Source organism: Xyrauchen texanus, chromosome 9, assembly GCF_025860055.1.
Source record: "Xyrauchen texanus isolate HMW12.3.18 chromosome 9, RBS_HiC_50CHRs, whole genome shotgun sequence".
Taxonomy (NCBI): domain Eukaryota; kingdom Metazoa; phylum Chordata; class Actinopteri; order Cypriniformes; family Catostomidae; genus Xyrauchen; species Xyrauchen texanus.
Genome location: NC_068284.1, coordinates 1,129,830 through 1,201,918, shown reverse-complemented (window position 1 = coordinate 1,201,918; position 72,089 = coordinate 1,129,830). Strand labels below are relative to the sequence as shown.

Sequence of the window (72,089 nt, the reverse complement as noted above, 5' to 3'; positions counted from 1 at the left end):
TCCGACATTACTTCAGTATTGTTAAATTGTTGTTGTTCGAAGCCAACTGTAACCAGATTACTGTTGGGTTCATATGCAACGATTTGACTAACAACTGCCTTTTTTATTATTTTGATTCTCGATCAGAATACTCAATCTGCATGGTAGAAGTTTATGAGACTTGATCAGTCACTTACTATCATTTTTCTCTTATCAAAGAGTGGTGCCCCGAGGATAGAATTTGACTAACTAAATTCTATTATTTAATTTAATTAATAATTAATAAACATTAATTATTAATTTATATTTGATAGTAAAACTGATCTAACCAACCTTTGAGCCTACATAAATTGGTGCCCGTGTAACATTGATTCTAATCAATGCTCTTTTATTGTAATGATTGATGGTTGTCTGTGATAAGTGTTAATTATTGCTAATGAACACACCCGCTCCAAAAATTGTGAGCCCTACAGCTTGAAACAGCAGACTATCGGATAATAGCCAAACCGATAGTCTGCTGTTTCTTAATTGCACCAAAGAGACAGGTGAATAGTCACCTTCTGGGTTATGTTGCAATCAACAGCATGTTGTGCCTCATATGTGAAAAGGGTTTAAAAGGAGACTTGAAGAGACATATTGGTTAATGGGGATTGTTAAACACAGCAGCAGCACTGTGCTTGATTTTTGTGATATTGCTTTGGAAGCAGATAGATTGTTATTTATTCACCTTTCTCTCTAGTCAGAGAGTGTTTTAATGACTGGGAGAATACATCTTGCACATACCTGTGACAAAAGCTAATAGTGACACCCAACGTGGGGCTCAAACCCACAACCTTGAGATTAAGAGTCTCATGCTCTACCAACTGAGCTAACCAGGCCTACGTTTTTTTAAATGAAACATCACATTTTACAATGGAACTTCCAAAGAAATGTTGGGTTTAAGACTAGGAGAAGGGAAAAAGAAGAGGAAGGAGGGGGGAGAAGAGAAAAGAAAGAAAAAACGAGAGAAAGAAAGAGAAGAAAAGATCAAAAGCCCCCCCTGCAACTTTTATTCATTTTCTTATATATCAGTCATATATCACTGAAAAAAACGGCTTTGTATTGAAATGACAGACAAGAAGGACATTTGTTTGAGTTTAACCTCCGACATAATGAAACTTTGAAATTACAACTGATATTCTACATAGATATTGGTGATAAGTTGAATGTTTGACATCTGTTTAGTTTGATAATGATTCTGCTAAATTAAATGCAAGCTAAAACTACTGTTAAAAATGCTGGTAGTGAAATAAGTAAATCACTCATCACCCAGGTTCATTTATGGGTGGTTTGATGATGATATTTAACTGGAAATTATATTATATTATCTAAATAGTGCGGCTAATAATATTGCAATTGGCTCAGCAGTCCTCACAAAGATGAAACCGGAGATCGCCATTGGCTCAGAAGTCCCCACAAAGATGAAGCCGGAGATCGCTATTGGCTCAGCAGTCCCCACAAAGATGAAGCCGGAGATCGCTATTGGCTCAGCAGTCCCCACAAAGATGAAGCTCAATTTAAATAACGTGCCCTGATTGGATGCGGTTGCACAGACGATCCTGTTGCGGGTAGTGTTGTAGGCTTTTGCCAATTTTGTGAAAGATCACTCAACATCTTTGTTATTTTGATTTCAGAAGAATAGACTTTATTATCATACCATAAAGCCGAGTTACCTGCAGTAAAACCACAACAACATCTGAAGCATCCCTGGGTTTGGTTTCACTTAAATACATCTCCTCAAACAAGGTGGGGCTTACACTTCTTTAAAACATGCATTATTTATCATCCTCTTCATTGACTCTGGTCTTACCATATTAAGAGGTAACAGAACCACCCTTGGAAGAGATCAATTCTCCCAGCAGTCATGAGAGCCCCCCAAGTTATGCTATTTCTGTTTTTGCACATACCTTCAAATGTCACACATATATGGAGCACACATTCTTTTACGACCACAGGCCTTCATGCACACACAGCAAACTGCATGTTTGCCCGTCAGACATAACTGTGGTACAAATCAACAATGCTTTCATTGATTACTCCTGATTAACTTGATAAAAATATACTACATATCCCTCCTCTGTGACTTTATAGTCACAAATTAACATATTTAAGCATGTGCATGCTCCTGGTTTGGTCTTGTTTTTGGTTGTCACAGTTATGTAGAGTGTATCAAACAAAATATTCATCCTAATTTTAAGAGTTCTTGCTTGTAGTGTAGATGTCTTCAACCCAGATACTTTGCGCATTGTAGAGGGTCACCCTTTGGGGAGAGGTTAGCCAGCACTTACACCCAGGGCGTGGTTCTTCATATCTTCTTATATATTCATTGAAGGAATCAATTTCCTCCCAAGTTGGTCTTTCTGTTCATTCAGGGTAGTTGCCATTGCCTTGGGCCATTCACATCGATCAAAGTCATCTGCTTTACTGTTGCTCGAATCCAAAATTATTTTACCAATGATCACACACAACAGAATCTTATTCCTTCCACAACGTTATTATCCAGATATTATATTAATTTTAGTTAATTGTGCACCCCATTTCTTTTGGCAATCAGGCCATGTTAATTTTTAGTCACCACCATGTTTTATTTTTCCCTTCTTCATTATTATTAAAATGTACATGAGTTCAATAAAAGCATAAACAAAAATAATTTTTCAATCGTAATTCTTCATTATGCAAACAGTCCCAGGTTTAGTAATTTAGGCACTTCTTTGTATGCAACGGTTCTCAAAGCTTTACCTCCAAAATCAATCTATAATTGGTCTTCTACTCAGGATGTGATCCCCTGATAACACAGTGATAGAATGCTTGTTATTCATCGCTGTGATAAAATATTTTAATAAAGTGGTTATTAAGACACAGTCGGGTTGAGTGGAACTCACAACTTCTGGCAGGTTTCTTCTAGACCTCCCTTTTGATGCTTCTTTCCTAAAAGCATCCATCCACTTCCTTAAACCCAGTTCACCATTCTTGGGCATGTTTTCAGAGCGGTGGAACCCTGTCTTAGGCAGCTCATTTTGCAATTGGAGAGTCTTTACCTGTCATTGGGTCTTCACCTCTTGCCACTGGAGAATTTTACCCATCATTGGGTCATCATCTTTTGTCTCTGGTCTCGGTACCGCTCAGTCCTATTATCTAATCTTTAATAATCTGGTATCAGCAAACAGATATTTTCCCTTGCTTCAGGGAGCATCACCTGAGAACCGTCGCAGCCAATGGAACCATCTACAACTGCTCAAACATTGAGACAGTCCATAATATGGTTAAATTCACAAAGCATTATTCAAAGTTCAACAATCTATTGAAATTCTCCAAATTAAAAGTAAAATGTTACAATTGAACTCATCTACAGTTCACTAATTTCCATTTAAGTTGTTATGTTTTTTCATTTAGCAAAGGTCACAAAATACCTTGTCTCTTGGTGAAGACTAACCATCAGAACAAATCAAAATACAGGGTCGCCTCTGTCAAGCTTCTAAGATGCTTAATTTAAATCATCACTTTAATTTAATAATTTATAGGTAGTTTTAGAACCTACATTTATTCTTCCAGATGTACATTCAACCAAATCTCTTATGTTTAGTATGAACACTTCACTTCAAATTGCCCTCTGAATATAACAAATCTTTAATCATGATGAGGAAAGCTGTTTGAACCTTTCCTTCATATTACCGTATCTAACATTATTGTCAAATCACATCATTTTCCATATAAAAGAAAATAAAATCAAAAGAAAATAAAACAATTTAGAGATATGGTTTTAGCCCACATAAAAAATTAAACTGAGAGTGAGAGGGAAAGAATTTTGAGGGAGAGATTGCACTCCTTCACACTGTTGTTACAGTTATTCCTTTTTTTTTTCTTAGAAAATCACAATAACACATTTATGTAATTCTACAACAGTGAGAATAGTGATAAATGTAATTTAATGAAATAATATAATCAAATATATTTCATTATATTATCTGCTTTCAACCTTTGCCATTTTAAACCATCTTCAAGAAAACTTCTAGAATTTCTACTTCTCTTATCCCTTCCCTCCTCACGCAATGAAAATAATGCGCATTTGTATTCAGACCATTGCTGAAATGTATGTTTTTGTTTTAAATCAATAAACTATCTTATGATTACTTTCTCCCTTTTCTTACTCTTTCTCAGGAGAAGGAACTTTCATAATGTCAAATAAACCAACATAAATCACCTTTTTAAATTAACAGAAAATAAATTAAAGATTTTAAACAAAATAAAATAGTAAAGTGGCACAATGGAAGTTCAGACAAATGTCTTGTGTTTTGCAATAATTGATCAGTAAAATACTATTTTATATATATATATATATATATATATATATATATATATATATATATATATATATATATATATATAATTTTTATATCCTAATGTTAGCATCATTTAATAATATGATTTTTCAGTTATTATCCTCTTATACTTATCAGCATTTCATGATCAATTATTCAGTTAAATAGCAGAGACAGATGTCACTGTGCATAAACTGTATACCTCTAAAATTTTTATTTTCATGGATTTAACTCAAAATAGAAATAGCTTATTAGAAATAGACACTTAATTAACTCCTTGTAGTACTCATTAATCTTTTTCTTTAAAGTGAGGGTAGTCTTTGGAAAATTTGGGGGAGTAAACAATCCAATATGTAACTCTTACTTTGCCAACAAATTAGCAATTAGATGCTGGATTTAAATTTAGACCCTCAGAATAATTTAGACATGGATATTGCCCCCATGGATGGCAGTTGGAGAATCAAACATCCAATTAGTCATATATGACTGAAATCATCGTATCAACAGAAATATAAATCCACAATTGAAATGTCAATTCAGTAATGATTACCAGCATTCATGATATTAGGAGGGCCAATCATATAACAGCCCACATACTGTATTTCTCAGTCTTTTTCCTTCTTCCGGACTTTCTCCTGCAATATAAGCTTCTTCAATAAATCATCTGGCTCAGCAATCTGCAATAGTGAGAGTCTGGTTCCAGAATGAGTTATTGAAATGACTTACACAATGCTGACAACAGAAAGGGTAAAACATAGTTAGCATCAATTTCACACAGAATAGACACATGAACATCAAGTTATTTATGATAATCAATTTCATTTTAATGTTTCTCCATGGGTTTTCACCTAGTACCAATTACCAGTTTTTCCATAGCATTATCAATATTTTTTCAATTAAATACACCACATATTGGGACTTATTTCAATTTTATCTGGCATGACTGGTCACAGAACAAACAAACCCAAGAAAAAACTTCTCTAAGCAAATTTGAAAAGTAGAGAACATGAAATGATCTAAATTATTCTTAAATGTATTTTCTTTAATTCTAGTCTCAGTGACAGCTCTCAGTGTACCCATGATCAACCAATGCCTACACTGTATATATAAAACAAGAAATAAAAGAAAAAATATCTCATCTTAAAAGAATCTTCTTTCTATCTTTTCTAAATTCGGGGCGCCCCTCTGTTTGAGTGGAGACATCAAGACATCAACCTCTCTGTTTCTGGATCTGTTTCTATTAAGAGCACTATCAGGTCTCACTCAATCTCTCCAGTCAGACATTCCCTATCAAAAATAATAAACACTATCTGTCTTATTTTTGTTGGTTGATCAAGTTTACACCAATAAAGTTGCACACACATGTACATTGTTCTCCAGACATATTTAAACACATCAAAAATAAAACATATAATCATGGGTTTTTAAATGTATATATCAGGACATTATAGTTTAATTTATTATTGTTAAAAATGTTATTCTCTCATATTGGACTAGACAGAACATTAAACAGACACATGAATGTGAAATTTTCACATTTAAGATTTACTTATCATATTCCAATTTCAAAATCCTTCTTTTTAATTTCCCTTTCCCATTTTCTGTGGCTTTGATAACTACTGGCCTTACTAAGAGAAATACCATCCACATTCTATCTAAAGTATTTGGAGCTGACCTTTGGGAGCTGACCTTTGGGGTCACATAGGGAGGTATTTTTAAAAAGGACCCTGTAATTTTACCCTCCTCTGCATCCCTCAGTTTTTCTGGCCTGCCTCATATTTCTCAGTGAATTTTAAACTTCCTGGACATAGGTCTTACTTTATTCTTTTTACTTTTCCTGTTTTTAGTTTTTACTCTTATATTTTTATTTATTTATTTATTAACCTTTTAATCTAAATGTCTTTCTAAATCAATTTCTTTATCTTCTTCTAATATATGAATTCTTATACCCCATACATGAATACATTTCCTGTATGTTTGTCAATTTACTTTTTAGGATCAGTCCTCATCTAGATCTTAGCTTTTATTTCTTCACTGGTTCTTTCTTCATTTTTACTTGGCATATAAAAATGAAAAATTATTTTAGCACCATTAATTTAGATAAATCAATACATTTAGAGACTAAATTAATCTCTTATTTTTTAATGTATTTCCTTCTACACTAATCTTTAACGGCAATATTTTGAAACAATTTTCCAATTTCTTTCACCTTTACTTTTTAATACACAAAGTTCATTCACGTCACTTTATTATTTATTTATTTATTTTGCTTTCTCATTTCTTTGAGATTTTACACAGTGGACTTCTAGATTTTAGTATTTCCACTGGAGTTTTACCTTATGTAATATAACAACACTTATCTTAAATACAACCTTTGTTTAAATTCCAATTACTTAGTTGACTTCAGTTTAATGCAATACACTGGACTCAAAGCTTTATTATTTGTCCAGATAATGTGATTTCCCAAATGGAATTAAGTCACTTTACAGTTCTTTATAATTTAAATATTCTTACTCGTCACTTTAATATAAACTTTTTCTCTAAGCACAGTTATACCTCTTGAATGTATAGATTCTCTGTTTGAAGTCCATTAATTTTATGTTACAGACTAGTTCAGAGGTCTGGCATATTTTTACAGACAGCTGCCAGTCTAAAAAAAAATCACAAGCTAAGAGTTAACTTTCTGTTTACGCAGCCAGAGTCTTTCTACCTTGGTCACACACCCTACAATATCTCTTGAATGTATAGATTCTCTGCATGAAGTCAAATACATTTCTATGCTACAGTCTAGTTTAGGAGTTATGTTCTAGCCCATTCCAATCAACAGCTGCTAGACTAAGAACAGCCAAGACTAAATGTTTTCCAGCCAGTTGTGAGTTAACTTTTTGATTTTTTTTTTCTAATTTCGTTTTACATCTATATTATCTAACTGTTTTTATTCTTTTTCTTATTGTTTGTTTATACTCTATTAAATGTATCTTTCTATCTATATATCTTTATCATTGGTTTTATCTCCACTTTACAACCAGAATATTTATTAGGTGCCTTCTCTTCCTGTAATTATCAGCTCTCTTCTGCCTCCATATATTGATGGACAGTTGAAAATAGCCCAAATATATTTTCTCTGCTGTAAATTGCATATATACACCTCACCAGTTATGCAGCACAGGCTGATATTTTGGAACATTTTTAGTTTTCTATATTTTATCAAAGTTAATTATTCCAAAGTTTCTCAAGACAGGCTTTCATTCCAATTCTTGTAATGGGCACTTCCATACGCACTCACTCTTCACACACTTTCAAACACAGATACAGATACTCTCACAACCACAGAAATGACCACACTTTTTACAAACACAAGGCCTTTATAAACACAGAGCTCTCAAAAGATACACAAAAATTCTAAAACACAACTATTTTACCATCACTGATACACTTCCTCAACACAGTGAAAGACAACTTTTCACCCCTCTTAGGTGACCTGCAAGTTTTATTTTTAGTTCCTTAACCTATGAGGAATATTTTTAAGTTCTCAACCAATGAGTAATATTTTTCTCAACCAATGAGCGGAATCTTTCCTCAGCCAATGAGGAATATATATTAGTTCCTTAACTTATGAGGAATATATTTAAGTTCTCAACCAATGAGTAATATTTTTCTCAACCAATGAGCGGAATCTTTCCTCAGCCAATGAGGAATATATATTAGTTCCTTAACTTATGAGGAATATATTTAAGTTCTCAACCAATGAGTAATATTTTTCTCAACCAATGAGCGGAATCTTTCCTCAGCCAATGAGGAATATATATTAGTTCCTTAACTTATGAGGAATATATTTAATTACAATTTTTTATTTTTATTTTTTGTTTTTTTTGTTTTACTGTTATCCATCAAGGCCCACTTAACAGTAGAAAACAGATCATTGCATGCAATTATTTCTTCTGGAATCAAAACCCTCTATTTATTTATTTTATTTTTCTTATTGGTTTAGAAGAGCTTTTTGAGTGTTCTTACCACCACAGGCAAACTGGCAAGCAACACAAACCTTTATCTAAGGAAAAGTTGCTTACCTTTTAATGGTGGCCACCTGTTTGTGTTGCCTTCCCAGCCAGCCCACGATGCAATAACTCTGCTCTCTTCTGTCCCTGTTCGGGCGCAATTTGTTGTAGGTCTTTGCCAATTTTGTGAAAGATCACTCAACATCTTTGGGATTTTGATTTCAAAAGAATAGACTTTATTATCATACCATAAAGCCGAGTTGCCTGCAGTAAAACCACAACAACAACTGAAGCATCCCTGGGTTTGTTTTCACTTAAATACATCTCCTCAAACAAGGTGGGGCTTACACTTTTTTAAACATGCATTATTTATCATCCTCTTCATTGACTCTGGTCTGACCATATTAAGAGGTAACAGAACCACATTTGGAAGAGATCAATTCTCCCAGCGGTCATGAAAGCCCCCCAAGTAATACTATTCCTGTTTATGCACATACCTTCAAATGTCACACATATATGGAGCACACATTCTTTTACGACCACAGGCCTTCATGCACACACATCAAACTGCATGTTTGCCCTTCAGACATAACTGTGGTACAAATGAACAATGTTTTCATTGATTACTCCTGATTAACTTGATAAAAATATACTACAGTAGCGCCACAGAGACACATGAGGTACCACCTTCAGGATTACGATGTGGAAGTCCATTGACTGCATGTGTGTCATACTTGATGGGTTTGAAAGGAGGCAGATTGGTTAGTGGGGATTGTTAAACACATTAACAGCAGCACTGCGCTTATTTTTAGAGATAGTACTTTGGAAGCAGATAGCTGGAGACCTGTTACCTGTTCTGAATTTCTGGACAAGTTCCCAGAAATGTTGCCGTTCTCTCTAGTCAGTGAGCGTTTGCATGGCAGGGAGGATACATTTGCACTAGTACCACATACCTGTGGCGATAGCTAAACGTTAAACCCAACGTGGAGCTCAAGCCCCATGACACTGTGATTAAAAGTCTCATGCTCTACCACCTTTTCTCTCTCGGCATATATGCCATTTTTTGGTATATCTTCAAAGTACATGCCTGAAATGAATCCTCCCAATTCACAGGTGTCTGACAATAGGATCTTCCAAAGAAAGGTTCGGTTTAAGAAGAGGGCTGTGCAGAGTGTTTCTTTTATTTGTTTTTCAGTCATTTGTCTTTGCACACTTCTGTACACTGTGTGATGAAACATTTGAGGATTTGACAAGTCAGTCCTGTAATTAGTCAACCAAAATGTCAGAACATTGGTATGTGTAAAGAAAAGAAAATGCTTTGGACTGAGATTTTATTCCACTTTGCTTGTTTCACTACTCCACCTGCAATAAGGGGTTGTCCCAATGCTCAGTCTACGCCTTTTGTGGCATTTAAAATCTATCTTCATCCTGGGTAGGCTTGAAACAGCAGACTATCGGTTAATAGCCAAATGCACTACTTAATTGCACCAAAGAGACAGGTGAATAGTCACCTTCTGGGTTATGATGCGGCAATCAACAGCATGTTGTGCCTCATATGTGAAAAGGGGTTGAAAGGAGACTTGAAGAGACCTATTGGTTAATGGGGATTGTTAAACACATTAACAGCAGCACTGTGATTGATTTTTGTGATATTGCTTTGGAAGCAGATAGATTGTTATTTATTCACCATTCTTTTTAGTCAGAGAGTGTTTTAATGGCTGGGAGAATACATCTTGCACATACCTGTGACAATAGCTAATAGTGACGCCCAACATGGGGCTCGAACCCACAACCCTGAGATTAAGAGTCTCATGCTCTACCGACTGATACTCAAAGTACATGAGTATCAGAGTACATGCTTGAAATGAAACATCCCATTTTACAATGGAACTTCCAAAGAAATGTTGGGTTTAAGACTAGGACCAGGCTAAGATTTACTTTTATTTGTTTCTCTGGCATTTGTCTTTCCACACTTCTGTACACTGTGTAATGAAACATTTGAGGATTTGACAAGTCAGTCCTGTAATTGGTCAACCAAAATGTCAGAACATTGGTATAAAAAATGCAAAAGCATTAACATGAGATTTTCTTCCACTTTGTTGCTTTCGCTGCTCCACCTGCTATAACGTGAGGTCCATGTGCTCAGGCTATGCCTTTCATGGCAATTAGAATCACTCTTCTTCCCTGGGTGGGCTTGAACCACCAACCTTTCAGTTAACAGCCGAACGCGCTAACCGATTGCGCCAAAGCTGGGGAACAATAGTCTGTTTGGGTGGGGGGAGGGAAAAAGAAGAGGAAGGAGGGGGGAGAAGAGAAAAGGAAGAAAAAATGAGAGAAAGAAAGAGAAGAAAAGATCAAAAGCCCCCTGCAACTTTTATTCATTTTTCATATATCACTTATTAATTTTCATATATATATCAGTCATATATCACTGAAAAATCAGCTTTGTATTGAAATTACATGTTACAACAGAGACAAGAAGGACATTGGTTCGAGTCCCACCTCTGACATAAATTCAACTTTGATATTACAACTTATATTCTACATAGAAAATGGGGATAAGTTCATTGTTTGACTTCTGTTTAGTTTGATAATGATTCTGTTTAATGAAAGGCAAGCTAAAGCATTTCTTCATATATGATTACAGTTAAAAATGCTGGTAGTGAAATAAGTAAATCACTCATCACCCAGGTTCATTTATGGGTGGTTTGATCATTATATTTAACTGGAAATTGCATAAAATGTATGCATACTTTTGTTAATGTATGAATACTTTTTAATTTGTGTATATTTTTATACCTTGTTTTTGTATTTGTCTTATTACAAAGTCCACTTTTCATAGTGTGAGATGCATGTTTTATATTTATTGATTACCCATATTAATATTAATTTGCTTGAAATGTGCAATGTGTTTATTTATATATATATATATATATATATATATATATATATATATATATATATATATATATATGTTTTATAAACAAATAACCCATGCTAAGTATATATACACATTTTATTAAAATAATTTTACCCAGGCTCACAGAATGATTACTGAAGCAAAAGGACAGTGTCAAAGATGAATCAAAGACGAGTAACTGTTCTATGAACCATACATGTTTTATTCTTTGCTTATGGACACAGGCAGGCGGGAGAGGCTCAGCAGCAACACTAAGAGTGTCAGGCAGATCAATCCCCTGCAGCAGAAGAGTCTGGTCTTGCTTCTTAATCGTATAATTGTGCCACTGGACCAGAGTGGTTTGATTGACCTCCACCAGCTGCAGAGTGGTGCTCTGCATGATAGCACCGTTAGCCAGGATAAGCTGTCGGATCCTGCGGTAATCCCGCAATATAAGAGATCACCTCGTCAGCAAGTTCTTTCCCTTCTTTCAAAGACACTTGTGGATGCAACAGAGCCTGATGAAAATGGCCTCAACAAGACGACAGCAGTCTGGCCATTGGGCAGGTGAAGCTGTGGACCCCAACACACATCGCTTCAGGCTGTCCACTCCAGGGGTGAAAACAGCCTTCTTTTTTGGAGACCTGAACCTCCCAGTGGTCAGCCTGTCCTGGTGTCTAGCAGCAAACACCACCCGCTGCTTGTCATAATGAAGCAGGTTCTGCCACAGGCGCACAATGTCTTCAACCTCAAGAAGAATAAAGGATGGAAGCATAGATGAGTTAAAAGGAAACTGATCAAATTTAACAAGCATACTCCACTGTTTTGAATAACTGATTTCTTTTCCATGTTAGGGCATTTAAAGTTTTGGCTGACCTGCTGTCTGCTAAGTGTTAGCCCTGTCTTTGTCCTCAGCTCCACCAAATACTCAGCCAGGCTGTCCACCCGGTCCATCCCAGGAATATTTTGCTCATCCACAGCATGAAACAGTATCATTTCAAATTGTAAAGAAAAACAGATCAATAAAATGACATCTTAATGATAGCATTAACAATCATTTCATCGCATTCAAAATTAATTTCTACTTAATAAATATGGCATGTTCCTACTGTTATATTTACATACCAAAATCTCCTGCTCCTGAGTGGGGGAACCTGGTTCATACTGGACTGTGGATGCAGCCGGCTGGGAGGAGTGTGCAGCTGGCTGGGAGAAGTGTGCAGCTGGCTGGGTGGAGTGTGCAGCTGGCTGGGTGGAGTGTGCAGCTGGCTGGGAGGAGTGTGCAGCTGGCTGGGAGAAGTGTGCAACTGGCTGGGAGAAGTGTGCAGCTGGCTGAGAGGAGGCAGCAGCTGGCTGGGAGAAGTGTGCAGCTGGCTGGGAGAAGTGTGCAGCTGACTGAACTGTGGGCGGGGTCCAGTCAGCTTCAACTTCATGGAGGAAACTCAGTGTAGGGTCCTCATTCAATTCTTCCTCAAATCCCTCATCCTGCTCTTCTACATTTACTTCCTCCAGCAGCTGGTCTGTGTTCTCAGAGTCAGCATCCATTGCCTGAAGTGGTTGCCCTGTCTGACTAAGTAGATAGTCCACTCCAATTAGCTCTCCTAAAATAAAAACAGAATGCAGATTAGTAAACAAATAGCCCTTTCATTATCAGGAAACCCATTTCTGTACAAAACCTTGTGCTGTATAATGTACTAATATTGTCACAATACCAAAATTTGAGTAGTCGGTACCAATACCAGTAAAATTTCACGATTCTCGAAACCAATTTCAGTACTACAGAAAAACAAAATTAAATTGCTAATGAACACAATCATTTGAACTATTTAAAAAGTTCAATATTAATGCAAATAAATAAATGAAAACAAGGTCACTGAGCCTTTGCAAATATTGCTTTAAAAAAACAAGTAAACAGCAGTCAGTAATACAATGAACAAAGAAACACATTATAAGACATAGAACAAAGTTCTAAGAGTTTCACAATATATAACTGTTGATGTTTATTAAAGCTACTAAAATTACCAAGCCATGAGCAGTAAACAATTTCGTCTTTACCTTGTCAATATTGCTGTATGTTTGATTATTATGAATGACACAATAAAGAGTGTCTGCTTTATTAGCTGCATGCACACTGCAAGACCTAATGCACACAGGTTAGAATTTTTGTCCCATATATACTTTTGACATCACTACAATGGACTGTGAGAGTCTTACCAGTGTACTGTGCAGGAGGTTGGAAGGTGGGCACAAGCTTCTCACCAAAAACCTTCAGGCTGTTAGTATTGATGGACTGCACTACCTTGCCTGCATAGGTAAGAAGAGAGGAGGGTTTGGTGGCAAGGGATGCTGCTGCCCTGTCCTGGTTCCACCTGTTCAGGCCTTCCAGGAGATACAACTGAAAATTCAGTGTGTTAGCACTGGTTCCTTTAAAGAAGTGAAAAATGGAAAACATGAAATTGGGATAAGAATATTTCATGAAGTGATATTATATTCTATTGCATACTATACTGCAATAAGAATAAGCCACAAACCTGGAATGAACCTGTTCAGATGGTAGTGGAAAGACTCAAGGGAGGTTGAGCCTCTAGCACACCTGTACTTGGTGAGAACTATCCCTCCCTTGGTGGTGGTGGTCCCTGTCTCAGTGTAGAGAGACACACCTGGCACATCCTGGATACATTTCACATGCTTCACCTGCACACGCCAGATGTGCTCTATCCTCTCTGTGTCCAGCAGAGGAACACCCATCAGATCTCTCCCCTTCTCCCCCTTCAGCTCCTGCAGAAGCTTGTCAATGTGGCGGGTCGTGGACTCTACTCCACGGGTCCGCTGACGACAATAGAGAGCCAGCTCCTTTTTGGTAATGCGCCGGTTCACCAGGTCATCGGTGATGACAGGCACCCCTTCCTCCTGCAGGTGCTCTCTCTTTGCTTGGCGCAACAACGCAACATCATGTGGGTCCCACTCAAATATGCATGCAGAGAGCCTTGCCATGAAAGCTGGGTAGAGAGGATGGGCATCGGTGGTGCACCCCACTGCCAGCCGACGCATGAAGTGCCAGATGTCCAGTCTGATAACGAGGTCAGGCCAGTCTCCAAACCTGGCCTGTAGCTTGCTCTGCCCCTTCTCTACGCAGCAGCCAGAATCCACATACAGCAGCACTGATGGAGCCACACCCGCCTGGCTGTACCTGTTGGTCAGGCCGGAGACCATGGTGTCTAGACCAGGTCCTTCCTGAGCAGTCAGGACACTGATAAGTATTTGCCCCATCTCTTTTCCAAGAGACGTCAGCCACTGTGCTGTCCCCCTGGCTGTGCCCGCCAGCTTTCTTGTGATCTGAAATCAAAAGCAATATACATGAAAAATATGAATAATGCATAGCACAAATGATTCAAAAACATTTTAGAACAAAAAAAACTTTTTTTACAAAAGTTTAAAGGCCAGTAATAATGTCAACGAACTACCTGCTTTGTTGAGTCCATTTTTAAAATGGTTCCAAATGTGGAGGTAATGCTGGCCTTGATGTGGTCTATACGGCTGATAATGTCCCTCCCGTAAACCGACAGGAGCCACTTGCTGGTCGGGACGTCGATGGGCTCTGGAGGCTTCTGGCACACAACAGGTAAGAGGCCAGGGTGGTTGATAAAAGCCGCACATTCCTCCATATAGTGTGCCAAGCGATCAAGCCACTCCTCCCCATGGTTCTCCCTCAGCTGCTTTACTAGCCTGGTGGGGCTGTTGCCCAGCGTCCTCTCCCTCAGCATGCGAATGTCACATGCATACCTTTGAGTACAATAGGAGATTTGCTTCAATTATTATTCCATGCTAAATAAAAACACTTTCATTATATTATGAATTTACTTTATATTACACATTTCTGCATATACACTTGTGAAATGAGATGATTAACCATGCCACATTAATGACAGGTGTTATAACTATCATGATTATAAACTGATTTCAAAATTCTGTATGGTGTGTGTAGATTGATAACTCACTTCTGGGTCAAGATCAGATGGAACAGTCTCCTATGGGGCAAGTCGATCTGGTCCAGGACAGTCTGGCTGGTAGACAGGTAATTCAGGCGACAAACAGTACACCTGAGAGTCTCTGTTACCATAAGGTAGTATCTGTCGATGTCCAGGACCTTCCGTGCCCTCTTGTGGATGCCGTAGCCAGTGAGCTGCTTCCCACATGCAGGACAGAACACTCTAAACTTCCACAAGTGGTAGGGCATCCATACCAAAAGCCTGTGGTTAAAAAAGCGGTCTGGTGATGGAGCCTGGTGGTAGATGAGGGAAGGGACTGGTGGCTCATACCAAAGCTTCAAGTCTGGCTGAGGTCTGGCCTCATGAAAGAGCACAGACGAAATCCACCTCTGATCCTGTGAGGGGATTGTCTTCCTCATTTCAGTGGGCAGCCAAAATTGATCTGGCTCAGGTGCAGGAACAGGGCTGGGTGCATGAGCAGGGCTGGGTGCATGTGTAAGAGTAGGGCCAGGCACAGAAGAGGCAACATGCTCCTGATTCTAATGCAATGAAAGATTAGAGATGTAATAAACCATTGCATTTTTATTTCTCAAGTTTGCATTTATACTACACACACAGGTACTTACAGATAGTCGGGCATTCACAGAGGCCGTAAGAGCGGGACTGGCTTCAGGAGAAGGATTGTGACTACCAGGCTGTAAGGACACATATTGTACAATATTAACATAAACATAATGATGATGATGATAAAACATGTTAAGGTCTTTTTAAATTACCTGAACCCACCTTGGTACATTTAGGTTGGGTTTGGCAGCAGTACTAAGTGACCCTCCAAACCGTGGCTTTGTAAACTAATAGTGAGGGATAACAGAACAGATTGGCATTCATGTAAAATCATACATATGTTGGAAAGTTGAAGATATAAATATTCATGAACCTATTGAAGATAGAAATCCCCAAACTGTGATGAATTACACATCTCTGCTGATGCCAAAGGGACCAATACACAAATAATCACCCTGCCAACCACTAAAGGACTGCAAGGGTAGGTAACCTACTCAAATTAAAATAATGTTACCATTGATACATTAATTGCAGGCCGTCTTATGATCGGGGTAGAGGTAGAGGCCTAGACAGAGGCCTGGACGGAGGTAGAGACCGGTACAGGGGCAGGACTGGAGGCAGTTGAAGCACTCGTGGGCTGGTAAATGAATCAACAAGAATGAGAAAAACATGCTTTGTTTATATCGGTTTCAGTCACGTGACTTTTTCTGTGCATCTGCCATCTTTATGACCATCAGCAGAGAAAGTGATAGTAGTGAATACAAAAATATCCAAAAAGTGATACGAATTAAAAATGTCTATCATTGGATTTGATCCATACCAAGTCCATGAAAATATCTAAAGTAAGAAAAGACATTGCAAAATGTAACATTCATGGCCATTTATATATATTTCAATAAATATAATATCAGTAATAACTTGGCCAGTTATTACTGATATTATAAAAAAATATATATGTCCATTTCAATCATTTTTGTTCCTTGCTGTATTTATATGTATTATGAGGTCATAAATAAAATCTATGCTTCATAATCTGAGTATGCGTCTAGTTTGAAGCTTTATAAATAGAAATAAAAATGTTAACCACTATTGCAGCATCCCACAGCAAATTTACATCATGTTGTATTACAAATTTATAAAATGTTAAACACAATCATATATATAAACTGGGAAAGTAGAGTAGACTGCATTTAGCATTTAAGGTATAAATGATAAATATATCAGCTGTTAGAAAGAGTATTCCAGCAAGAGATTTCCTTCCAGTTCTGTTCTCTCTATTGTAAATTAAATTAGTCAGACTACTGACAATCTCATCCTCTGTCTTTTAATGGCTATTGGAGCCCCAGCCCCAGTTGTCTAAATAGTTAGGCTGATTGGATTAGTATCTCTGTATCTGAATAGTTATGCTGATTGGATTAGGACTGGTAACACTCTAGAGTCTAGGGTGGGTTTCCTATGCCTGTATACATCATTTGCATGCTTTAAAGTTATCACCTGGGTGCTTTGTGTCTATCTCTAAGCACTGCCCTCTAAATGCATGTATAAATTACAATTTAAAGTTCCCTTAGTTAGATGTTGGTCCCTGCAGCTGCTGACAGCACAAATTTCTCAATAAAGAATCCTGCTTGAAGATACAACCGAGTCTCCTGGTCTTACCTTCTGAGTTTCCCACTCTCTAGAAGGATAAAAAGTTTACAACAGTTTTGGTGCCGTGATAGAGCTCCTCACCTGAATCCAGATTGAAACTTCAAGCTCAACAAAGATCTGACTGCATTCCAGCCTGAATCTTTCTTACAACCAAAGTTTGGTGAGTGCTACTCTATCCAAAAGAACCTTTAAGACCAGTACAAATCACCTGCGCCGTCAGAGAAGGGTTAACAGACAGCTGTAGGTTTGGTTAACTAAGTTATCCTCTAAAATTGTCTTTTTAGAGAAGATTAGCATTACGTGTTAATAATGGTTACCCTCTGTTGTTTTCAGGCAAGGAAGATTAGCATAAAAGGCTAATATTTTGTTTATCCTCTGTATCTGCAGAGAAGAATATTTGTTACCCTCTGTTTTTAGACAGAGAAGATTAGCATAAAGTGCTAGTAATTTGTGTTATCCTTTGCTTGGGTCAAAGAAGGTTAACAATAGTTGAACTGTGTTAACAAGTGTACCCTCTGTTGATCAGAGACGTTTTAGTGTTTGTTTGTGTGATAACAGAACAAAGAAAATCCACAAAATGTTTACTGAAAAGTGCTAGACTAATCCCCACAACTGAAAAAGGTGGTCTTGCGACTCCTTTGTGGTCAGATAGTGAATTCAAAACACTGTTAGGAGAACAACTGAACCTAATTGTCACTGAGAATGTTAGACAAGAACTAACTAAGAAATATGAGATTCATCCAGACAAGACTTGGTCAGTAGATGAGTGTAAAAAGGTACTAGGAGCAAGTATTCGCAAGAACAATGTGAAAGGCATTATCTGCTGCCACAGAGAATTTTGTTTAGCACTTGCTACACAACAGTCTAAGCATAACTCAGAGCTAGAGAAAGAGAACAAAGAGCTCCGTGCTAGAGTATCCTCTTTAACCAAGAAATTGAACCACAACAAAGCTGCAGAAAAAACTGTTGTAGAAGAGGTTAATCAGCCGGATAACATTTTCCCTGACTTACAAAATTTCTTTGAAACAGATGTAGCTCTCCAATCCGTAACTGCTGTGCCTGTAAATTCAGTCAATGTGTGTGGTGCTAGGAGACGATCTCAGGGAATTGAGGGAACTGAAAGTGTTTCTACCAACTCTTCTGTTGTCCAAATACAAACAGTCACAAAAGCGCTTGGACCTAAAGATATAGAGAGACTATCCCAGAGCTTACCCTCAGCACGCACACAGTTTTCTGAATTTAGAAGAGCATTGATCAACAAAATGCGTCTATATGACATGTCGTTAACAGAAGTCACACAGTTAATGTCACAAATTTTGACTGAATCTGAATTCAACAGTTTTGAATCTGCAGTGGCTTCTGAACTACAGCATGCCAGTAGAAGCGATATAAGAGAAGGTGTTTTGAAAATTCTAAAGAATATCATGGGACCCAAAATAGACTGGTCAAGAATCACTAGCTGTGTACAAATGAAAGAAGAAACTGTGAGTGAATACACTGAAAGGTTTTGTCAGTCAGCTGTAACTTACAGTGGAATTGTTGATAATTCTGAAAGTGTGTTAGATGACAAGGGACCCCTAGTCCGCATCTGGTCAGATGGCCTTTTAGCTGAGTACAGAAGAGCCTTGCCATTCCTAGATCTCACTTGGTCTAACAGAACTCTTAGAAGTAACCTAGACAGGTTGGCTACATGGGAAAGAGATGCTGATGTTAAAGCCAAAGTGAGAGTAGCAGCAGCAGCTACATTTAGCACAGAAAAAACAGGTGGTCTAAAAAAGAAGGCAAATGCCACTACTGTGGAAAATTAGGACATTGGGAGAAAGAGTGTAGGAAGAAGTTACAAGATGCAAATAGAAATGCTATGCATAATTCTGCTCCTCCCCCCGCCTGCTTACAACCCTGAAGCAGTTCAGCAAGTGTCCACTGAAACTTTAGGACAGCTCGTTCAGGCTCTTCTAAGAGCACAACAAGACCAGGAAAAAAACTAATTGTTGGGGCTGTGAGTAGCTACCTTTCCCCTGTAATCCATCATAATGACAAAAGAATTTTTGTGAAAGGTAGCATACGAGAGAAAGAGATTGATTTTTTGCTTGATACAGGTGCAGAAATTACAGTAATTCCTACAAAATTGGCTAAAAGTTTAGACATCCCGTACAAGAAAACCAAACTTTCTTTAACTGCCGTAATAGGTGAAGATTCTGTTTTGTATGAAACCCCGCCCATAGAGGTACAATTTGGCCCAAAAACTCTGACTACAAAACTGCTATGTGCTCCATTAAATACAGGTGCAATTTTAGGCATGGATCTCCTGAGACAAGTACATCTAACTTTAGACATGTCCTCAGAATCTGCTAGCATTAAAATTTGCTCAGCACAAGTTTCTACCAATAATGCAATCCCTCCAGAGTATGCTTTCTTACAGAATCATCCAATTTGGGCTAAAGACAAGGATGATTGTGGTTTGTTGACAGGTGTAGAACCAGTCAAATTGACAGGAACTCCACCTCCGGTCACCAAACAATATCCAATCAATAAGGAAGCTATACAGGGATCAAACCTATTGTAGAAAAGTTGCTGACGCAAGGAGTGCTAGTTAAAACCAACAGTCCATGTAATTCACCCATATGGCCTATCAAGAAGTCCAATGCAACATGGAGACTTACAATAGACTACAGAGTAGCCAATAAACATATTGATAAAATCACCCCTCTAGTGGCAGATCCTTCTACAATTTGTAATGGCTTGCCATTGGAGTGTAAGATTTTTTCAGTAATTGATATGTCTAATGGATTCTTTTCTGTACCGTTGCACTCTGACAGCCAGCCATGGTTAGCGTTTACAGTTGACTATGAACAATACCAGTGGACACGTTTGCCACAGGGATTTCAAAACTCCCCAACTATATACCATCAGGCTGTCAGACGTGATTTGTGTGACCCAGAATGTCCGGTAAAACAGTCCACTATGATCCAATATGTCGATGATATTTTGATTGCCTCAACAGATCACGAGGTACATCAAACTGAATTGGCAGCATTGTTGGACTATTTGCATAAAAAGGACACAAATGCAGTTTTCACAAAGCTCAAATTGCTAAAAAGCAAGTCATATTTCTGGGTCAAACAATTGGTGCAGGAAATAGATCCATCACACAGGATCGAGCGGCTTCAGTCAAATCCATACCTCCGCCTACTACCATTAAAACACTCCGCTCATTTTTAGGAACAGCAGGTTACTGTAGACCGTGGATTGAAGAATATGCCTCGATTGCTCAGCCTCTCTATGACTTGTTAAAAGGCCATGGTAAAGATTCAGATACTGTTTGTATGGAAGAACTTCACCTCAAAGCGTTCAATGATTTGAAGAGAGCACTATGTCAAGCACCAGCATTGGGAATTGCACAAACTGTTAGACCCTTTGTTCTTTATGTCCATGAACATTTAAGCTTCATGACTGCATGTTTAATGCAAGATCATGGGGGCAGTTTACGCCCAATTCATTACTATTCTGGTAAACTTGACATAGTCGCTCAAGGTATGGGCCCATGCCTCAGAGCAGTACAGGCAGTTCATCTAGCGCTTCAGGCTTCATCAGGAATGGTGTTAGGACAGACTGTAAACGTAAGATGCCCTCACGCAGTGTCCGCACTAATGAATCAAGCAAAGGTCACTTCTGTCACTTCCTCTCGTTGGGGAAATTGGTTAGCAACTCTCACAGCCCTGAATATAGTTCTACAGCTTGCACCAGTCACGAACCCATCCTCATGTATGATGTCTTCAATGACTGAAGTTTTGTTAGAGGATGAAGGCGAAATGACACATGATTGTGTTACGCTTACATATACATCTACGAGTGAAGTAAAAGAAACTCCCATAGAGAATTCAGAATTTGAGTTGTTTGTTGATGGGTCAGCTCAAGTAATTGAAGGTAACAGACGAGCAGGTTATGCAGTAACGTCCACCACTGAAGTGGTTGCTTCAGGTCGTCTTCCAGATCATTTTTCAGCACAAGCTGCAGAACTAGTAGCCTTAACAAGAGCATGCACACTAGCTTCAGGATCAGTTGCAAATATCTACACAGATTCCAGGTATGCTTTTGGGGTCATTCATGATTTTGGTATCATTTGGCAAACCAGACAGTTTCTAACTTCTGCTGGATCCCCATTAAGCATGCTGGATTAGTGAAAGATCTAATGTTTGCCATGAAACTTCCAAAGAAATTGGCAGTAATCAAAGTGAAAGCACATCTCACCACTAATACAATGGAAGCTAAAGGTAATGCTCTTGCTGATGTAGCAGCTAAACAAGCTTGTTCCTATGCAACTGTACAAGTGTGTTCAGGTAGTATAGCACAGAAGACAATTCTGCCTCCTGAATCAATAATTGATCTGTACAAAGACGTTCCTCTGTATGAAGCATGGACATGGTTAGACAAAGGAGCCACAGTGGATTCATCTGGCTGCTGGACCAAAGGGGAAAGTATGTTGCTCCCGAATCACTGCTGCCATATTTGGCTCAACAAATACACAATTTGGGTCACAGTGGTCCAGCAACAATGAATCACAGGTTCTCTAATCAATGGTGGAATCCAAAATTCAGAAATGTAGCCACTGAAACAGCAAAGAGGTGTGTTACATGTCAGAAAAATAATGAGGTACCAGCAGCTACTACACCAGCAATACATACCCCAGCTCCACCAGGACCATTTCGGTCACCTGCAAGTTGACTACATATCATTGCCTCCGTGTAAGGGAAAAACTGACGTTTTGGTAGTAATAGATAAGTTCTCTAGATGGGTAGAAGCTTATGCAACAGGGCGTGCTACAGCTGCACATACTGCTAAATGCCTTGTCACTGATTTCATACCCAGATGGGGATTACCAGATTGCATTGACTCAGATCAAGGTACACACTTCACAGGACAGGTAGTCAAGGAAGTGTCTAGAATGTTGAAGATTAAGTGGAATCTTCACTGCCCATACAGACCACAAGCATCAGGACAGGTTGAACGATGTAACAGAACAATTAAAACCAGGCTAAGCAAAATGCATCAGGAAGGAGTACCATGGGTAGAAGCGCTGCCAGCAGTACTGTGTAGTATGAGAGCGTCACCTAACAGATCAGTAGGACTGAGCCCTCATGAGATTATTACTGGACGCCCAATGCAAATGCCAGGTGTGATTGATCTTAGAAATGCTGATGTACACATTGCCTCAGATGCCCTGATCAGCTACTGTGAAAACCTCACAAAGGCAGTACAGAGTGCCAAAGAGAGAGTTGAGTCGTGTTGGCAAACTCCACCAGAAGGTGGACACACAATCATCCCAGGTCAATGGGTCATGATAAAGACATTCAGAAATAAGCCATTAGAGCCTAAGTGGCACGGACCACATCAAGTGATGTTGATTACAGCAGCTGCAGTATTGTGTCAGGGAAAGAAAACCTGGACTCATGTGTCACACTGCAAAGTTGTTCCCCACCTACAGGGATAGGATAGGACACAGACCAGTGAGGAGCCCAGGGAAGAACCGAATGCAATATGCATCGGGGACAAACCCTGTGGTGAAGACTCCCTCATAGGCCTTCCCCATCCACTAGTCCATCCTTACCTCACTGTTCTTTAGGTGTCAAAGGAATTATGAAATAAGGAAAGAAGGAACAACATTAGCAGACTCAGAAAAGGACACAACCCGGGTGTTTGAACAAATACTGCTCTACTGTCTTTTGTTTTAGGACACAACCCTGGTGTTTGAACAAATACTGCTCTACTGTCTTTTGTTTTTCTTTCTACCCTCTTTGCAGATACCACTTGATGGCTGTCCCGAGACCCATGGGCATCGACCTCCTCACCTGTGTATGAGGCCACAACTTCCAGAAAACAACTAGACCCACTGCCAAGCCCAGTATCAAAAAAAACAAACAAAAACAAAAAAATGTTATACACAACACAGAGACTCACATACGGAATCTTCAGTCATCCATCAACATGATCAAGATTGTCACATTTCTAACCATCATGGACATCGCACAAAGTGTGGACTCCAGAAACAACATATTCTTAGAGCTGATGAATATGTCAAGAAGTGCCTTGTTTGCAGGAAAGGACGTTTGCATGCCACACGCACCCTCAGTAGGAGCAGGAATCCCATGGGTGGCACACCCTATCTCCAAATGTGACACGTGTACCTTCTTTGATCATCATACCAGTGGATTATACAACAAGGATACATGTCACAATGTAACAATTCCTCCACCCTCTCCATGTTGCATTCCTGGATTACCATCCTGCAACCTAACTTCAGCTCCTCCCATTATGACAGATCTACTTTTGCCAATGACTTTTCCTTGGTGTATGGAAAATTATGCTCCAGCCTCGACTCCCTTGGGTGAAATTCCTCGTGAACTTTGCAGCTTTGTGGTCGAAGTGAGAACAAAATCCCATGTAGACATTACTCCATCAGCAGGAAAAGAGGACAAAGACTTAGAAGAGTGTCTCCACAGGACACCATCCCTTCCAAAACTCTTGGCAATAAATCAGTGGTGTATGATTCCTCCACCGACTGGCATTTTTTGGTTATGTGGAACTTCTGTCTACAATATTCTACCCAGTCGATTCAATGGCAGGTGCACCCTGGTTTATGTTTTACCGGCTATCAGAGAAAATACACACTCCACCCCAAGCTCTACACATTTACAAAATTCACCACCTTCCACAAACAAAGAAGATGGCTGCATTCCAGGACTCACTTGTGCACAAACATGGTGGTCGAGAACTCTTGGAGCAATAATCCCGTCTTATGGTGTCAAGCAGGCCCTTGATCAAGTCAGAAGCTTATCAAATTCTGTACAGAAATTGGCCAATGATACGGCTTTGGCCCTTGGTAACATCAAGGACACTCTCGCTTCACTCAAGATAATGATCTTACAGAACAGAGTGGCCTTGGATTACATTCTAGCAACGCAAGGGGGAGCCTGCACCATTATCGGCCCCGAGTGCTGCACCGGTTTAATGGATCCAACAGAGAACTTGAACAAAATCCAACAAGACATTCTTGATCTTGCAGCAAATTTACATCAGATGACTGAAAATAATTCTTCATGGTTTGGAAACTTGCTAGGTAAACCCTGGCTGTGGATAAAGGAAATAGCAATTCTGCTGTTCTTTTTCCTACTGGTGTACTATTTATGCGTCCACAGTATCAAGTGTTTCATTCAACAAATGACTCAAGCACCTCACGAGAAAATAACAGTTCCAACCAGAAAAGATTATTACCCATAAGAAATTCACGGACCCTAATTGCATGTTTGTTCTGTGTCAAAATGCAATCACAGAAAAAAACAACACAGAGCAAGTGCTATGTGCCTGTAACGATCACAAGTTACAAGAATGAACTTTTAAGTGTCTAAATTTTTATTTTGTGAGAGTTATTAGAACTCTCAAAGGGGGAATTGTTGTATTACAAATTTATAAAATGTTAAACACAATCATATATATAAACTGGGAAAGTAGAGTAGACTGCATTTAGCATTTAAGGTATAAATGATAAATATATCAGCTGTTAGAAAGAGTATTCCAGCAAGCGATTTCCTTCCAGTTCTGTTCTCTCTATTGTAAATTAAATTAGTCAGACTACTGACAATCTCATCCTCTGTCTTTTAATGGCTATTGGAGCCCCAGCCCCAGTTGTCTAAATAGTTAGGCTGATTGGATTAGCATCTCTGTATCTGAATAGTTATGCTGATTGGATTAGGACTGGTAACAATCTAGAGTCTAGGGTGGGTTTCCTATGCCTGTATACATCATTTGCATGCTTTAAAGTTATCACCTCGGTGCTTTGTGTCTATCTCTAAGCACTGCCCTCTAAATGCATGTATAAATTACAATGTAAAGTTCCCTTAGTTAGATGTTGGTCCCTGCAGCTGCTGACAGCACGAATTTCTCAATAAAGAATCCTGCTTGAAGATACAACCGAGTCTCCTGGACTTACCTTCTGAGTTTCCCACTCTCTAGAAGGATAAAAAGTTTACAACAATCACATGAAGCAGATAATTACCTGAATGTCTGAAATGTATACCTTAGGAGGATGGAATCCACAAATGCATTTCTGAGGTGCACCAAAAAGCGCTGCCTGGCCACGGACCTGCATTGGACATTTATCTATCTGTAACAAAAAAAGACCTCTAGGTTATGTTACATGGCTTTATACATGTTTTTGCATGCATGTTTATAAAAAATTATAAACAAAAGAAATGTAGGTATCTATTGTTGTTAATCATAAGAGAGACAGTAACATGATAAGTGCTGCAGATCAAGATCGCAAACTATTATAACATTTCGAAAAGACCTTTAACGCATCATAAAAAATTATAAACAAAAGAAATGTAGGAATCTATTGTTGTTAATCATAAGAGAGATAGTAACATGATAATTGCTGCAGATCAAGATCGCAAACTATTATAACATTTCGAAAAGACCTTTAACGCATCATAAAAAATTATAAACAAAAGAAATGTAGGAATCTATTGATGTTAATCATAAGAGAGACAGTAACATGATAAGTGCGGCAGATCAAGATCGCAAACTATTATAACACTTCGAAAAGACCTTTTAATGCATCATAAAAAATTATAAACAAATACAAGAAATATAGGAATCTATTGTTGTTAATGTAGATATTTAAAAAGTTTGATATCTTACCTCACTGTTGAAATTCACTGAACAGCGAAATAGCGCGGCTAATATTCAAACAATTGTACGAGAATAAAACGAGTCCCGCCTCCGCACTGTTCAATGATAAAACCGCGAATCGTGATTGGTCGCAGCACTCCTCACAAAGATGAAGCTGGAGATCGCCATTGGCTCAGCAGTCCTCACAAAGATGAAGCTGGAGAATGCCACTGGCTCAGCAGTCCTCACAAAGATGAAGCTGGAGATCGCCATTGGCTCAGAAAATTGGAAATAACGTGCCCTGATTGGATGCGGTTGCACAGACGATCCTGTTGCGGGTAGCGCCACAGAGACACATGAGGTACCACCTTCAAGATTACGCTGCGGCAGTCAATGGCATGTGTGTCATACTTGATGGGTTTGAAAGGAGGCAGATTGGTTAGTGGGGATTGTTAAACACATTAACAGCAGCACTGCGCTTATTTTTAGAGATAGTACTTTGGAAGCAGATAGCTGGAGACCTGTTACCTGTTCTGAATTTCTGGACAAGTTCCCAGAAATGTTGCCGTTCTCTCTAGTCAGTGAGTGTTTGCATGGCAGGGAGGATACATTTGCACTAGTACCACATACCTGTGGCGATAGCTAAACGTTAAACCCAACGTGGAGCTCAAGCCCCATGACACTGTGATTAAAAGTCTCATGCTCTACCACCTTTTCTCTCTCGGCATATATGCCATTTTTTGGTATATCTTCAAAGTACATGCCTGAAATGAATCCTCCCAATTCACAGGTGTCTGACAATAGGATCTTCCAAAGAAAGGTTCGTTTTAAAAAGAGGGCTGTGCAGAGTGTTTCTTTTATTTGTTTTTCAGTCATTTGTCTTTGCACACTTCTGTACACTGTGTTATGAAACATTTGAGGATTTGACAAGTCAGTCCTGTAATTAGTCAACCAAAATGTCAGAACATTGGTATGTGTAAAGAAATGCAAATGCTTGTTTCACTACTCCACCTGCAATAAGGGGTTGTCCCAATGCTCAGGCTACGCCTTTTGTGGCATTTAAAATCTATCTTCATCCTGGGTAGGCTTGAAACAAAAGACTATCGGTTAATAGCCAAATGCACTACTTAATTGCACCAAAGAGACAGGTGAATAGTCACCTTCTGGGTTATGATGTGGCAATCAACAGCATGTTGTGCCTCATATGTGAAAAGGGTTTGAAAGGAGACTTGAAGAGACCTATTGGTTAATGGGGATTGTTAAACACAGAAGCAGCAGCACTGTGCTTGATTTTTGTGATATTGCTTTGGAAGCAGATAGATTGTTATTTATTCACCATTCTCTCTAGACAGAGAGTGTTTTAATGGCTGGGAGAATACATCTTGCACATACCTGTGACAATAGCTAATAGTGACACCCAACGTGGGGCTCAAACCCTACGTTTTCTGTTTCTGTGTGATGTCATTTATTTGCAAATACTCAAAGTACATGCTTGAAATGAAACATCCCATTTTACAATGGAACTTCCAAAGAAATGTTGGGTTTAAGACTAGGACCAGGCTAAGATTTACTTTTATTTGTTTCTCTGGCATTTGTCTTTCCACACTTCTGTACACTGTGTAATGAAACATTTGAGGATTTGACAAGTCAGTTCTGTAATTGGTCAACCAAAATGTCAGAACATTGGTATAAAAAATGCAAAAGCATTAACATGAGATTTTCTTCCACTTTGTTGCTTTCGCTGCTCCATCTGCTATAATGTGAGGTCCATGTGCTCAGGCTATGCCTTTTGTGGCAATTAAAAGCTCTCTTCGTCCCTGGGTGGGCTTGAACCAGCCAAACGCGCTAACCGATTGCGTCACAGAGACACATGAGGTACCACCTTCAAGATTACGCTGTGGCAGTCGTTGTTGTTGTTGTTGTTGTTGATACTTTATTGATCCTTTGCAGGAAATTATATTGTCACGGCAGCTTTAACACTCAATAACAATACATAATACATAACAATAATACCTATATCGAATAATCAGTAACAGATGCATATTCAAAACAGGATATTCAATAGCGGAATTAATAACAGTATATTCAGTAACAGGTGAATATTCATAAATCATTAAACATTCTGATGGCCGCTGGTACAAAGGACTTCCTGGTATGTTCAGACTTGCACTTTGGTGCGATCAATCTATGGCTAAAGGTGCTCTTGTTGATCACCCCAAGAGCATGGATTGGATGTAAGGGATTGTCCATGATTGATTTTAGTTTAGAGAGTATTCTTTTCTCAACCACATACTGGATCATATCAAATTCAGTCCCCACAACCGATCCTGCTTTCTTTATCAATTTGTTGACTCGATTTAGATCTCCCATGCGAGCACCCTCTCCCCAGCACACCACAGCAAAGAACAGAGCACTTGCCACCACTGTCTGATAGACGTTACACAGTAAAGGATGGCAAATGTTAAATGACCTAAGCCTTCTTAGAAAATAAAGTCGGCTTTGACCCTTCTTATACATTGTCTCCATGTGGCTCTTCCAGTCCAGCTTATCATCAAGGTGAACACCGAGATATCTGTGGCTGGAGACCATCTCCACTTCACTGCCCTGGATGGCGATTGGGGTTAACGGTGTCTTCTTCCTCCTCCTAAAATCCACAACCATCTCCTTTGTTTTTAAGATGTTAAGTTGGAGATGGTTGTGGTCGCTCCAACCCACAAACTCCTTAATAGTTCTCCTGTACTCCTCCTCCTCACCTCCTTTAATTAGGCCAACCACGACCGTATCGTCTGAAAATTTCTGGAGGAAGCAACTGCCACTATTGTACTGGAAGTCTGCTGTATAGATAGTAAACAGTAACGGGGCCAGCACGGTTCCTTGCGGCACCCCCGTATTACTCGGAATAGTATTAGAAACACTATTCTGCAGACGCACGTACTGTGGTCTACTGGATAAATAGTTCATACACCACTGGACCAATGTTGAATCCAGCTGCATCCTCCTCATCTTCTCACACAACAGTCGGGGCTGGATCGTATTGAAGGCGCTTGAGAAGTCGAAAACGTGAATCTCACAGATGCATCAGAGGTGTCCAGATGTGCATGAGTTCTTTGTAGCATGTAAATAAGGGCATCATCCACACCCATGTTGGACTGGTATGCAAACTGCAACGGATCCACGTAGTTTGACATACAGGCCTTGATGTAAGAAAAGACCTGTCTCTCGAACGTCTTCATGATATGTGAGGTGAGTGCTACAGGTCTGTAATCGTTATGGTTAGATGGATATCTCTTCTTTGGAATTGGAATCAAACAGGATGTTTTCCACAGTTTCGGGACCTTTTGTAGGTGCAGACTTAGATTAAACAGGTATGTAAAAATACCACTCAACTGGGTAGAACATGTCCTCAACAGTCTGGGCCCAATATCATCAGGCCCCACTGCTTTTCCCAGCTTCAGACGGTCCAGTTCACCCTTAACCTGAGATTGATTTAACACCGTTGGTACAGTTAGAGAAAAGTTGGAGTCAAGAGAGGTCTTTTGGGAGATTATGATGTCACTGATGGAAGAAAGGGGAGAGAGGGGAGACGATATCATAGATGGGATGATTGAGGGACGGGAAACAACACCAGGCAGCGGCAGACCAGGTGTGGCGGTCTGATGTGGCATCGGGTTATCAAATCTATTAAAGAATCTGTTCAGATCGTCAGCCAGGTCCTGGTCACCATCAAGTAGCGAACCCCCCTTCTGCTCCATACCTGTGATCTTCCTCATGCCAGCCCAGACCTGCTTCACTCCATCCTGCTGCAATTGTTGTTCTAATTTGCACCTGTATGCTTCTTTCCCCTCCTTAATCTTCACCCTCAGTACTTTTTGGATTTCTTTGACCTTATCCCTATCACCCTCTCTGAAAGCCTTTTTTTTTTTTCATTTAACAGTACCTTCAAACTGCTGGTTACCCATGGTTTGTTATTTGGGAAACAGCAAATTTCTCTGGAGGGCATGATGTCATCATTACAGAATTTAATATAATGGGTGATGCAATCTGTTAATCCATCAATGTCATCCCCATAGTCCTCACAGAAAACATCCCAGCATGTTGCTTCAAAACAGCACATTAAGGCTTCTTCTCTCTCAGGAGACCAGTATTTTAGTGTTCTGTTAATGACAGGCTGCCTCTTAACAAGTGGCGTGTAGGAGGGAGAAAGATGTACCATATCATGGTCTGATCGGCCAAGAGGTGGCAGTGCAACACATTTGTATGCGTTTTTCACGTTAGCATACAAGAGATCCAGGATCTTATCTCACCGTGTTGTACAATCAACAAACTGCTTAAATGTTGGCAGGGTCTTAGAAAGGGATACATGGTTATAATCACCAGAGAGAAAAATGAACGCGTCTGTATACTTCGCCTGGAGTCGCGCGACAACAGAATGCACTATGTCACAGGCCACCTCCGTATTGGCAGATGGAGGGATATAAACAACAACGGCGATCACCACTGTGAACTCCCTCGGCAGGTAATAAGGTCTTAAACTCACTGCCAATAGTTCAATGTCCTTGTTACATAACTGTTCCTTAATAGTAGCATGATTGGGATTACACCACTTGTTATTAATGAGCAAAATAAGCCCCCCCTCCTTTATGCTTACCGCTCGATTCGGCATTCCTATCCGCTCGTATCGTCCTGAAGCCGGTGAAGCTAGTCAAGGAATCAGGGATATTGTCCGTCAGCCACGACTCAGTCAGACATATCAGACTGCTCTCCCCGATACATTTTCTGGCTCCTGACAAGAGTCTCTAGTTCTTCGAGCTTGTTGGTCAGACAGCAAACATTTCCCATGGTGATAGATGGTAGGGCTGGTTTAAAAGTTTCTTTCCACACTCTTTCTCTAGCCTTCTTATTTCTCTTCACCCCAGCTCTAATTCCACGGTGTCTCCTCCGTAATATTTCCTTCGGGATATCATGTTTAATCCCGAATTTTGAACCTTGTACCAGGTCTAGTAGTTCTCGCCGGGTGTATACAAAAGCTGGTGTCTCTCGGCTAATGTTACAGTCCTCTGCCCGCATAAACTTTTCCGATATCAAGTCCATATCAACAATCAATTAATTAATTATCCTCATGAATCCGACGTTAATGATAATAAATAAATAAAAATTAAAAATACTTAAAAGCACTTTAAAACAAAACACAATGCTACACAAAGCTGCACGCTACAGGCTGCCAACTCATCGGCGCCAATCCGTGTGTATATATATTGTATATATTATAGGGATGTTCTGATATCGATACTGGTAACGGAATCGGGTCCGATACCAAGCTCATGTACTCATGCTCATAACAATGCTCTAATATAAAAAACCAATACAGTCAATGGCATGTGTGTCATACTTGATGGGTTTGAAAGGAGGCAGATTGGTTAGTGGGGATTGTTAAACACATTAACAGCAGCACTGCGCTTATTTTTAGAGATAGTACTTTGGAAGCAGATAGCTGGAGACCTGTTACCTGTTCTGAATTTCTGGACAAGTTCCCAGAAATGTTGCCGTTCTCTCTAGTCAGTGAGTGTTTGCATGGCAGGGAGGATACATTTGCACTAGTACCACATACCTGTGGCGATAGCTAAACGTTAAACCCAACGTGGAGCTAAAGCCCCATGACACTGTGATTAAAAGTCTCATGCTCTACCACCTTTTCTCTCTCGGCATATATGCCATTTTTTGGTATATCTTCAAAGTACATGCCTGAAATGAATCCTCCCAATTCACAGGTGTCTGACAATAGGATCTTCCAAAGAAAGGTTCGTTTTAAGAAGAGGGCTGTGCAGAGTGTTTCTTTTATTTGTTTTTCAGTCATTTGTCTTTGCACACTTCTGTACACTGTGTGATGAAACATTTGAGGATTTGACAAGTCAGTCCTGTAATTAGTCAACCAAAATGTCAGAACATTGGTATGTGTAAAGAAATGCAAATGTTTTGGACTGAGATTTTATTCCACTTTGCTTGTTTCACTACTCCACCTGCAATAAGGGGTTGTCCCAATGCTCAGGCTACGCCTTTTGTGGCATTTAAAATCTATCGTCATCCTGGTTAGGCTTGAAACAGCAGACTATTGGTTAATAGCCAAATGCACTACTTAATTGCACCAAAGAGACAGGTGAATAGTCACCTTCTGGGTTATGATGTGGCAATCAACAGCATGTTGTGCCTCATATGTGAAAAGGGTTTGAAAGAAGACTTGAAGAGACCTATTGGTTAATGGGGATTGTTAAACACAGAAGCAGCAGCACTGTGCTTGATTTTTGTGATATTGCTTTGGAAGCAGATAGATTGTTATTTATTCACCATTCTCTCTAGACAGAGAGTGTTTTAATGGCTGGGAGAACACATCTTGCACATACCTGTAACAACAGCTAATAGTGATGCCCAACGTGGGGCTCGAAGTACATGCTTGATAAGTCTGTTTGGGGGGGGGGTTAAGGGAAAAAGAAGAGGAAGGAGGGGGGAGAAGAGAAAAGGAAGAAAAAATGAGAGAAAGAAAGAGAAGAAAAGATCAAAAGCCCCCCCTGCAACTTTTATTCATTTTTCATATATCACTTATTAATTTTCATATATATATATCAGTCATATATCACTGAAAAAATCAGCTTTGTATTGAAATTACATGTTACAACAGAGACAAGAAGGACATTGGTTCGAGTCCCACCTCCGACATAAATTAAACTTTGATATTACAACTTATATTCTACATAGAAAATGGGGATAAGTTCATTGATTGACTTCTGTTTAGTTTGATAATGATTCTGTTTAATGAAAGGCAAGCTAAAGCATTTCTTCATATATGATTACAGTTAAAAATGCTGGTAGTGAAATAAGTAAATCACTCATCACCCAGGTTCATTTATGGGTGGTTTGATCATTATATTTAACTGGAAATTGCATAAAATGTATGCATACTTTTGTTAATGTATGAATACTTTTTAATTTGTGTATGTTTTTATGCCTTGTTTTTGTATTTGTCTTATTACAAAGTCCACTTTTCATAGTGTGAGATGCATGTTTTATATTTATTGATTACCCATATTAATATTAATTTGCTTGAAATGTGCAATGTGTTTATATATATATATATATATATATATATATATATATATATATATATATATATATATATATATGTTTTATAAACAAATAACCCATGCTAAGTATATATACAAATTTTATTAAAATAATTTTACCCAGGCTCACAGAATGATTACTGAAGCAAAAGGACAGTGTCAAAGATGAATCAAAGACGAGTAACTGTTCTATGAACCATAAATGTTTTATTCTTTGCTTGAACCATAATGAACCATAAATGCTTGCCCTGCAGTGCTCTGTGGCAGGTTGTAGACATGCTGTTCTCTCTGGACCTGTGGTGGAGCAACAGCACGGACACAGGCAGGCGGGAGAGGCTCAGCAGCAACACTAAGAGTGTCAGGCAGATCAATCCCCTGCAGCAGAAGAGTCTGGTCTTGCTTCTTAATCCTATAATTGTGCCACTGGACCAGAGTTGTTTGATTGACCTCCACCAGCTGCAGAGTGGTGCTCTGCATGATAGCACCGTTAGCCAGGATAAGCTGTCGGATCCTGCGGTAATCCCGCAATATAAGAGACCACCTCGTCAGCAAGTTCTTTCCCTTCTTTCAAAGACACTTGTGGATGCAACAGAGCCTGATGAAAATGGCCTCAACAAGACGACAGCAGTCTGGCCATTGGGCAGGTGAAGCTGTGGACCCCAACACACATCGCTTCAGGCTGTCCACTCCAGGGGTGAAAACAGCCTTCTTTTTTGGAGACCTGAACCTCCCAGTGGTCAGCCTGTCCTGGTGTCTAGCAGCAAACACCACCCGCTGCTTGTCATAATGAAGCAGGTTCTGCCACAGGCGCACAATGTCTTCAACCTCAAGAAGAATAAAGGATGGAAGCATAGATGAGTTAAAAGGAAACTGATCAAATTTAACAAGCATACTCCACTGTTTTGAATAACTGATTTCTTTTCCATGTTAGGGCATTTAAAGTTTTGGCTGACCTGCTGTCTGCTAAGTGTTAGCCCTGTCTTTGTCCTCAGCTCCACCAAATCCTCAGCCAGGCTGTCCACCCGGTCCATCCCAGGAATATTTTGCTCATCCACAGCATGAAACAGTATCATTTCAAATTGTAAAGAAAAACAGATCAATAAAATGACATCTTAATGATAGCATTAACAATCATTTCATCGCATTCAAAATTAATTTCTACTTAATAAATATGGCATGTTCCTACTGTTATATTTACATACCAAAATCTCCTGCTCCTGAGTGGGGGAACCTGGTTCATACTGGACTGTGGATGCAGCCGGCTGGGAGGAGTGTGCAGCTGGCTGGGAGAAGTGTGCAGCTGACTGGGTGGAGTGTGCAGCTGGCTGGGAGGAGTGTGCAGCTGGCTGGGAGAAGTGTGCAGCTGGCTGGGAGAAGTGTGCAACTGGCTGGGAGGAGGCAGCAGCTGGCTGGGAGAAGTGTGCAGCTGGCTGGGAGGAGGCAGCAGCTGGCTGGGAGAAGTGTGCAGCTGGCTGGGAGAAGTGTGCAGCTGACTGAACTGTGGGCGGGGTCCAGTCAGCTTCAACTTCATGGAGGAAACTCAGTGTAGGGTCCTCATTCAATTCTTCCTCAAATCCCTCATCCTGCTCTTCTACATTTACTTCCTCCAGCAGCTGGTCTGTGTTCTCAGAGTCAGCATCCATTGCCTGAAGTGGTTGCCCTGTCTGACTAAGTAGATAGTCCACTCCAATTAGCTCTCCTAAAATAAAAACAGAATGCAGATTAGTAAACAAATAGCCCTTTCATTATCAGGAAACCCATTTCTGTACAAAACCTTGTGCTGTATAATGTACTAATATTGTCACAATACCAAAATTTGAGTAGTCGGTACCAATACCAGTAAAATTTCACGATTCTCGAAACCAATTTCAGTACTACAGAAAAACAAAATTAATTTGCTAATGAACACAATCATTTGAACTATTTAAAAAGTTCAATATTAATGCAAATAAATAAATGAAAACAAGGTCACTGAGCCTTTGCAAATATTGCTTTAAAAAAACAAGTAAACAGCAGTCAGTAATACAATGAACAAAGAAACACATTATAAGACATAGAACAAAGTTCTAAGAGTTTCACAATATATAACTGTTGATGTTTATTAAAGCTACTAAAATTACCAAGCCATGAGCAGTAAACAATTTCGTCTTTACCTTGTCAATATTGCTGTATGTTTGATTATTATGAATGACACAATAAAGAGTGTCTGCTTTATTAGCTGCATGCACACTGCAAGACCTAATGCACACAGGTTAGAATTTTTGTCCCATATATACGTTTGACATCACTACAATGGACTGTGAGAGTCTTACCAGTGTACTGTGCAGGAGGTTGGAAGGTGGGCACAAGCTTCTCACCAAAAACCTTCAGGCTGTTAGTATTGATGGACTGCACTAACTTGCCTGCATAGGTAAGAAGAGAGGAGGGTTTGGTGGCAAGGGATGCTGCTGCCCTGTCCTGGTTCCACCTGTTCAGGCCTTCCAGGAGATACAACTGAAAATTCAGTGTGTTAGCACTGGTTCCTTTAAAGAAGTGAAAAATGGAAAACATGAAATTGGGATAAGAATATTTCATGAAGTGATATTATATTCTATTGCATACTATACTGCAATAAGAATAAGCCACAAACCTGGAATGAACCTGTTCAGGTGGCAGTGGAAAGACTCAAGGGAGGTTGAGCCTCTAGCACACCTGTACTTGGTGAGAACTATCCCTCCCTTGGTGGTGGTGGTCCCTGTCTCAGTGTAGAGAGACACACCTGGCACATCCTGGATACATTTCACATGCTTCACCTGCACACGCCAGATGTGCTCTATCCTCTCTGTGTCCAGCAGAGGAACACCCATCAGATCTCTCCCCTTCTCCCCCTTCAGCTCCTGCAGAAGCTTGTCAATGTGGCGGGTCGTGGACTCTACTCCACGGGTCCGCTGACGACAATAGAGAGCCAGCTCCTTTTTGGTAATGCGCCGGTTCACCAGGTCATCGGTGATGACAGGCACCCCTTCCTCCTGCAGGTGCTCTCTCTTTGCTTGGCGCAACAACGCAACATCATGTGGGTCCCACTCAAATATGCATGCAGAGAGCCTTGCCATGAAAGCTGGGTAGAGAGGATGGGCATCGGTGGTGCACCCCACTGCCAGCCGACGCATGAAGTGCCAGATGTCCAGTCTGATAACGAGGTCAGGCCAGTCTCCAAACCTGGCCTGTAGCTTGCTCTGCCCCTTCTCTACGCAGCAGCCAGAATCCACATACAGCTGCACTGATGGAGCCACACCCGCCTGGCTGAACCTGTTGGTCAGGCCGGAGACCATGGTGTCTAGACCAGGTCCTTCCTGAGCAGTCAGGACACTGATAAGTATTTGCCCCATCTCTTTTCCAAGAGACGTCAGCCACTGTGCTGTCCCCCTGGCTGTGCCCGCCAGTTTTCTTGTGATCTGAAATCAAAAGCAATATACATGAAAAATATGAATAATGCATAGCACAAATGATTCAAAAACATTTTAGAACAAAAAAACTTTTTTACAAAAGTTTAAAGGCCAGTAATAATGTCAACGAACTACCTGCTTTGTTGAGTCCATTTTTAAAATGGTTCCAAATGTGGAGGTAATGCTGGCCTTGATGTGGTCTATACGGCTGATAATGTCCCTCCCGTAAACCGACAGGAGCCACTTGCTGGTCGGGACGTCGATGGGCTCTGGAGGCTTCTGGCACACAACAGGTAAGAGGCCAGGGTGGTTGATAAAAGCCGCACATTCCTCCATATAGTGTGCCAAGCGATCAAGCCACTCCTCCCCATGGTTCTCCCTCAGCTGCTTTACTAGCCTGGTGGGGCTGTTGCCCAGCGTCCTCTCCCTCAGCATGCTGAATGTCACATGCATACCTTTGAGTACAATAGGAGATTTGCTTCAATTATTATTCCATGCTAAATAAAAACACTTTCATTATATTATGAATTTACTTTATATTACACATTTCTGCATATACACTTGTGAAATGAGATGATTAACCATGCCATATTAATGACAGGTGTTATAACTATCATGATTATAAACTGATTTCAAAATTCTGTATGGTGTGTGTAGATTGATAACTCACTTCTGGGTCAAGATCAGATGGAACAGTCTCCTATGGGGCAAGTCGATCTGGTCCAGGACAGTCTGGCTGGTAGACAGGTAATTCAAGCGACAAACAGTACACCTGAGAGTCTCTGTTACCATAAGGTAGTATCTGTCGATGTCCAGGACCTTCCGTGCCCTCTTGTGGATGCCGTAGCCAGTGAGCTGCTTCCCACATGCAGGACAGAACACTCTAAACTTCCACAAGTGGTAGGGCATCCATACCAAAAGCCTGTGGTTAAAAAAGCGGTCTGGTGATGGAGCCTGGTGGTAGATGAGGGAAGGGACTGGTGGCTCATACCAAAGCTTCAAGTCTGGCTGAGGTCTGGCCTCATGAAAGAGCACAGACGAAATCCACCTCTGATCCTGTGAGGGGATTGTCTTCCTCATTTCAGTGGGCAGCCAAAATTGATCTGGCTCAGGTGCAGGAACAGGGCTGGGTGCATGAGCAGGGCTGGGTGCATGTGTAAGAGTAGGGCCAGGCACAGAAGAGGCAACATGCTCCTGATTCTAATGCAATGAAAGATTAGAGATGTAATAAACCATTGCATTTTTATTTCTCAAGTTTGCATTTATACTACACACACAGGTACTTACAGATAGTCGGGCATTCACAGAGGCCGTAAGAGCGGGACTGGCTTCAGGAGAAGGATTGTGACTACCAGGCTGTAAGGACACATATTGTACAATATTAACATAAACATAATGATGATGATGATAAAACATGTTAAGGTCTTTTTAAATTACCTGAACCCACCTTGGTACATTTAGGTTGGGTTTGGCAGCAGTACTAAGTGACCCTCCAAACCGTGGCTTTGTAAACTAATAGTGAGGGATAACAGAACAGATTGGCATTCATGTAAAATCATACATATGTTGGAAAGTTGAAGATATAAATATTCATGAACCTATTGAAGATAGAAATCCCCAAACTGTGATGTATTACACATCTCTGCTGATGCCAAAGGGACCAATACACAAATAATCACCCTGCCAACCACTAAAGGACTGCAGGGGTAGGTAACCTACTCAAATTAAAATAATGTTACCATTGATACATTAATTGCAGGCCGTCTTATGATCGGGGTAGAGGTAGAGGCCTAGACAGAGGCCTGGACGGAGGTAGAGACCGGTACAGGGGCAAGACTGGAGGCAGTTGAAGCACTCGTGGGCTGGTAAATGAATCAACAAGAATGAGAAAAACATGCTTTGTTTATATCGGTTTCAGTCACGTGACTTTTTCTGTGCATCTGCCATCTTTATGACCATCAGCAGAGAAAGTGATGGTAGTGAATACAAAAATATCCAAAAAGTGATACGAATTAAAAATGTCTATCATTGGATTTGATCCATACCAAGTCCATGAAAATATCTAAAGTAAGAAAAGACATTGCAAAATGTAACATTCATGGCCATTTATATATATTTCAATAAATATAATATCAGTAATAACTTGGCCAGTTATTACTGATATTATAAAAAATATATATGTCCATTTCAATCATTTTTGTTCCTTGCTGTATTTATATGTATTATGAGGTCATAAATAAAATCTATGCTTCATAATCTGAGTATGCGTCTAGTTTGAAGCTTTATAAATAGAAATAAAAATGTTAACCACTATTGCAGCATCCCACAGCAAATTTACATCACATGAAGCAGATAATTACCTGAATGTCTGAAATGTATACCTTAGGAGGATGGAATACACAAATGCATTTCTGAGGTGCACCAAAAAGCGCTGCCTGGCCACGGACCTGCATTGGACATTTATCTATCTGTAACAAAAAAAGACCTCTAGGTTATGTTACATGGCTTTATGCATGTTTTTGCATGCATGTTTATAAAAAATTATAAACAAAAGAAATGTAGGAATCTATTGTTGTTAATCATAAGAGAGACAGTAACATGATAAGTGCTGCAGATCAAGATCGCAAACTAATATAACACTTCGAAAAGACCTTTAACGCATCATAAAAAATTATATATATCAATAATATCAGAAAGGTGATCAGCACATCCTTGAGTTGTGCTGGGGTCAGACAAATCAAACCACAACCTGAGAAAGTAGTTACTATGTCTGATTTCAAAGAAATTGATGGCAAAATTTTGGAAGAAACCGTACGGCACCTTAAAACATCAACCTGCGCCCTTGATGCACTTCCCACATCTTTTTTCAAAAGTGTGTTCAACTGTTTAGAAGCAGATCTCCTAGAAGTGATAAACTCCTCACTTCTCTCTGGGAGTTTTCCAAACTCCCTGAAAACTGCAGTTGTCAAGCCCCTCTTGAAAAGAGCAATCTGGATAAGACCATATTAAGCAACTATAGACCGATCTCAAATCTTCCTTTCATAGGCAAGATCATTGAAAAAGTTGTCTTCAATCAGCTGAACAAATTCTTGAACTCAAATGGATACTTTGACAATTTTCAATCTGGTTTCCGATCGCATCACAGCACAGAGACAGTGCTCATAAAGATAATAAACGATATTCGCTTAAATACTGATACAGGCAAATTATCAGTACTGGTTTTTCTGCCCCCGCTTCTGTGTGTGTGTGGCGTGGCATAGCCTGTTACAACAGCTCGGCAGATAGCTAACAGTTTCCCCAAGACAAAGAATGAAGCTTGTTTATCCTTTCCAAACTTTACTCAGGAAGCACTGTAAAACTGCAAAGAACAATACATTTCAATATTCAATTCAAATACATAAGTTGTTCAAGAACAATATTGAAATTTAATCTGTTGAACGTGTAAAAATAAATGCGTTAACTTAATGCTAATTTCTATAGGAAATTACATTACGAGGCTAACGTTTAGCATATGCAATCAAATACACATTTAGAACGAACTCAACTTCATAAACAAAGGATCTTATTATTAGTATTCTTAGTGCTGGATTATAATATAACTGTATGACTTTGTACTTACAGGCAAACGTGTTTTCTGACCAAATTAAATCCAGAGAGAAAAAATATGAGATCGCTTAATTCACCGTGAGACATTGAACTGACGCGAGACTACTAGTAAATGTAAACAGCACGCTATGTTAGAATTAGCCACAAGAGGTCTCTCTTTTGCCCAGATAAAACAACAGAACATGACACTCCCCGCTTGTTATAATGTATTATAACACTATTCCCCTTTTACAAGTAAAACGACTTCTGAGACTGGTCTAGAATACACCCGCTGAGTACCCTGTCTGCTCACCCTAACGTCCACTTTGCGAACTTTAGAGTCTTTGCTGGGAATGGCGTTTACCACCACTCCGACAGGCCATTCATTCCGCTTGACCTGAGCATCCTTGAGCAGCACAAAATCTCCTTCACTCAGGTTTGGCTTGTCCACATGCCACTTTCTCCTTGGTTGGAGTAACACCAGGTATTCTTGACGCCAGCGTTTCCAGAATGAGTCTGCCAACGCCTGTACTTGTTTCCACTGCTTGCTGTACAGGTCTTTAAGGTCATACTCTCCCGCTGGTGGCAGCACTGGGTCGACTTTCTGAGTTAGCAGCATGGCAGGTGTGAGCACTGTGGGCATGTCTGGGTCAGATGACACAGGAACAAGGGGTCTAGCATTCATAATGGCCATGACTTCCGCCATGAGTGTGACCAAAACTTCATGAGACAGGTGGGCAGTGTTTGTCTGTAACAGCAGTGCATCCAGTATTCTGCGGGCAATACCTATCATATGCTCCCACACTCCACCCATATGTGAGGAGTGGGGAGGATTAAAGGTCCAGGTGCAGCTTTGGTTGTGAAGGTAAGTACTTAATTCATGATCATCAGGTTTGATCTGAAGTTCCTTGCATGCCCCAATGAAGTTCGTTCCCTGGTCAGAACGAAACAGGCGAACAGGACCACGGACAGCTGTGAATCTCCTTAGTGCATTAACAAAGCTTGAGGAGGACAGAGACTCGAGCACTTCGATATGCACAGCTCTTGTTACCATGCAAGTAAAGATGACTGCCCAGCGTTTGTTCTCTGCAATGCCGCCGCGAGTTCGTCTTGAGCTTACGGTCCATGGGCCGAACACATCGACACCTACATTTGTGAACGGAGGACCTGGGTCGAGTCGTTCAGAAGGTAGGCTTGACATTTTTTGTTCTTCCATTCTTCCTCTCAGCTTATTACAAGTCACACATCTATGTATGATGCTTGACACCAGTCTCTTGCCTCCAATCAGCCACAGTCCAGCAGAGCGAACAGCACCCTCTGTCAGATGCCTTCCCTGATGAGCAACCTTTGCATGGTAATGCCTCACCAATAAGGTTGCTACGTGGTGTTTTCTGGGAACAATGATTGGATGTTTCTCTTCCCAGGGTATGACAGCCAAAAGAATGCGTCCTCCAACTCTCAGCAAGCCATCTTTATCTACAATAGGATTCAGTTTCCTCAGACGGCTCGACTTTGGAACGACTACACCTTTGGAAAGGCATTTCATCTCCTCAGCAAATGTATCGTGTTGAGCGTTTCTGATGATTATTCGTTTTGCTTGTGTCTTCTCATCCGTATTGCTGATTGAGCCCTTTGCACAAGACCTGGCCTTATGTATGAGCTTGGTAACAGCTCGAATAAGTGACTTCCAGCTGGAGAAGCGTTCAAATCGGTTTGATCCCAGCTCTCCTTCGAAGGTCTTGGTTATGAAAGCTTGGATCTGTGGGCGTACATCTGTGTCTGCTTCAGGGTCAATGAGCTCAAACTCTTCTGGCGGTGAGGTGTCTTTGGCTAAGAAGGCTGGACCTTTGAACCAGTTGGTGTCTTTCAACATGGCTGCTGGCACTGAGCGAGTCCCATGGTCTGCAGGGTTGTGTTCTGTGCTGACAAAGTGCCATTGTTCCGGGCTTGAGGACTTTCTGATGCGTGTGACTCTGTTTGCGACATATACATAGAATCTTCTACTTGTATTGTTTATGTAGCCCAATACAATCCGGCTGTCTGTGTAGAATGTGGCTTTGTGAATGTCTACATCGAGTTCTTCTGTAATTAAGTCTGCCAATTCAACCGCCAATACAGCAGCACAAAGCTCGAGCCGTGGAACAGTGTGCGGGGGATGAGGAGCCAGCTTTGCCTTGCCCATGAGGAATCCAATGTGAGTGTGTCCATTTTTATCTGTTGCTTTGAGATAGGCCACTGCTGATATGGCCATAGTGGAGGCGTCGGAGAAAACGCAGAGTTCTCTGTGTTTTGTGGAGCACAAGGAAACTGGCGCATAGGGTCTGTCAATCTGAAGCTGCTCAAGCTCACAGAGTGAGTCCGTCCACATTCTCCACTGTTCCTCTTTTGGTGCTGGCAGAGGAGCGTCCCATTCAGCTTGCTCGGCAGACAGCTCCCTAACTAAGGCCTTTCCTTTGATTGTGACAGGTGCTACAAACCCCAGGGGGTCGTAAAGTCCATTGACTGTAGACAGGATTCCCCTTCTAGTAAATGGCTTCTTCTCTCTAGATACACGGAACGTGAACGTGTCTGACTACAAGTTCCAGGAGAGTCCCAAACTCCGCTGCAGTGGCAAGGGGTCAACAGTTAGCTCTAGATCCACCAAGTCTTTGGCCCGCTCCTCAGGGGGAAAGGCATCCATCACAGTACGACTGTTAGAGGCTATTTTGTGTAACTTGATGCTTGACTCTGCTAACATCTCTTTAGTGTTTTTCAGTACAGCGATGGCCTTTTCAGTCAGTGGGGAATGAGGAAAGCCCATCATCCACATAGAAATTTCTCATGACGAAGTGTGTAGCTTCACTGTCCCGTTCCTTTACTCCATGCGAGGCTGCTCTTCTCAGGCCGTATATGGCTACTGCAGGGGAAGGAGAGTTGCCAAAAACGTGCACTTTCATGCGGTACTCAGTGATGTGTTTGTTTGGGTTGTTGTCTTTGAACCACAAAAATCTTAGAAAATCACGATGATCTTCCTGTACAATGAAGCAGTAGAACATCTGCTGAACGTCTGCAGTTACTGCTACAGGCTCTCTGCGGAAACGCATGAGTACCCCCAGTAGGGTGTTGTTCATGTCAGGCCCACTGAGAAGAACGTCATTAAGTGAGGTGCCTTCAGTGTTTAGCACTGGAATCAAACACTACACGTATTTGATCCTTTTTCTTTGGGTGATAAACACCGAATATTGGTAGGTACCAGCATTCTTGTTGTGGCTTCAGTGCTGGTGCAAGCTCCGCTTGGTCGGCATCAAACATTGCTTGCATGAAGTTGAAGAAGTGTTCTTTCATGCCATGTTTCTTCTCCAGCATGCGACGGAGGGAGGCGAGGCGATTGACAGCATGTTGTCTGTTGTTGGGCAGACGCTGCCTGTTTGGCTTAAATGGTAGCGGTGCTACCCAGCAGTTTGCTTCGTCTATGTAGACTTCCTTATCCATGAGGTCAAGGAACAACTCATCTTCGATGGACAGGCCAAGCTGATCGTCGCGCTGTGTTCTTTGAAACACGTCTCTGCCCAGGCTATCTGCTTCATTGGCTGTATGAGACACACATAGAAAGGTGTGGGGTGGTACAGCATTGTCAATCTTCTCTCTGACCATTAAGTTGCTGACGCATGGGTTAAGAATGGAGTGGCGTCCGCTTGGCAGCACACTGGTTCTGAAGACATTGGCAGTAGTAGTTTTATGTGCTCTTCCCAGACACACATCTCCGATTATCACTCATCCAAGGTCGAGTCGCTGCGCAAACGGTGCATTGTGTGGCCCATTACATTGTTCACGCACTTTGTGCAGCCGGATTATGTCTCGCCCAAGTAGAAGGAGGATGGACGCGTTGGGATCCAGGGCTGGGATTTTGTCTGTCAAGTGTTTGAGGTGAGGATGGTGTCTGGCTACCTCTGGTGATGGTATTTCGGACCTGTCATCTGGCAGCATGTCACACTCAATCAGAGTAGGCAAGGGAATGTGGATGTTGCCGTCTACTGACTCCACTATGAAGTTGCTGGCGCGTCGCCCTGCTGTATCCACCACTCCTGAGCAGGTCTTCAGAGTGTACCTCGACCCTGCGCTTTGAATTCCAAAATGTTCAAAGAATTCTGTTCTTCCAAGGGACTTATTGCTCTGCTCGTCAAGAACAATGTAGATCTTCATGGCTTTGTCTCTTTGGCCAGCAGGATACACTAAAGCGAGACAGATTTTGGAACAGGATTTTGACGTATTCACACTCCCACAGATTTCTGTGCATTTGGACGTCACAGACGGAATGGCCTCCAGCGGCTGCCGCTCCCCGCTGTGATCCACGGTACTCACATGAACATTTGTTTTCCATGGGGCGGGCCCTGGATGTAGCGCTGACAGGTGTTTGTCACTGTTGCACTCCTGGCACAGCAGAGGCCTGTTACAGTCTTTAGCGACATGAGTGGCTGAAGCACAGCACTTGAAACAGATGTATTTTTCCTTCAGATACGCTTTCCTTTCCTCGAGAGTTTTGTTTCTGAAGCCACGACATTTTCTCAATGGATGAGGCTTGTTATGTAATGGGCACTGTTTGTCGGGATCCTTTTGTTTCGGGACTACTGTTGTATTATCGCTGTCGCTGCCACTTGTTGAGATTTCAGTCCTTCTTACAGCAACTGATGTTCCCATGTGATGACTGGCTGGCTGATAAACACTCTTTTCTGTCTTTGTTGCACACCATGCTCCTGTAATGCTGGCAAAGCTAGGATCGTTGCGTGTTTTTGCCTGTTCACAAACAAAGTTGACGAAGACTCCAAAGGGAGGATATGGCACCCTGTGTTGGTCTTTGTAACGTGATCCTACAGTAATCCACTTCTCTTGTAGGTTGAGAGGGAGTTTCTGGACTATTGGGGTTACTCCACGGGAGGTGTTGAGATATGAGAGACCAGGTAAGTATCCATCTGCTCTGGCTGCTTCAAGTTCCATGAGAATGTCTCCCAGTTCTCTTAACTTGTGGTTTTCTTTGACTGAGATCTTAGGAAATTCCTCAACTTTTCTCAGAAGAGCATTTTCAATCACCTCAGGTGAGCCATAAACATCCTCCAGTCTTTGCCATAACATTCTGAGACCTGTGGGTGCGTTGTGAATGTGTACCGCTCTGATCCTTTTAGCTTGCTCAGATGATGAGGGCCCGAGCCATTTGCACAGCAAATCAAGTTCCTCTCTAGCAGAAAGTTTCAGGTCATCATTAGAGCTGCTAAAAGACGCCTTCCAGGCCCAGTAGTTCTCCGGCTCGTCGTCGAACTTCAGTAGGCCCGAGCTCACCAGCTCTCGTCGCATCAGGTACTTCCCTAGGTCTGTTGCAGCCACTGCACTGGGTGGGCTTGTGTTGTACATAGGGAGTGACTGTGTGTAGTAAGGCTGGGGAGGTTTGAAATCGTCACTGATTTGTTTCACATTGTGAGAGAGCTCACTATAGCTGTATGGTTTTCTCTGTGCAGTGCTGCATATCTGGTTTGGGGTCCAGATTGGTTCTCCTTTGTACGAGTGGTGTTGAGTCTGCTCAAGAAACCTGTGTTCACTGATTTCACTTGGTGATGCGTTGACCTGATTGTCACATCTGTTCGCTTCACTACTGTCCATGAAAAGCTGGCGCACTGGTGAGGACATATGTGGTCTTGCATCTGAATGTGAAACAGAAGCTAAATTTACTGTATTGGCTGCTTTTGCACTATGATAAGGCTGGTGACCTAGATGTATTATAGGAATCTGCATTGCAGCATTTCCGCACTGAATTTCGACTGGAGTTAGAGGTATTGTGTTTTTTTTTATTTGCTGAAGTGGATTTAACAGTTCGTTTTCCTCCTCAGCAGCTGCTTCAAGGCTTTCAGCTTCGGCGTTAGCAGCAGCCAATGCCCTTGTTAATTTCAGTTCATGCAAACTTGCGTTTAGAATGGCTTGTTGTTTTATTAGCTCTGCCTCTTTTCTAGCAAATGCAAGCTCCGCACGTGCAGCTTCTGCTTTAGCCCGTGCCTTCAATGCCATAGAATTAGCTGCAGATTGTCTGCTGATTCTTGAGCAGTTAGATATTTGTGATCTGGTTTCTAATCCATCCAAATCCTCTTCTTCTATTCTGTGTGCCATGATGGTTGCTTTATGTGATTTTCTACTCACAGATCGACAAACGCTGGCCGTTAGAAGAGATGCCTTTTTACTTTTCTGCCCCCGCTTCTGTGTGTGTGTGGCGTGGCATAGCCTGTTACAACAGCTCGGCAGATAGCTAACAGTTTCCCCAAGACAAAGAATGAAGCTTGTTTATCCTTTCCAAACTTTACTCAGGAAGCACTGTAAAACTGCAAAGAACAATACATTTCAATATTCAATTCAAATACATAAGTTGTTCAAGAACAATATTGAAATTTAATCTGTTGAACGTGTAAAAATAAATGCGTTAACTTAATGCTAATTTCTATAGGAAATTACATTACGAGGCTAACGTTTAGCATATGCAATCAAATACACGTTTAGAACGAACTCAACTTCATAAACAAAGGATCTCATTATTAGTATTCTTAGTGCTGGATTATAATATAACTGTATGACTTTGTACTTACAGGTAAACGTGTTTTCTGACCAAATTAAATCCAGAGAGAAAAAATATGAGATCGCTTAATTCACCGTGAGACATTGAACTGACGCGAGACTACTAGTAAATGTAAACAGCACGCTATGTTAGAATTAGCCACAAGAGGTCTCTCTTTTGCCCAGATAAAACAACAGAACATGACACTGGTACTACTCGACCTCAGTGCTGCATTTGACACTGTCGATCACAACATACTTCTTGACAGGCTGGAAAACTGGGTGGGGCTTTCTGGGATGGTCCTAAAATGGTTCAGGTCATACTTAGAAGGGAGAGGTTATTATGTGACTATAGGAGACCATAAGTCTGAGTGGACGTCCATGACATGCAGAGTCCCTCAAGGCTCAATTCTTGCGCCACTCCTGTTCAACCTGTATATGCTCCCAATGAGCCAAATAATGAGAAAGAACCAAATTGCTTACCACAGCTATGCAGACGACACACAGATCTACTTAGCCCAATCACCTAACGATTACAGCCCCATTGACTCCCTGTGCCAATGCATTGATGAAGTTAACAGTTGGATGTGCCAAAACTTTCTTCAGTTAAACAAAGACAAAACTGAAGTCATTGCGTTTGGAAACAAAGATGAAGTTCTCAAGGTGAATGCATACCTTGACGCTAGGGGTCAAACAACTAAAAATCAAGTCAGGAATCTTGGTGTGTCTCTAGAGTCAGAACTTAGTTTTAGTAGTCATGTCAAAGCAATAACTAAATCAGCATACTATCATCTGAAAAATATTGCAAGAATTAGATGCTTTGTTTCCAGTCAAGACCTAGAGAAACTTGTGCATGCTTTCATCACCAGCAGGGTGGATTATTGTAATCGACTCCTCACTGGCCTTCTCAAAAAGACCATAAGACAGTTGCAGCTCATACAGAATGCTGCTGCCAGGATTCTGAGCAGAACCAGAAAATATGAACATATCACACCAGTCCTCAGGTCTTTACACTGGCTCCCAGTTACATTTAGGATTGATTTTAAAGTATTATTACTGCTATATAAATCTCTCAATGGGCTAGGACCTCAAGATATTGCAGATATGCTCACTGAATATAAACCCAACAGATCACTCAGATCATTAGGATCACATCAGCTAGAAATACCAAAGGTTCACTCTAAGCAAGGAGAGTCTGCTTTTAGCTATTATGCCAGCCGCAGCTGGAACCAGCTTCCAGAAGAGATCAGATGTGCTCCTACAGTAGTCACATTTAAATCCAGACTCAAAACACATCTGTTTAGCTGTGCATTTACTGAATGAGCACTGTGCCACTGTGTGTCCGACTGTTTGTACTGTATTTTATTTTATTTTATTCTAAACTGTTTCAAGTATTCTTATTTTTTTTATTCTTATTTTAATCTCTATGTAAAGCACTTTGAATTACCATTGTGTATGAAATGTGCTATATAAATAAACTTGCCTTGCCTTGATGAAACATTTGAGGATTTGACAAGTCAGTCCTGTAATTAGTCAACCAAAATGTCAGAACATTGGTATGTGTAAAGAAATGCAAATGCTTTGGAATGAGATTTTATTCCACTTTGCTTGTTTCACTACTCCACCTGCAATAAGGGGTTGTCCCAATGCTCAGGCTACGCCTTTTGTGGCATTTAAAATCTATCTTCATCCTGGGTAGGCTTGAAACAACAGACTATCAGTTAATAGCCAAATGCACTACTTAATTGCGCCAAAGAGACAGGTGAATAGTCACCTTCATGGTTATGATGTGGCAATCAACAGCATGTTGTGCCTCATATGTGAAAAGGGTTTGAAAGGAGACTTGAAGAGACCTATTGGTTAATGGGGATTGTTAAACACAGAAGCAGCAGCACTGTGCTTGATTTTTGTGATATTGCTTTGGAAGCAGATAGATTGTTATTTATTCACCATTCTCTCTAGACAGAGAGTGTTTTAATGGCTGGGAGAACACATCTTGCACATACCTGTGACAATAGCTAATAGTGACACCCAACGTGGGGCTCGAACCCACGACCCTGAGATTAAGAGTCTCATGCTCTACCGACTGCGCCAAGTATGTTGGCAAAATATATTTGAAGATATTTATATTTTAATTTGCTTGGTACCCATTCTGTAAGTTTAAAGTACTTTTAAATGCTTAGCGTTGGATATGCGTATGTTTACAGGTCTTACAGTAAAGTACAATACACATATACATACAATACACATATGCATTTATATACTGTCTATATATATATATATATATAGAGAGAGAGAGAGAGAGAGAGAGAGAGAGAGAGAGAAACTTACCTCTGTTTCAACGTCGTCAAAAACAAAGGATTTGTAGTAATAATCTCGAATCAGAAGAAACACTTGTGCGCCGAATGAAATGTTTATTATAACACCCGCTCCAGCATCGCTCTTCTGCTGATTGGTCCATTCCTCTTGGCAACCAGGTAGAGACGCGCACCTCATTGGCCAATTTATCGAAAATTCCAAGTAACGGAATGGGCCGTGATTGGTCAATTCTTGGTAGAAACAAGGTAGTGACAAGCGTCTGATTGGTTAAGTCTTCGAATATTCTTGGTAGCGATGCGTGCCGTGATTGGACAATTTCTGGATGTCACTACCCTTCTGTTCCAGAGGCCTGTTAACTAGCTGCTTCCTGAGCGTTCAAATTGATGTGGTATGCTTGAAAAGTTCTAGTTTCCTAGTAATCGTAAATAAGTAATTAAATAAAACACAAACACCACAGCGTGGAAAGAATGCTAACTCCTAGCAAAAGTGCAACCAGTGCATTTACTTGGAAAGTAGCAAATGTGACAGCACAATAGTGGTCACAAAGTTCCAGTAAGATCACACAGGAAAACGTTGTCAGAAGTTGTCACAACAGCTGCAGTCAATCACTGTGCGAGATTCTTTAAAACTTCTTAACATTTACAATATTTGAACGATCAGAGTACAGGGAATGTCGGAGGGCACATTGCCGCTTTTCACCACTGGGGGCAGTCTGTGTCAATTCAGTTTCCAATCTGAGCTGAAAGTTTACAACATTTGACGATGACACACTCACACTCTTGGAAAGTGTCAATGACCCTCAGGGAGAGTGTCAGAGGGCAATAGAGTTCACAACTTACCGTACGACAAGCAACAGTTTATTTGCTGTTGTTGTAGGTTTTTGCCTTAATCTGTGAAGGATCACTCTCAAATTCTTAGGTTTTGAGTCATTCTGCAGAGCAACTAACCAACTCTGGGTTTCGTTCACTTAAATACATCTCCTCAAACAAGTTGGGGCTTATCCTTTTTTAAACATGTATTATCTATCATCCTCTTCTTTGACTCTGGTCTGACCATATTAAGAAGTAACAGAACCACCTTTGGAAGAGATAAATTCTCCCAGTGGTCATGAGAGCCCCCCATGTAATGCTATTCCTGTTTTTGCACATATTTCAAATGTCACACATATATGGAGCACACATTCCATTACGACCACAGGCCTTCATGCACACACAGTAAACTGTATGTTTGCCTGTCAGATATAACTGTGGTACAAATCAACAATGTTTACATTGATTGTACCTGATAAAATCTCCTACATATCCCCTCTTTGTGACTTTTTAGAGTCACAGCCCTGAGTGCAGTTTCATAATTCAGCCGCTTTAGCTATGCTATCTAGTGACTCAATTAAGTCTCACCATTGCACTACCAATGACCCCATTATGCAACCGCACTCCGGTGGAGATTACAGAACCAAACATCTCTACTCAAATTGTTTTAAGAGCAGAGTAAAATATTGTGTCTCCATTTTCTTTTAATATATAAGCATGTTATAATCCTAAATGTGCAATTGGTTCAGCTTTGATTGTGATGGTTCAGCTCTAATTGTGTTTGCCATAGTCTTGAGGAGTACATAATCAAAACATTCATCATATCATTAAAGTGTAATGTAGATGTCTTCAACCCAGATACCCAGATAACCCAGATACGTATCGTAGAGGGTCACCCGTTGGGGAGAGGTTAGGCTAGCACTTTCGCCCAGGGTATTTCTCATCTTTATTCATCTTCTTTGTCTTCATTGGAGGTACTTGGATCTTGACATCTTAGCAATTCCATTTGCTTAACTGTGGCTTTAATAACTAATGACCTTAATAAAGGCAGCATACAACAAAATACTAGCACTCCTATTACTATTGCAATTCCCAAAAACATTCCTAATTTAGCAAACCATGCTCCCCATGTTCCTAACTTTAAATCAAACCAATCCCACATTTGATTATCTCTTCCAGCATTTGATTTAACTTCGGTTATTAAGCTTTTTAACTTAATCATGACTTCACTAAATGTTCCTCCTGGTGCGGTATTGTTTGGTATGAAAGTACAACACTGATCTCCACACATAACACATACACCCCCTTGTTTTGCCAGTAACCAGTTAAGAGCCTGTCTGTTTTGCCATGTCATTCTACTTGTTTCATGTACTTGCTCTCCTAAAGCAGATAAAGCATCATCAGTGTAATTAATAAATCTCTGTTGATTATAGTAAATATAATTGATCCACTCTGTATTCTTATTTTGTGTAATCCAAATTAATATTGATTATAGCCCTGCTTTGACCTCATCTCTAGCCTTAAATTCATTAGGTATACCCCTAGGCTGACCAATTGAGTCTAAAAACACATTAGGGTCTGTTTTATATGCTCTTTTCGTTCTGTTCCTATCTTCCTTTATGAATTGTCATGCTTCCCACTGTGCCATTGCAATTTCCAGAATCAATCATACTCTAAAACAGTGGTTCTTAACCTGGGTTCGATCGAACCCCAGGGGTTCGGTGAGTCAGTCTTAGGGGTTCGGCGGAGGATAAGACACACCCGACTCATATGATTCGTGATGACACGCCCCCTTGGCCATCGTTGGCTGCAGGTGATCACGCAACATCGCTTGGCCTATCTGTGCTGCAGGAAATTTGGTGCGCCCAGTAGTCGACTTGTGACTGTCGTATTGGTACGTCATGTGATTTTTTTCTTAATATTTTAATCCCTTCATACTAACTATGTCGAGCAAAAAAAGAAAGTGGTCGGACGAATATGTACAATATGGATTCACATGTATAACGGAACATGATGGGAGTCAGCGTCCTAACTGCATTATTTGCAATGCCAAGTTGAGCAATTCTAGTCTAGCACCAGCAAAACTAAGAGAACACTTCCTTAAGCTGCATGGAGATGGAAAATACAAGAACACAACGCTCGCTGAATTCAAGGTGAAGAGAGCCAGATTCGATGAAAAGGCTACTTTGCCTGTTCTCGGCTTTGTACCCATCAACAAACCGATCCTCACAGCATCGCATCGAAGTTGCTTACCTGATCGCAAAGCAGGGCAAACCACACACCATTGGTGAAACACTCATAAAACCAGCTGTGTTGAAGATGGCGAATATCATGCTGGGAAAAGCGGCTGAAGTTAAGTTATCCCAAATTCCTCTTTCAAATGACACCATCAGCGACAGAATAGAGGACATGAGCAAAGACATCTTGGCTCAAGTAGTTGCAGATCTGATTTCAAGCCTGGCAAAATTCAGCCTTCAACTCGACGAGACAACAGACGTTTCCAATCTAAGCCAGCTTGCTGTATTCGTGCGCTATGTGAAAGGCGACTTGATAAAGGAAGATTTTTTATTTTGTAAGCCTCTTACAACAACAGCTAAGGCAGTCGATGTGAAGAAACCTGTGGATGACTTCTTCAGAGACAACAATCTTTCGTGGGATATGGTTTCTGCAGTTTGTTCGGACGGAGCTCCGGTCATGCTGGGAAGAAAGTCTGGTTTTGGTGCGCTAGTGAAAGCTGATGCACCACACATCATTGTTACGCATTGTATTCTGCACAGGCATGCGTTGGCAACAAAAACCTTACCTCCAACATTGGCAGAAGTATTAAAAATTGTAGTGGAATGCGTGAACTATGTGCGAAATAGTGCTCTGAGGCACCGCATCTTCAGTGAGCTGTGTAAAGAAATGGGCTCTGAATTCGAGGTACTTTTGTACTATTCTAACGTTCGGTGGTTATCCCGGGGACAGGTGCTGAATCGTGTTTTTGCCCTGCGTGTGGAATTAGCCCTGTTTTTGCAAGAGCACCAACATTTTCATGCAGATTGCTTAAAAAATTCTGAGTTCATTCTCATTTTAGCGTACATGGCTGATATCTTCGCAGCTCTCAATCATCTCAATCAACAGATGCAGGGCGGTGGAGTCAACATCATCGAAGCGGAAGAAAACCTGAAGGCTTTTCAAAAAAAGCTACCATTATGGAAACAACGAATAGAGAACGATAACTTCGCAAACTTTCCCCTGCTAGACGACTGTGTATGTAAGATCGAAGATGTATCTGGAATCGGAGACATTTCTTTACCCGCGGAACTGAAGCAAGCAATTGCCACACACTTAGATGAGCTTGGATACTTCCCTACAAGAGAGTCTTATCCAGCATGGGTGAGACAGCCGTTCACGTTTAGTGTTGAGACAACAGATGTCAATGATGAATACCTCGATGAAATCATTGAAATTCAGCAGAGCCAGTTCCAACAGCAACTCTTCAGAACAACAACGCTCTCAACGTTTTGGTGTCAACAAATGGTAACGTACCCTGTTATTGCTAAGAAAGCTCTGGAGATTTTCATACCGTTTGTTACAACATATCTTTGCGAGCAAGCATTTTCGAGGATGCTGGACATAAAAACGAAGAAAAGGAACAGACTTTGTTGCGAAAATGACATGAGAGTGGCACTTGCCAAGGTGAAGCCGCGCATTTCTGAACTGGTCTCTGAAAGGCAACAGCAGAAGTCACACTGATTTGCAGTAAATATTCATTATTATGTTTTTGTTTTTGTGTGAAAATCATGTTTTAATGGTTTTGTTCTTTGAACACAGTGATGTTGATGCACGGTTCATTTTGTGCACCAGTAAAATATATACTTATGTTTTGAATTTGAATAAAATCATATTTTATTTTTCCAATTAAGAAGTGTTCGGTGAATGCGCATATGAAACTGGTGGGGTTCAGTACATCCAACAAGGTTAAGAACCACTGCTCTAAAACATATCCCTTTCCATCCTAGTGGTAAAGATGCCATAAGTTGTTCTTTTCCACAGACCCAGAAAAAATCTGCCACCACTAATGTTTTATCTTCATATAATTATATTGACGGTAATGCTATAGTTTGATTTTCACACTTTTCTTGATATATTTTTATTCCCTTTCTCAGTCCTTGTGCTTGAAGTTCTGGGGCTCTTACAGGTACATCTGAGTGCCAAGCATTTGTTTTATCAAGGTTCCATGTAGTAGCACATTTTCCCATAAATTCTCCCAAATCATGAACTCCTTCAGGTTTACTATAACACTCATACTCTTGGCTATAATCTATGTCATACCATTTTGGGATTTCTACCTTTCCTTTTTTTATTTTAATGTTTTCTTTTATATCCCCATATCTACACCAATCTCCCCAATGTGGTTTATTGAAGTGATCCTTAAGAATGGAATTTCCCAGAAATGTCAAACATTCTGCTGGGCAGTATGGTCTAACATTCTTTCTTAAATGACAAAAGTTTCTATTAAAGTTGGCACATTTTTGATAGTCATGCTGATTTGGAATTACCGTTACCTTATTTAGGGGTGATTTGGATTATAGTTGGCAGTTTTCCATACCTATCTCTTTTGCTGTAAAAGTTGCCCATTCATACCATTCATTATTTTGTGCTGTTTCCCATAACCTATCTAATTTCCTAATATTTCCATTACTATTGATATTATTTTCAATGTTTCTACGTTGTTTTGATATCTTTTGTTTTTTACCTAATTCTTGATTTGTTTGTGTTATTTCTGAATTGCTACTGGGTTTGACTGAGGGCTGAAAAATCAATGATAGGGAAGTCTGGTTGACTTCCTGAGTAATAGTGTTGGCTGTGGCTTGAGCTTGCATTGCCAGATGCAATAGGTATATGATGATCATCACACATGTTATTGGATTCATTCCTATTGCTTTGTTGATCTTCTCTGCTTTGCTCCACTCCCTGTGTAACTCTTTCTGAACTTTTGACATTCTGTACCTATTCCTCTTGTGTCTCTGGTCTTACCACACTTTCTTTTGTATCGTCGGGTTCAAGTTTTTCTCCTTCTCCTTCCTTCCTTACTTTGGGTACCCTTGTACAGTGGTTCAAATGATACCAGGTGGTACTTCCTTCCACTTGGGCTGCTGTTGGAGTTTTTGTCACCACTTTGTAAGGTCCCTCTCTCCTGGGCTCATTCCACTTTCTTCTGAATACTCTCAAATAGATTTGATCCCCTGGAACGACTGGACAAGATGTCTCTGTCTCTTTTTCAGGCTCTTTTCTCTTTTCCTGTAAATAAATAGCTTTATGTATTGCAGTTAGTTTTTTCATATACGACCTCAGTTCCATTTGCAATTGCTCTAGAGGGGGTCCTTTGTACGGACCTCTGCAATATGGCACAGGCATGGGTCGACCCGTAAGCATTTCATGCGGTGTTAAATGCGTGCTTCTGTTAGTTTGCATGCGATAACTCATTAGCGCAAGAGGTAAAGCATCAATCCAGTTGAGTTTAGTACTTTCACATATTTTGTTAAGTTTGGCCTTGAGGGTACCATTTACTCTTTCCACCATCCCTTGGGATTGTGGGTGATAAACACAGCCTAACCTCTGTTTTATTCTTAGTTGCTGTAATACTTGCTTTACAGTTTTTTTAATAAATGCTGACCCGTTATATGAACTTATTTCTGATGGTATTCCAAATCTAGGGATTACTTCCCTTGTTAGAAATGTAATAACTGTTCCTGCCCCCTCATCTGCTGATGGTATTGCTTCTACCCATCTGCTAAATCTGTCTATTACCACAAGCATGTATCTTTTGCCTTGCACTCGCTTTATCATGTCCACATAATTCATTACTAGGTGCTTGAATGGTCCTTCTGGTATTGGTATGTGGCCTATTGGCGTGGTTGTTCCTTTCCTAACATTGTTTTTGGCACAAATTTCACATGTGGACAGAAATTCGTCTACCATTGCATGTAAGTATGGTGACCACTATCCTTGCTGCTTAATTTTTTGTACTACTTCCCCCCTTGCGTAATGGTCAAATCCATGCGCATCTGTAATAAGTATGTTTAATAGTGTAGTTGGTGCTACTATCTGTCCTTCATGTGAACGCCAAATATCTTGTGTGTCTTTCTTGGCTCCTCTTTGATGCCACATGGTCTGTTCATATGGACTTGCTTGTTGTTGAATTCTGATTATATCCTCTATCTGAGGTTGTGGTTCTATTAAAATTGCTGGAGCTAATACTGCCACCTTACATCCTGATGACTTTTTAGCTTCTAAATCAGCTTTGTTGTTACCCTTAATGATATAATTGTTTCATTTTTTATGAGCCTGACATTTGATAACAGCTAATCGCTTTGGTAACATCATAGCAGAAATTAACTGACCTATCTGTTGAGTGTGTTGGATGGGAGTTCCATCACTCTTTTTGAAACCTCTTTGTTTCCACACAGCCCCAAATAGATGACATACACCATGAGCATAAGCTGAATCAGTAAAAATATTTGCTATTTGTCCTTTTGCTAATTGGCATGCAATTGTTGGAGCTTTTAATTCTGCTAATTGAGCAGAACATGGCTGTACACAATGTTGAGATATTACTGGTATAAATTCATCCTTGTCTTTCTTTATGACTGAATAGCCTGTATGAGTTCCTATATAATCTCTGAAACTGGAACCATCAACAAAGTAAATTACTTCTGCTTCAGAGATCGGTGTTGTGTAACCCGGCACACACACACACAAGTAGAGACAGTCACAATGTCGGTGAGAACTGCTTTTAATGTGATTAAAAGCAGTGCAACAGTACAAAAAGGGGCAAGTCAAGTGAAGAATGGTCAAGGGGGAGCGTAGGGTCAAAAGCCAGGGGAATCAAAGATATAAACAAGAGGGTCGAAGACGGGAAAACAGTTAACAACTAGGGACAAGTGGGAACGAAGACAGGGGAACGAGTTGGCAAGCTAAGAGGTAAAATAGTAGGGAGGTCAAAACTAGACGAGACTAGCAGGGGCAAAACTAGGCGAGACTAGCAGGGGCAAAACTAGACGAGACTAGCGGGGGCATAAACACGGGAATCTAAATACAATAACCAACAAATGAGAAATGAATGTGTAGTGGTAGATATAGTGGAAAACAGCAGTGGTGCAGGTGAAACGAATGACAGGTGATTGGGACTGTGGCAGGTGTAACTAATGTGTGGGGATAGGAAGCGCGTGAGTGCAAGTGGTCATAATGTTCTGGCAGATTGGAAGCGCGTGAGAAGCCAGCATGTGAGTCAGAGGGGGGAGAGAGTTTACGAGCGAGAGCTCGTAATAGCAAAACCAGGCGTGGAAGCCCGAGGGAGGAAAAAAGCGTCACGAGCTCAAGGGGCGGAGGCGAGGAGCGGAAGCGAGCACGCCATGAGTGCATGTGTGCGTGCTCGTGGACGCGGAGATGGGGCAGAGGAGCGGGGTTCGTGACATGTTGACTCAAGATCCTGTCGCAACCTAGTGAAGGCCAATGAATTAGCCACACAATCATGTGGCTCACCTTCATAAGCCAGAGGAATCAATTCATTTGGATTGATTGTATTACATCGTTTAATGGTAATATCTGGATACGTCAGCAGTGATGAGTATGCTAAAATACGGGCTTGTGTTAAAACCAATTTTCCTTGTTCTAGTAACTCTACAATTTTGTGATGTGTGTAAATGATTACTGGGTACCCCATAGTCAACGTGGATGTCTTCTCATAAGCAAAATATAATGCTGCAAGGCCTTGTTGGTAACATGGTGGGTACATTTTCCAACTTAGTGCTATAGTACGCTATGGGTTGTTTTTTCCTGCCACTACATGTCTCTTGCATCAATACAGCTGATGCATAGCCATCAGTTCTGTTTGCCACATACAGGTGAAATGGTATAGTGTAGTCGGGATTACAGAGGGCAGGTGCTTGTTGTAATTCTTTTTTTATAGATTCAAACGATATCATTGCATCTGAATTCCATTTTAATTTAGTATTTACATTTTGCAATCCTGCTTGTTTCATGATCTCTCTTAGTGGAGCTGTTTTTACTGCATATCCCTCTATCCAATCAGAACTAAAGCCTGTCATTCCTAAGAAGGTCATCATCTGCCCTACTGTTTGCGGCAATGGTGTTTTACTTATGCCTTCTAAATGATTTGGAGCTATAGCTTTTGTGCCATATGAGATCAGTCGTCCTAAGTATTCCACTTGTGGCTGGCAATACTGTAATTTTGTTTTGGATGCTTTATGTCCTCATTGTGCTAACTTAGTAAGTACTTTAATAGAATCCCTATGACACTGTTCCAATGATGTGGAACAGATCATTAAATCATCTACATCTAAGTCAGCTTTGAGAAAATTAAATATATGTGGTGAGTGTTTAAATCCTTGTGGCATTCGTTTGTAAGTATACTGTATTCCAGCATATGTGAATGCAAATAAGTATCTACTTTCCTTTGCACCAGAACACTGAAAAATGCAGAACATAAATCAATCACGGTAAAGTACTTGGCATTAGGTGGGACATTTGTCAGCAGCGTGTGTGGGTTTGGAACATCAGCTGGCCAATCCTCTACTATATCATTTATTGCTCGTAAATCATGTACTAGTCGCCACTTAGATTTGGTTGCTTTGATTACAGGAAAAATTGGAGTATTACAATAACTGTTTGTTTCCACTAATACTCCTGCTTTTACTAGACCATCTATTGTGTCTTTTATGCCTGTTTCAGCCTCAGGCCGCAAAGGGTACTGCGATTTTCTTGGCAAACGTGCACCTGGCTTAAGTTGTATTCTTATTGGACTGGCTGAATTTACCAGTCCTACATCTGTGTCATGCTGAGACCATATCTCATTTGGTACTTGACACTCCAATTCTTTAAATAGTTCAGCATCAATAGTCTCTACCAATTTGTGTGTTGTCATCATTTGCATTTTTATTTTTTCATTGATGACTACTTCCTGTGGAGTACCCATTAATGACGTCCCACACAAAATTTTTATGTAATTTTTGTCAGTAGAATGGAAAATCAATGGATTTATTGTCGTTTCCCATTGGCAGTGTTAAGCTTTTATCATCATTGGCCCCAAATCTTTTGCACTTGAATTTTTACCTAAATATAAGAATACATGTGGAGCGGAATCTACTATATTAAACCAATTTTTTACAAATTCATTCTCTGTTATATTCAAAGCTGCTCCCTGTTTACCTATTATGATGTATTGTGAGGTCATTTTGATTTTTTGTTCTTTAGTTCCTTCCTGCCAATTCTTTTCTATTTCTGCATCTCGCTCAGGATCGTATATCATTGTACAGTGAAATTCTGATTTTGGCACCTGTGCTTCTGGAATCTGTGCTTCAATGAATTTTCCCCATTTATTTATTATTTGTCTCACGTCATTTTCTATCTATCCAGTACACATTTGCTTTTGGCTCAGAAATCATCATTTGAGTTTCTATTCCCTGTAAGTCTATATACACTCCCTCTGGAGAACACCAAATTTGAAGTTCCATTTTACACAATGAATCTCTTCCTAATATATTAACCGGTGTCTGATTTGATAGGGTAGGTATGGTTGCAGTTTTGTTTTTAGTTTGTAGACAAACTGGAGAGGTCATTGGAATTAGCTGCATTTGTCCCGAGAATCCTATTGTCTTTGCAAATTTTCCAGACAAGGGGAGATGTGAGGCATAATTTGAATTTACACATGTGTAAACTGCTCCTGTGTCTACTAGCATTGGAATTGTTTCCCCCTCTATTTTAACCTGCAGCATAGGTTCCTGATCAGCATTGGTTGTTAAAATTGGAAGCTGACTCTCCCCTATAGGATTCTGTGGGCATCCCTAAAATCCTTGATTTGGTCCTCCCCAAGTATTTACTGGGCCTTGACCTGCACCCCGGTAGGGCTGATGCCAACTCCCCCCCCTTCCACCCCCAGTGGCCGTTGCCATGGATTTATTGGGCAATCCCTTCTGTTATGTCCAGGCTGTCCACATTTCCAGCACTCTCTGCCTCTTCATCTTTTTTCCATTTGTGATGGTCTTGTTTCCCATCCCATCATCTCTGGTTGTTGAGCATAAACATTGATGACAGGCGCAGGGCCCTGGTGTGTATTTTTAGGGATAGCTGTAATTGGATTCCGCTGCATGTTTGGTGTTGAAGCATTTACAGGAGTCATTACTGTCATTTGCTCTGATTCTTCTTTCTTTACTGTAGCGTGAATCTTTTTCTTATTCTTTTGTGTTAATTCTTCATGCTGTAACTGAGTTAGTTTTTTCTGCAGCTCTTTCTCTTGGGTTTTTAACTTTTGTTCATTTGTTCTGTATTGTTCTACTGCATGAGTCACATGATCACAAAACTCCTTGTGTGTTTTGGAGGTTAAGCCAACCACGTCTTCCAGCCTGCTCTTTACAGCTTCTTGCATAGCATCTATTACAGCATTTCTGAACAATGTAGCTATTAATGAGTCTCCTTCTGGATTCCCTTCAGTCTCTTGCTTCCATTTGTTTAGTTGTTTCTGAACATATGTGATTGGGTTTTCTGTTTCCCCAAGCTATTCCCCTTTTAATGCCTTAGGGTCCACTCTGGTTGGATACTCATTACGCATTGCCTGCCACACTGCTGGATGGTATGCATCAAAAACAGTTCCATCCATATAATAAGAATCCACAGCTCTATCAAGATCTGATGCTTGAAGGATTTTTACCATATCGGCCGCTCCTATAACTTTTGCCAGGAGTGCTTTAATGTCCCCCACAGACAACAGTTTGCCCATTGTTTGTTCTTCAAACACTCTTATCCACTTTCCAGCCCCCTGGTGGATATCAGTGAGGCGAGCGACAAGCCCATCAAGGTCCTGTGTAGCCCAAGGTACATATTGTCCCTGCGTACCCTTAATTAAAATTGGGACTTGTTGCGGCAATGGTCTAAGCCTTCGTCTCTCTCTCCCCTGCGTCCACCTTCCTTCATCAAATGACAGCTCCTCTTCACCCTCCCTCTCCCCTGTGTCTAATAATCTGCTTCTACTTCTGACCAATTTATCTGTATCTCGTATTAATTTCTCTGTTTCTTTAACTTTCCTATTTATTTGTGCTTCTATTATTTGCGCCTCTGCTTCTAATTCCTGTTCTTCTCTTCTTACTTGTCCTAATGGTTCTTCACATAATGTTTCTTGATTAAACTGTGCTTTCATTTTTTGTAACGCTGTCCGTGCTTGATCATAACAATCTAATGACAGACTCCTCTCACTTTTTCTATCCTGTTTCTTTTTTGGTTTTGCCCCTAATTTTGTAAGTGTTTCTTTTTCAAACTTTGAAACATTACCTTCCATCTGCATTTCTCCTAAAACCTCTACAGTTCCCTTGAGCATTGGGAATTGACCATCTGAGTGTATATTTGGAGGTGATTTGACAAGGGACTCTTCTCCTTTTTTATTAATCTCTTTTTCTGCCTCTTTTAGTATTTTCCTAGTCTGTCTTATGGTTTTTAGAGAATTTTCTCCTTCTTTTTTAAACAATATCAGCACTTCTCTCTCTCTCTCTTTTTGCTTCTCTCTTTTTATTTTTGTTACTTTCCTTAGGTCTATAATTTTTTATCAATGTTTCCATTTCCTCGCACAAAGCTACATCAAATGTCCCCTCTTTTGGCCATTTTGTTATCATATTTTTAGTTCTTTTTTGCCATTTGTTTGAGAGTTTATCTATAAGTTCTTTACACAATGGATATTTTAATCCTAATATATCTACTGGAGTTGCTGCCATAATTATACCTTTTATTTTATAACAACGTTTTGTTTTAAAAGCCACTTACTCCATTGACCTTTGTTTTAAAACAATTTACTGGACTCAAAGCTTGAATTCTTATTCTTATTATTTATTATTTTATTTTTCTCCTAGCTATTTTTGATTTTTCAAACTGATTTTAATTACTTTAAAGTTGTTTAATTTTTATTTCAATTTCTAATTTTTCATTGTTACTTGTCCCTGTGCTTTAAATGTTAAACTTTAAGCACAGATATATCTTTTGACTGCACAAATTCTCTGTATGAAGTTCACTTCTCTTCTGTGACTGACTAGTTCAGAGGTATGGCATATTTTTACAGTCAGCAGCTAGTCTAAAAAAACCTCACAAGCTGAGAGTTAACTTTCTGTTCACGCAGCAAAGGCTGAGTCTCTCTACCTTGGTTACACACCCTACAATTTCTCAGATTTTAGTTTTCTATGTGTTACCTTAGGACATTTCCTTCCACAGTTTTATGAGACAGCTTTCATTTCCAACATTCATTCAACATATAAATGACAAACTTTCTTTTTTGGACAACTTTACTCCATTCATCTTGTACCTTATTAACTTATTGGGCTCATATTGCATCCACGCAGTGTTCCTTTTATTGCCAAGGACTAATCACACATTCTAATCCCTATACTGGGCTTATATTTTTATTCAGTCATACTTTTTCATACACATTCACTCTACACACTCTTTCAACCACAGATACTCTCACAACCACAGAAATGTCACACTTATTACAAACACAAGGCCTTCATAAACACAGAGCTCTTAAGAAATACAATACAATTTTGCAATTATTATTATTCATATCCTAAGTAACCTGCAGGATTTATTTTTATTTATTTACTTTTTAATTTTTTATTGCCTATTCAGTCCTCTTATTACTATTTCAAAGTGCGGTATACGCAATATTGCCTATTCAGACCTCTTATTACTATTCCAAAGAGCAGTATTCACAATATTGCCTATTCAGACCTCTTATTACTATTCCAAAGAGCGGTATTTGCAATATTGCCTATTCAGACCTCTTATTACTATTCCAAAGAGCGGTATTCGCAATATTGCCTATTCAGACCTCTTATTACTATTCCAAAGAGCGGTATTCACAATATTGCCTATTCAGACCTCTTATTACTATTCCAAAGATATTTGCAATATTACTTCTTAAAGGGTAACTAAACCCTAAACCAACTTTTTTTTAGTTAATGATCTGTAAGCATGGGGCTTTATTAGTACTGGTCATTGATTCAAGTAATTTTTTTGACATTTGTGTATAAAGTGTTTTAATTCTACAATATATGGTGTAAAAGCGTCTGCGTGCTGCCCTCTTCAGGTTGAGCGGTGGCTACTGCAGTTGAATTTTCCTATTGGCTGTTGCGGTGCTCGTGGCGTAAGCGGTGACAGCTGGCGTAAGCAGGTTCCAGCTCACCACGCCAGATTCATGTACATGTCGTCTTGCGACCGTGTGAGGAATAATAATAACATAGAGTCTGACAGCAGCTGTCAATTAATCCATCACTACGAGTCTCAGGTGCCCCCGCTCAGCCCGCTCTCGGTTCGTTCCCTCTATCCCCGCCGGGGTCTGCCCACTTTTCCAGCATTTTCAAATATTTCTAGTGGGTGGAGTCAGACTCTGAGCAGGTGTTTAGTTACCCTTTAAACTTTATCTGCCCTTATTTACTGCTATTTCATCTAGACCCTTATCAGCAAATAAAAACAGATCATTGCATGCAATTATTTCTTCTGGAATCAAAACCCTTTATTTATTCTTATTTTCCTTTCTTTATTGGTTTAGAAGAGCTTTTTGAGCGTTCTTACCACCACAGGCAAACTGGCAAGCAACACAAACTTTTATATAAGCAAAAGTTGCTTACCTATTAATGGTGGCCACCTATTTGTGTTGCCTTCCCAGCCAGCCCACGATGCAATTACTCTGCTCTCTTCTGTCGCTGTTCGGACACCATTTGTTGTAGGTTTTTGCCTTTATCTGTGAAGAATCACTCTCAAATTCTTAGGTTTTGATTCCAGAAAATTTGACTTTATTATTACAACCAATAAAGCCGAGTCATTCTGCAGAGCAACTAACCAACTCTGGGTTTCGTTCACTTAAATACATCTCCTCAAACAAGGTGGGGCTTATTCTTTTTTAAACATGCATTATCTATCATCCTCTTCTTTGACTCTGGTCTGACCATTTTAAGAAGTAACAGAACCACCTTTGGAAGAGATAAATTCTCCCAGCGGTCATGAGAGCCCCCCATGTAATGCTATTCCTGTTTTTGAACATACCTTCAAATGTCACACATATATGGAGCACACATTCCATTATGACCACAGGACTTCTTGTACACACAGTAAACTGTATGTTTGCCTGTCAGATATAACTGTGGTACAAATCAACAATGTTTACATTGATTATACCTGATAAAATCTCCTACACTGTCAGACTCTGTCAGACTATCAGATAGTTGAACATCATCACCGCTATTTTTAAACACTATTAAAATGTATGTAGTTTTGTGTAAAAGATTTTAATCTAGGACATCCAAAAAAAGTCTTCCAATCCTAAAAGACACACAAAGCCATGTTTGGGACGGATTGGATATCGCGTCTAAAAAAGTTTTCCAGCACAGGAGTTTGGCCATCAAGTGAGGTTAACAGGCCAACTCCTTGACAGCAGAAGTGGCATGAACATGAAGCTTCCTGTTCTTCGAGATTTGCAAGGCATCCTTGGCTGCTCTGAAGGGCAGGAATGTACCTTGCCCTCCCTGGTGGTCTTGTGGTTAGGAGTTAGTGCTCTCAGTGTTACAGCCTGGGTTCGATTACCGTTCAGAGAATGTATTTTTGTCGGTCCAAAGCTGGCCTCTTTGACACAAGTTCAAGCAACTGTGAGTTTGAAGGGCAAGGCAAGTAGTGCCTCCAAGAGATAAAAAAACATCTTCCTTCAAGCCGGAATTAAACCAGCAACCTAAGGATGGCCACTACATCACCTACAGTCCTCCGCTCTACCAACTGAGCTATCGAAGGGATGGTTCTGTGGTGTGAGTGTTCCTAATTTGCAGAGCTACTGTTTCCAGGTGAACAGAATTGAAATGCCATGAGAGTCATGGAGTTAAAAAAAGAGAACTAAAACAAGCCAGCCAGGAGTCAAACCTAGAATCTTCTGATTCGTAGTCAGACGCGTTATACATTGCACCACTGGCCCGTTGCCCTTCTGCTTCAGAGGCCTGTTTACTAGCTGCTTCCTGAGCGGCAGCATTCAAATGGATGTGGTATGCTTGAAAAGTTCTAGTTTCCTAGTAATCGTAAATAAGTATTTAAATAAAACACAAACACCACAGCGTGGAAAGAATGCTAACTCCTTCCCTTTTCAGTGCTCAGGGTCTCAAGCAAAAGTGCAACCGGTGCATTTACTTGGAAAGTAGCAAATGTGACAGCACAATAGTGGTCACAAAGTTCCAGTAAGATCACACAGGAAAAAGTTCTCAGAAGTTGTCACAACATTTGCAGCCAATCACTGTGCGAGATTCTTTAAAACTTCTTAACATTTACAACATTTGAACGATCAGAGTACAGGGAATGTCGGAGGGCACATTGCCGCTTTTCACTGCTGGGGGCAGTCTGTGTCAATTCAGTTTCCAATCTGAGCTGAAAGTTTACAACATTTGACGATGACACACTCACACTCTTGGAAAGTGTCAATGACCCTCAGGGAGAGTGTCAGAGGGCAATAGAGTTCACAACTTACTGTAGGACAAGCAACAGTTTATTTGCTGTCAGACTCAGCAAAGAAAAAGTTTGTTCATCAAGTTATTACACTACTACAAGAGGTAATTACGCATATTTTTATCAGATAGTTGAACATCATCACCGCTATTTTGAAACACTATTAAAATGTATGTACTTTTGTGTAAAAGAGTTTAATCTAGGACATCCAAAAAAAGTCTTCCAATCCTAAAAAGACACACAAAGCCATGTTTGGGACGGACAGTTTTCCAGCACAGGAGTTTGGCCATCAAGTATGGTTAACAGGCCAAATCCTTGACAGCAGAAGTGGCATGAACATGAAGCTTCCTGTTCGATGAGATTTGCAGGGTGTCCTTGGCTGCTCTGAAGGGCAGGCATGTAACCTGCCCTCCCTGGTGGTCTTGTGGTTAGGAGTTGGTGCTCTCACTGTTACAGCCTGGGATCGATTACCGGTCAGAGAATGTATTTTTGACGGTCCAAATCTGGCCTCTTTGACACAAGTTCAAGCAACTGTGAGTTTGAGGGGCAAGGCGAGTAGTGCCTCCAAGAGATAAAAAAAACATCTTCCTTCAAGCCAGAATTGAACCAGCGACCTAAGGAAGGCCACTATATCACCTACAGTCCTCCACTCTACCAACTGAGCTATCGAAAGGATGGTTCTATGGTGTGAGTGCTCCTAATTTGCAGAGCTACTGTTTCCAGGTGAACAGAATTGAAATGCCATGAGAGTCATGGAGTTAAAAAAAGAGAACTAAAACGAGCCAGCCAGGCGTCGAACCTAGAATCTTCTGATCCCTAGTCAGACGCGTTATCCATTGCACCACTGGCCCGTTGCCCTTCTGTTCCAGAGGCCTGTTAACTAGCTGCTTCCTGAGCGGCAGCATTCAAATGGATGTGGTATGCTTGAAAAGTTCTAGTTTCCTAGTAATCGTAAATAAGTAATTCAATAAAACACAAACACCACAGTGTGGAAAGAATGCTAACTCCTTCCCTTTTCAGTGCTCAGGGTCTTAAGCAAAAGTGTAACCGGTGCATTTACTTGGAAAGTAGGAAATGTGACAGCACAATAGTGGTCACAAAGTTCCAGTAAGATCACACAGGAAAAAGTTGTCAGAAGTTGTCACAACATTTGCAGCCAATCACGGTACGAGATTCTTTAAAACTTCTTAACATTTACAACATTTGAACGATCAGAGTACAGGGAATGTCGGAGGGCACAATGCCGCTTTTCACCGCTGGGGGCAGTCTGTGTCAATTCAGTTTCCAATCTGAGCTGAAAGTTTACAACATTTGACGATGACATACTCACACTCTTGGAAAGTGTCAATGACCCTCAGGGAGAGTGTCAGAGGGCAATAGAGTTCACAACTTAGGGTACGACAAGCAACAATTTATTTGCTGTCAGACTCAGCGAAGAAAAGGTTTGTTCATCAAGTTATTACACTACTACAAGAGGTAATTACGCATATTTTTATCAGATAGTTGAACATCATCACCGCTATTTTTAAACACTATTAAAATGTATGTAGTTTTGTGTAAAAGAGTTTAATCTAGGACATCCAAAAAAAGTCTTCCAATCCTAAAAAGACACACAAAGCCATGTTTGGGATGGATTGAATATCGCGTCTAAAAAAGTTTTCCAGCACAGGAGTTTGGCCATCAAGTGAGGTTAACAGGACAACTCCTTGACAGCAGAAGTGGCATGAACATGAAGCTTCCTGTTCGACGAGATTTGCAAGGCGTCCTTGGCTGCTCTGAAGGGCAGGCATGTAACTTGCCCACCCTGGTGGTCTTGTGGTTAGGAGTTGGTGCTCTCACTGTTACAGCCTGGGATAGATTACCGGTCAGAGAATGTATTTTTGATGGTCCAAATCTGGCCTCTTTGACACAAGTTCAAGCAACTGTGAGTTTGAAGGGCAAGGCAAGTAGTGCCTCCAAGAGATAAAAAAAACATCTTCCTTCGAGCCAGAATTGAACCAGCGACCTAAGGAAGGCCACTATATCACCTACAGTCCTCCGCTCTACCAACTGAGCTATCGAAGGGATGGTTCTATCGTGTGAGTGTTCCTAATTTGTAGAGCTACTGTTTCCAGGTGAACAGAATTGAAATGCCATGAGAGTCATGGAGTTAAAAAAGAGAACTAAAACCAGCCAGCCAGGAGTCGAACCTAGAATCTTCTGATCCATAGTCAGACGCGTTATCCATTGCGTGTCTGTCGAGGTAGAGCTCATAAAAAACTATCAGAAATCGTCAGCGACAACGGTTTGAATCCAGCTCTGGAGTATAAACCTATATATGACATTGAGATCATAGAAAACTACTGGAAATCGTCAGTGATGTGGTTTCGAATCCAGCTCTGGAGTATAAACCTATATATGAAATTATCAGTTGGAAAAATCATTATGTGATTTAAATAATGTGATTTTAAGCTGGTGATGTTTCATGCCTGACGGTACACAATTCAGAATTATCTTTATATTGTTTGTGTTGCTATTAAAACGATTATAAATGACCAATAATGTAAGTAACATGCAAATGTAAGTAATCTTTTTAACAATAGTTTGAGTGCAAAGGTATATAATAATAATATACTAATACATGTAGCTATAGTGCAAATATATCTTAATAATATTAAACACATAGGAGATACCAACCAGTAAGAGACAAAAAGAAAATAACATTTTTATATATTTACAGCAAATGCATAAAATCCTAATATATAATTAGGTATTACTTATATAATCAACAGCATGAAATAAATGTTACATTATATAAATAATAATATAAAACTGTGCAAATTAGTAATCGCCACCATTAAAATACTTGCTATTCAACTGTAAGTGTATTGTAAATAAAAGGGCACAAATACAAACAAACCTGTTTATTTGAATTAAAATGTGTAGTAGAAGATTTAAAATAAGAATAATAATATTAAAATATACAACTCTAATTATTACAATAAGTAATAACAATTAAGTGAGGACAAATGTATAAAGTATTAGCAATAATAATAATTTACAGTTTTTGATATGAGTCAAAAACACTAATTTTACAGGTTATCTATTTACAGCCATGCAATTTGAAAACATAAAGCAAAAATAATATACTATTTGCATAATTAGGTATTATTTAGATAATCAACCAAATTACAAATACTATATATAAAATAATAAGAATACAAATTGTGCAAATATGAGTAGGCACCACCATTACAATGCTTGCTTAATGAATAATGTATGAATAATAATAATTAGAAGAATCATATAAAAATATACACTTTAAATAAAGTGCAAATATACGTAATCTTAACAAAAGAAATCTTAACAAAAAAACAAATGTGTAGCATAACAATAACAATAATATATACTGTATAAATATACCAATATTATGCAAGAAAAATAATCAATCAAAAGAACTTTGATGCAGTTTAGTCAAGCGTTTCCCCTTCTAATTTTCAGTGTGTGCTCTCTTCTTGCCATAGCCCCGTGTCTGCAGAGCTGTCCTCCACTCTGCAAATGGTTCTGTAGCGGTCCAAAATACTGGAGATGCAATGGTTGTTTCCTTTCGTTGTTGCACTTCTTGCAAAGGATGACTTCAGTCTTATACACATATTTCCTTTTTTGTGATTCCTTCTGCTGCCTTTCCTGATTTTTCCTCCTATAGTACTGAGTGGTGTATGGCACAGAAGGCTGTGGCGCTGCCGGTGATGTTTCCATACTTTGTGCAACAGAGACATCAGTGGTCTCTAATTCTTTAATTGCAGACTTGTAGACCTGGGCTACACTCCCTGTCTGCTGGTAAAGATACTCCACTCCAATCAGTTCTCCTGATACACAAAGAAATACTTTGTGTTAGGCAGCAATATACCAAATGATATCCAGTTTGTGAACTGTCTGTCATTAAAGTCTTTGTGAAGACTGTACTGATTCATGACACAGTTATATTTGAGACAAATTAGCAATTTACTTTAACAGAAAATATAATGAACGTACCAGTATATTTACGTTGAGTAACAAAGGACGCAATCTTCTTTCCAAGAACATCCTCTGCCAGCACGTTAACACCATGATGAAGGATGCCACTACAAGAATGGGGATCGTGCAAGCCCTCAAAGGTTGCAGCAGCTGCTCTGTCCGAATTCCACCTGGCCAATCCATCCAACAGGTATGCCTGGAAAAATGTATCGCTGGCCAGAGTGCCTGAAATTACATTGACAGAACACAATGTTCATTTAAATCCATAGTTTAACTATTTTAAATGCTGTCTGTTGACAAGTGCAAGTGAAATGATTCAAGTGAGGTTGAACCTCTGGCACACCTGTATGTTGGCAAAATATGCCCTCCCTTCTGCAATGTCCCAGTCTGCCCTATATCGTTTAATTTATTGCCTGGGTCTTCACCTTGGCGCAGTACAGCTCTCCTTGCAGAATCCATGACCTTTTCTGGAGACAGAGCCCGAGACAAAGGTCTCTTTTTGTTCTCCTCCACCTTTAGGGCCATAGAAGAGTCACACATATTCAGACTCCCATCAGCTCTCCTCCTAAATTGAGGCTCCATTTCTATAAAAAAAAGATATATATTAATATTGTAGCGAACACACACACACAAGATAAGACAGTCACAATGACGGATGAAAACTGCTTTATTAAATAAAAGCAGTCCAGGCAAAAGTACAAACAAGGGGCAAATCCAGTGAAGAGTAGTCGTGGGAAGCGTAGGGTCAGAAGCCGGGGAATCAAAGAGATAACAAGGGGGGGAAAATCCAATGAGGGAGGTGAACGATAGCGGGGAAAACAGTTAACAACTAGGGCGAAGAACAAGACGAGACAAGCGGGAACAATGACAGGGGAACGAGAGGAAAGGGGAGCTGGCAAGCTAAGAGGAAGAATAGTAGGGAGGTCAAAACTAGACGAGACTAGCGGGGGGGCAAAACTAGGCGAGACTAGCGGGGCAAAGATACGGGGAACTAAATACAATAACCCACCCCAAACAAACGAAAGGATAGTGAGTTATATAGGGGCGAGTGCAGGTGTGAACAATGAAGGTGATGAGACGAGTGCAGGTGAAACTAATGTGTGGGGATAGGAAGCGCGTGAGTGCAGGTGGTCATAATGTTCAGGCTGATTGGAAGCGCGTGAGAAGCGAGCATGTGAGTTAGAGGGGGGAGAGAGTTTACGAGCAAGGGCTCGTAATAGCAAAACCAGGCGTGGAAGCCCGAGGGAGGAAAAGGAGCGTACGAGCTCAAGGGGGCAGAGCGAGGGAGCGGGAAGCGAGCACGCTCGCGGAGTGCATGTGTGCGTGCTCGAGGAAGCGGAGATGGGGCAGAGGAGCGGGGTTCGTGACAAATATATACTGTGATAATGTGTACTCCTGTGTATTAATTAAGCAGTATGGCATGATACATTTTGAAATATATTGCATATTGTTAGTTATGACATGAAGTGTGACTTCAACTGTGACTATATTCACAATATGGCACAGCCTCGTACTGCCAACTTTAACACTTTTAATTATTTTTTTTTACACTTTAAGCAAATACTTCAAACAATTGTTACATATTACAATATCTTTCAGTCATCTGAGTGCTACTGTTCTTAGTCTTCTTGATAAGTGGTCAGTTTATACACGTGAAGAGTACTGAATGATTTGAGATAGTTCCCCAAGAAATGAAAATAATCTTATCATTTATTCACCCTTATGCCATCCCAGATGTGTATCTTTGTGATCTTTGTTTGTGTTCAGCAGAATAAAGAAAGTAATGAGGCATGAGGGTAAATAAATGATGATAATTTTCATTTTGCCTTTTTTTTAATGTGCAATCCCTTTAATGTGATGAAAATCATCAATATATGATAATCATAATTCTAAGTATTATGACATTTGTTTGTTTTAATACGTTTGCAGTCTTGTCAAATAAACGATTTTGTCTTTAGAAAATGTCATGAACACTTTGTCAACATATAGCAGAGATACAGTACATTGCCACAACGATACAATATACAATTTAACAATATATACGCTTCAATATTTATTAGATTCAAGGTTTATACAAGGCCCCCTTAATAAAACCTAATTTTAAATTTGTATTTTCTGCCTATTATTTCATTATTTAGGCTTTATAGGGTTAAGCTTTATGCTTTGTATAAAAGGGTTGTCGAACAAAAACAATTATTATACTATTCATCAGAGATGGGACCAAGTCACACATGTGCAAGTCTCAAGTAAGTCTCAAGTCTTAACCTTCAAGTCTCAAGTAAGTCCCAAGTATTTTTTTCTTGGGCAAGTCAAGTCAAGTCAAGTCACAGGCTATGTCAAGTCAAGTCCAAGTCAAGTCACAGGCTATGTCAAGTCAAGTCCAAGTCAAGTCACCTTATTATTGTAATTTTACCTGCAGAATCTGATCATAATAAAGTGAAAAGACAAGATATAAGTAACTGTCAGTAAATTACAATACTCATGTTCAGTAAAATACATCATGGAATCAAACAAAATTGTAACTTCATAAAATTATTTATTTTTCACTTCTGCCAACAGTGTTTGAAATGTTTTAAATTTTCAACATTGAGTCCATAAAACAAATAACATCCAACAGACTCCTCTCTGAACACCTCCCTCTCTC

The 72,089-nt window shown here is 40.2% G+C and overlaps 1 protein-coding gene and 5 non-coding genes across 6 annotated transcripts; 1 reads left to right on the top strand and 5 right to left on the bottom strand.

Moving 5' to 3' along the window:
• Positions 1-784: 784 nt before the first annotated feature.
• On the bottom strand, positions 785-857 carry trnak-cuu (transfer RNA lysine (anticodon CUU)). The gene has a single exon. It is a non-coding gene; the product is annotated as a tRNA-Lys (tRNA).
• Positions 858-10,514: 9,657 nt separating this feature from the next.
• On the bottom strand, positions 10,515-10,592 carry trnan-guu (transfer RNA asparagine (anticodon GUU)). The gene has a single exon. It is a non-coding gene; the product is annotated as a tRNA-Asn (tRNA).
• A 38,229-nt stretch (positions 10,593-48,821) lies between these two features.
• Positions 48,822-48,901, bottom strand: trnak-cuu (transfer RNA lysine (anticodon CUU)). Its single transcript has one exon. It is a non-coding gene; the product is annotated as a tRNA-Lys (tRNA).
• Positions 48,902-52,096: 3,195 nt separating this feature from the next.
• On the top strand, positions 52,097-53,662 carry LOC127648952 (protein ZBED8-like). Its single transcript, XM_052133798.1, has one exon. The coding sequence runs from the start codon at positions 52,097-52,099 to the stop codon at positions 53,660-53,662; it is 1,566 nt and encodes a 521-aa protein (XP_051989758.1).
• Positions 53,663-64,663: 11,001 nt separating this feature from the next.
• On the bottom strand, positions 64,664-64,750 carry trnay-gua (transfer RNA tyrosine (anticodon GUA)). The gene is given in 2 exon segments: positions 64,664-64,699; positions 64,714-64,750. It is a non-coding gene; the product is annotated as a tRNA-Tyr (tRNA).
• Positions 64,751-67,426: 2,676 nt separating this feature from the next.
• trnay-gua (transfer RNA tyrosine (anticodon GUA)) lies at positions 67,427-67,513 on the bottom strand. The gene is given in 2 exon segments: positions 67,427-67,462; positions 67,477-67,513. It is a non-coding gene; the product is annotated as a tRNA-Tyr (tRNA).
• Positions 67,514-72,089: the final 4,576 nt, after the last annotated feature.

Bases quoted from the DNA above. Each gene is read 5' to 3' on its own strand.
- LOC127648952 (XM_052133798.1), top strand. From the start codon at position 52,097: ATGAAAAGGCTACTTTGCCTGTTCTCGGCTTTGTACCCATCAACAAAC.